General features: G+C 29.8%; 2 protein-coding genes and 1 pseudogene across 3 annotated transcripts; all 3 read left to right on the forward strand.

Moving 5' to 3' along the window:
* The first annotated feature begins 38,300 nt into the window (after nt 1–38,300).
* BDCG_16157 lies at nt 38,301–38,389 on the forward strand (annotated as a pseudogene). Its single transcript has one exon. The product of its transcript is annotated as a tRNA-OTHER (tRNA).
* Nucleotides 38,390–42,086: 3,697 nt separating this feature from the next.
* On the forward strand, nt 42,087–42,317 carry BDCG_16158 (uncharacterized protein; the record flags this gene model as incomplete). Its single annotated transcript, XM_045425417.1, has 1 exon — nt 42,087–42,317. One exon carries the CDS (start codon nt 42,087–42,089, stop codon nt 42,315–42,317), a length of 231 nt encoding a protein of 76 aa, XP_045279203.1.
* A 10,904-nt stretch (nt 42,318–53,221) lies between these two features.
* Nucleotides 53,222–57,405, forward strand: BDCG_00534 (ankyrin repeat protein; the record flags this gene model as incomplete). Its single annotated transcript, XM_045416043.1, has 4 exons — nt 53,222–54,672; nt 54,719–56,871; nt 56,943–57,127; nt 57,184–57,405. The coding sequence occupies 4 exons, from the start codon at nt 53,222–53,224 to the stop codon at nt 57,403–57,405; spliced, it is 4,011 nt and encodes a 1,336-aa protein (XP_045271858.1).
* Between the last annotated feature and the right edge of the window lie 14,684 nt (nt 57,406–72,089).

Consider the following 72,089-nt stretch of genomic DNA (forward strand, 5'->3'; position numbering starts at 1 on the left):
GAGCTCTTTTGCCCCAGTAGCCTACAGATTATGAGACTGTTGAGTGTGAGCCCTGCTGTGATCAACATGCATGGGTTCAATCCCAGAATGGACTTAAAAATTCCTAACAAATATCCTTGGACATTTTAACAGTGTCAAGAGACATTCCAGAAGTGTGCCCTAGAAGTCCCGTGAGCCCTAGAACTGACTGAGTCCATTATTAAAAGAAGCCATTGTGAGGAGGCCACTGAAGAGAGTCACTGAGAGGAAGTATTGTACTCTGTGATAGCTGGTCTGAGGGGGGGTGTTGAGGGTCCCATGGTTGGTCGGCCCTTCTACCAGCAGGCGCTGGTGGTGATTGAGCTCTTTTGCCCCAGTAGCCTACACAATACAGTAACCGTGCCATGCTTACTCACTCTCTGTAGTGAGTGCGCCACAGCGTACGGAAAACCACACTGTAAAGAAAATATTTTAAATATAGTAATCTTCAAAAATTAATTAATAATCATCATCACATCTATCTATAACATAAAGATTATCTATATACTCATTAGAAGGTGTAGAATTCACTGTAAGTTGAGATTTTATAGAATTATCTTATTATGATTGAGTAACTGTAGATTTTATAGATTTGATTTCAATCAATTGAAGAGTCTTATTAAATATCTTTTTCATCTCATCTGCTCTACAGATTGCAATCTTACAATTGATATTCTTAATAGTGAGAACTTCATCTACTTGCACCTGTCTGTGAGAGAATTTGATAATCTAATGTCTATTTACTTAATAATGATCTGCAAGTTCACTCTCATAATATGCATTCAATTCTGCCTGAATCATGCTATTCTTGAAGATCTTGTTCAACTGCCTTGTCAAATCAGATGTAAGAGTATTCTTCACATCTTCTAAGATCTTGACTGCTGTATTGATTTAATGATGTAGTTTTGCAATCATCTCTGAGAAGGTTAACTGCAGATGACAGAGTAAAGTGATTATATACATCATTATCATTATCATATATATTGAGATTCGGGGCATCATTTTAAATTCATGGGTTTTTGCTTGACTTGTTTGTAATCTGGCAGGCATTTAATGAATTAATATATTTACATCTTGCTTACTGTAAGAGATGCAGTCTCTGAATCTGTATAATACTGTCTCAACATACAGTTTACAGCAGCTTTAATATACTTGATAATGAATGAGTAAAAATTAATATTCAACTGATGAATTCATATCTTAATTATCTCTTTCTAACTGTTATTCAATGCTTAATTCAGTGAAATTCTCATAGTTCTTGATTTCTTCTCATTGATTCTTTCATATAAGATAGTATATAAGACTTTGAATTCTTATAACAGAGATATGATTTTTAATTTTAAATTACTTTTGTATGTGTTAACAGCTCTTTACAACTACTTCTCAGTGTAATTACAAGATTTAGACATGATTATAATTAATAATGATTATTTGAAGATGAAGAATGAAGATATTGAAAATATTTTCTTTACAGTGTGATTTTCTATACACTGTGACACACTCACTACAGAGAGTAAGTAAGCATGACACGGTTAATAATCAGTTGATAATTAACTTTCAATCTTTCAATTCACTTATTTATTTATTCATTCAGCTTATCAATCAATTAAAAAGCATGTATAACTGATTTATAATCAATTAAATAAATAGATAAATTCATATAGAATATAAAGAGATGTTTTACAGAATTTTAAAATATATTAAGATAAAAATATTTAATAATTGATTTTAAATTGATTTTAAATTGATTTTGAATTAATTTTAAATTGATTATTAATTAATTATAGTAATAAAAATAAATTCAATCTATATATTTAAGTAATTAATAATTGATTGAAAATCAATTAATAATCAATTCAGTGTAAATTTGTAAGAATAAGTGCTCACAGGCAATTATTCAGATGTTTGCAGCTTGATGTGATATGTACTGTTAACTACTAGAAGTATTCGCGGTAGAAAGATAAAATGTAGAAGTCAAATGTATCATAGTACTTAAGCTGAGTTATGAATAGTATTCACAAACTCCAGTCTATATAGTTATATGTAGTCAAGAGTCACTAGCTCTATTAATTATATAAGAGATAGAAATAGAGATAAAGAATGTGTGAGAAGTGAGATTTCTTACATATTTCTCTCTCTCTAAGACTTTATTTATAAAGTCTTTCACTGAGTGACTTCATAGAATCAGTTCAGCACTGCAGTAATACTTACTAAAAATTCTTTATATCTATAAAAAATCTTAGTGAGAAAAAATCTCTTATTACTATGAAGAGAAAAGAGTCTGTCACTCAGTTTCTTATTTTATAAGATTCTTTATAATCTACAGATTCTTCTCTAACTATTATACAGATTCATCTTACATCTTCTATATAGAAGAGTTTCAGTTAACTCTCAATTATTTCTATGAGATTCTTGTAAGATTATCACACAGATTCATCTCACAGATGAATTACTTTCTGTGAGATTACTCTTATTAAAGAGAAATATTTATAAGTTAATCTTTCACTTATTCTTATAAATCATTGTTCTTTGATACTGTAGAATTGTGAGAAATTTTTCATTCTTTTATTAACTCTGTAGAATTGTAGAATCAAGATATTCACAGTCTGTAATTACTCTTTGTAATTATATAGAAAGATTCAGATCTATAATTCATAATTACTCTTATTTACTAGAGTAATCTGACTGTTTCACAGAATTACTCATAGTATAAGTAAATCTCTCTAGAGTAGTATAAATATCTCAGATCTATCTACAGAATTTTATCTTCTTTTCTCTTTTTCTATAACAGCTCTTATTCTTATAAACTATGAGTATTTCTATTTATCTGCAAAGTATTTTCACTCAGATAATAGAGAGAGAGTATTTCTAACAATATCTGTATATTGATTCAAGAACTTCTTAAGAATAAAAATTTTTCAATTTCAATATCTTTGTAATAATATCTGACTGCTGCTGAGTTTCTTATAGATATCTCTGTAACTTCTCTAATCACTTTTTATCAGCTGATGAAGCAGAGATACTGCTGTTTATAATCATATCTTCATCTCTCTCAGCTCTGTCACTGCATCTGATCTTCAGATCAGCAGTCAATTTCCTGTCTCTTTCAGATCAGTCTCTAACTTTAAGCAGTGCAGTTCTCTTCTTTACTGTAAGTCTTCTTATAAGTAATTTCTTACAGATTCTAGCTGACAGTTCTTACAAAGCTCTCTGTGTTATCAGTGTTTTCTGTGATTCTGCAGGCCTACAATCACTCTCTTTCTGCCTGTACAATCACTGATCAGATATATGTAAATATGTCTAGGTTCTCTATCAATAATTCTTACATCACAGTACATTTTCACAATCTCATTATCAATAAGAGATAAGTCTCTGAGTATTCATAAAATTCAGATAATTAAGACAATGTGAATATCATGAATTTGTGATAGAAGTTAATCTGAATAGATGAGCTCTCTCTTCACATTTCAATTATTTCTGAGCTGAATACTTCAGCATAACTGAGAAAGTGAACACAGCTTTATAAGAGATATCTGATCACATATACAGATAATCAGTCTTTAAGACTCTACTGTAACTGTGTACACTCTAATATCTGACTCTTCTGAAGTCTGTGCATTTCTAGCAGTCTTTACATTAAATATAATAATTATCTGTACTGTGAGTATAATACTCTCTGCTTCTTTGAAGAAAGAAATTGATAGTTGTGAGAAAGTTAAGTGTTATAAGTATTAAGAGTATGAATTTGAGTTTTCTTTATTTTTTCTTTATTAATCTTCAAATTGTATTCATAGTCCTGTTTATTTTCTTATTTTTTAACTTTAATAAGAACATAATTTCTTCTTTTCTTGTATATATCACAGACTATTCATCTCAGTAGAAACTCATTATCTTATAAATTAGAATTCATAAATGACAGTGTTAATATCTTTATTATAATCAGGTTCTTAGTGAAGACTGTGTCATTCTGACTTATCAGAATTTATAGTATGAAAGTTATATCTCAGTTTCTACAGATGTCTTATCTATCTGAATAATTTTCAAGTGAACTTATTCATCTTATCAGAATACTCTTATCACTGAATCTTGAATCAGAGCTTGTGATCTCACTTTTCTGAGTTAATAATCTCTTTAATCTGATATTCTCTTTCACTCTCTAGTACTTTATAAATAGAGTAATGAGTCACAGAATTCTCTTCTGAGAATTTCTTATATTCACAGAGTAAAGAGATATGAAAAATATTGTATATCTGTAACTCAGATAACAGTTTTAATCTGTAGAACTATAAGCTAACTTTCTTTATAATCTTATAAGACTCTGTTTATAAGAGATTCAGCTTCTTACTAGATTTCTATGTAATAATATTTTCTAGACTTAGTCAGACTCTATTATCTTTCTTAAAACTCTTTATAATATACTTAAAGTTATAGTATCTCTTCTGATACTCTTGAGTCTTTCTCAAGAATTCACAGACTTTCTTCTGAATCTTCTGAATTCTCTCAGTCTATTCACAGATATCATTACACTCTATAGTATACTCTTATGAGTTTATTAAAATCATCTGCAGATAAGTCTCAGTGAGCATTTCAAAGAGAATTTTATCTGTACTGACATGTTTTAAGTTATTGTATATAAACTCTGTAAGTGATAATTAATACACTCAGTTATTCTGATTATAATTGACAAAGTACTGCAGATACTATTTTAATATACTCATCAGATATTCTATCTGATCATCTATCTGTTAATGAAAAGTCATACTTAGATCTCATAAGATCTTCAGTATAGTTATCAGATTAGATTAGAACTCTTCTATAAAGATTAATTCTCTGTCTGAGATAATATTCACAGATAATTCATACAACTGAATCATATCACAGATAAAGATATGAGTCAAATTCTTTGACTTCAAGTTTTTATAAGTGAGTATAAAGTGTATTATCTTGATAAAGTGATTCACTATCATCAGCACACTGTTAAAGTAGGTATTATATATGTTCTTACTTTCTGAGAGACTCACAAGAGCATTTATTTCTAGCTGTTTTCAAGATTCTCACAGAATGAGTAGAGAAGTAAGTTCTTTATATAGTCTGAATTACACTATCTGTGAACTCTGATAAACAGTATAAGAATTCACTATCTTCTTCACAAGTTCTTATATCTTCAGTCAGAAGTATTTTCTTATAAGCAACTTATAAGTTCTAGTATTTATAAAATAATCTGCTAGAGAAGAGTTATAATACCTTTTAATAAGTTCTATATATAGAAACTTATTTACAGGTATATAAATTCAGTTCTCTCTTTATAAGAGATTATTTAAGTCTCTTCAATTCTTTATTTCTGTAGAATTGATTCCTGCTGTGAGTAGTTTCTGAATATACTGAGCATATTCATTCTTCAGTTACAGTTCAGACAATCTGAATAAAAGATCTTATAAAGACTTATACTCTGTTTCTTCTTATATCAGGTCTTTCACAGTACTTCTCAAAGTCTATAAACTCTTCAGATTATAGATATTCTCTTCAAGAATTCTTGTAAAGATTCTCAGAGTGTTAACTCTCAGTGTTATAGAGAGTAGTTATACAGACTTCTTTTCTCTCTTCTCTCTCTTCTCTTATAAGAAATTGAGAGACTCTTCAGTCAATCTCTTTATAACACTCAGTTTAAGTATCTCATGAAGCTTTTCTATCTTCTCTAGTCTCTCTGTATCTGTCATTCTGATCTTCTTAATATAGTCTGATCTGTGAGAGAGTCTATTCACTGAGTTCTTAGTTCTCTTGATATGTTCTATCTTAAATCAGAACTTATTCAGTCTCTGAGCTCAGTGAATCTATCATTGTGAGAGTTTCTTGATTGAAGTAAACTATCATAAGCTGTCATAATCAGTTCTAACAGTAATCACTGTTATAAGATTCTCAAAGTAGTGATATCAGTGATAGAAGAATTTCACTATTATGAGAAGCTTCTGATTATAAATGTTATAGTTAATCTCTATGAGTTATATCTTTCATAAGAAAAAGGTCACTGAAACTCAGTTCTCATTTAACTATAGTTATAAGACTATTTCTAAAATTATAAAGAAGAAGATATCTATCTTTAATCTGATTAAGAGTAAGAGATCAAAGTGAAACAGTATCACTATATTCACAAATATCTGTTTTAATCTTATAAAGGTCTCACAAGCTTCTGAGATAAGAAAGTTCTTACAGTTCTCTTTTCTTAACAATCTTTTCATTCTCTGTTCACAGAATGACTTCTTCTTATTTTCACTCTTCAGTATGTCTGTAAGAGCTAAGAAGATTCTTATGAATATAAAGATAAACTGTCTATAGAAATTCACAAAGCTCAGAAAGATCTGAATCTCATGAATACTAGGTAACTTCAGTTATAATAGAATAGTCTTAACTTATAAAGATTTCATCTGAATATCATCTGTGATAATTATATATTCTAGGAAATTAATTCAGTGAGTACTGAAGTTGCACTTTACAAGCTTAATATACAGTTCTGTCTCATCTAAGACCTTCAACACACTTTATATATACTCAGTATGTTCTTTCTTCTTCACAGAGTACATTATCACATTATTCAGATATATTATTATAAAGACATTCAGATATACATGAAGTGTTTTATTAATAAAAGACTGAAATACTGTGAGAGTATTAATCAGATTAAAAAACATCACTAGATATTTAAATAATTTCAGTGCAGTTCTAAAGACAGTCTTTTATTCATTCTCTAACTGTATTTACAGCTATGTATATACATTGATCACATTCAGTTGTGTGAATATGACAGCTTCTGTGAGACAGTTAATCATATTCTTAATCAGAGACAGAGAGTAGCAGCTCTTTATTATCTTGAAGTTCAGATCATGATAATTTACATATAATCTGAGATCTTCATTCTTCTTCTTTACAAATATCACAGAGACTCTCACAGAGAACTATGAAGATTAAATAAAGTTATTCTTTAGATTCTTCTTTACATAGATCTGTAAGACCTCTATTTCATAATGAGAGAGCTTATAGATTAGTTCTCAGAAGAGTTTCTACTCTTCTATTAAATCTATTATCAGATTCTTCTTATAGTAAGAGAGAAGCTCAGCTGTCTTTACTGAGCTGAATATCTCTATAAGATCTCAGTATTTCTCTGATATCTGAAGCTCAGTTTTCATGACTGTGAGATTCTCAGACACTTATAAAGTCATTATATAGATGAGCTTATCTTCTTTAATCAACTCTACAGCATCAACTGATTCTATCTCTGTAAGTAAGTCTATCAACACTGATCAGAAGTATAAATCTGACTCATGAACAGCTATGTATGAATTATGTCTTTGAAGTTATACAAGTCTTAAGTACATATTATCTGTAATATCTGTGATAATCACAGTTTCTACAAATCTTCTTCAGATTTCAGAGAGATCTTACAATTCAAAGATAACTCTTATAAGTCTCTCAGCTCTTAGATCTGAGTTCTCACACTCTGCTTATTATAAGAGCAGATTCTCAGTCTTCATCTTTCAGCTCATACACTCTGTGAGCTTTAGAGACATCACAGTGACCTGAGATTCTGAGTTTATCAATGCTTCTTATACTTACAGAGCTGTAAGAATAAGTGCTCGCAGGCGATTATTCGGGTGTTTGCAGCTTGGCGTGATATGTACTGTTAACTACTAGAAGTATTTGTGATAGAAAGATAAAATGTAGAGATCAAATGTATAATAGCATTCAAGCTGAGTTGTAAATAGTATTTATGAACTCCAGTCTATATAGTTGTGTGTAGTCAAGGGCCGCTAGCTCTATTAGTTACACAAGAGATAGAAATAGAAGTAAAGAATTCATGAGAAGCAGGATTTCTTACATACTCTCTTCTCTCTAAGGCTTTGTCTGTGAAGCCTTTCACTGAGTGACTTCATAGTCAGCTCAGCACTGCAGTGATACTCACTAAAAACTCTTTGTATCTATAAAAAATCTCAGTGAGGAAAAATCCCTTATTACTATGAAGAAAAAAGAGTCTGTCACTCAGTTTCTTGTTTTATAAGATTCTTTATAGCCTACAGATTCTTCTCTGACTATCACACAGATTCATCTTATATCTTTTATACAGAAGAATTCTGATTAACTCTCAATCATTTCTATGAGATTCTTGTGTGATTATCACACAGATTCATCTCACAGATGAATCACTCTCTATGAGATCACTCTTATCAAAGAGAAACATTTATGAGTTGATCTTTCACTCATTCTTGCAAATCATTGCTCTTTGACACTGTAAAATTATGAGAAATTTTTCATTCTTTCATCAACTCTGTAGAATTGTAGAATCAAGATGTTCACAGTCTGCAATCACTCTTTGTAGTCACATAGAAAGATTCAGATCTGTGATTTATAATCACTCTTATTTACTAGAGTGATCTGACTGTTTCATGAAATCATTCACAGTGTAAGCAAACCTCTCTAGAGTAGTATAAATATCTCAGATCTGTTCACAGAATTTCATCTTCTTTTCTCTTTTTCTGTAACAGCTTTTATTCTTATAAACTGTGAGTATTCTCATTCATCTGTAAAGTGTTTTCATTCAGATGACAGAGAGAGAGTGTTTCTGACAATGTCTATATATTAATTCAAGAACTTCTCAAGAATAAAAATTTTTTTAATTTTAATCTCTTCACAAACAATGTCTGATCACTGCTGAGCTTCTCATGAATGTTTCTGTAACTTCTCTGATCACTTTTTACTGGCTGATGAAGCAGAGATGCTATCATTCACAACTGTATCTTCATCTCTTTCAGTCTCATCACTGTATCTGATCTTCAGATCAGCAGTTAACTCCCTGTCTCTCTCAGATCAGCTTCTGACTTTAAGTAGTGCAGTTTCTCTCTTTACTGTAAGTCTTCTTATAAGTAATTTCTTACAGACTCTAGCTAACAGTTCTTATAAAGCTCTCTATGTTGTCAGTGTCTTCTGCAGTTCTGCAGGCCTATAATTACTCTCTCTCTGCTCATACAATCACTGATCAGATATATGTGAATATGCCTAGGTTCTCTATCAATGATTCTCACACTGCAGCGCATTTCTGCAATCTCATTGTCAATGAGAGATAAGTCTTCAAGTACCTGTAAAATCCAGGTAATCAAGGCAATATAAATGTCATGAATTTATAATAGAAGTTAATCTGAATAGATGAGCTCTCTCTTCACATCTCAATTATTTTCAGACTGAATACTTCAGCATAACTGAGAGAGTGAACATAGCTTTGTAAGAAGTATCTAGTCACATGCATAGATGATCAGCTCTCAAGACTCTGCTACAACTGTATATACTCTAGTGTTCAGCTTCTCTGAAGTCTGTGCATTTCTAATGATCTTTATATCAAATGTAACAATTGTCTGTACTGCAGACATGATGCTCTCTGCTTCTTTGAAGAGAAAAATTGATAGTTGTGAGAAGATTGAGTATTGCAGGTATTGAGAATATGAGTTTGAGTTTTCTTTATTTTTTCTTTATTAATCTTCAAATTATGTTCACAGTTCTGTTTATTTTCTTATTTTTTAGCTTTAATAAGAATATGATTTCTTCTTTTCTTATATATACTGCAGACTGTTCATCTCAGTAGAAACTTATTATCTTATAGACTAGAGTTTGCAAATAACAGTGTTAATGTCTTTATCATAACCAGATTCTTAGTGAAGACTGTGTTATTCTGACTTATCAGAATTCACAGTATAAAAGTCATGTCTCAGTTTCTACAGATGTCTTATCTGTCTGAATGATTCTCAAGTGAACTTATTCATCTTATCAGAATACTCTTATCACTGAATCTTGAATCAGAGCTTGTATTCTCACTTCTCTGAGTTAATAATTCCTTTAATCTGATATTCTCTTTCACTCTCTAGTACTTTACAGATAGAGTGATGAGTCACAGAATTCTCTTCTGAGAATTTCTTATATTCATGAAGTAAAGAGATATAAAAAACATTGTATATCTGCAACTCAGATAATAGTTTCAATCTATAGAACTGTGAGTTAACTTTCTTCATAATCTTGTAAGATCTAGTTTATAAAAGATTCAGCTTCTTACTAGATCTCTGTGTGATGATGTTTTCTAGACTCAGTCAGACTCTATTATCTTTCTTGAAACTCTTCATAATATGCTTGAAGTCATAGTATCTCTTCTAATACTCTTGAGTCTTTCTCAAGAATTTGTGAGTTTTCTCCTGAATCTTCTGAATTCTCTCAGTCTGTTCACAGGCATTATCACACTCTATAGTATACTCTCACAGATTTATCAAGATCATCTGTGAATAAGTCTCAGTGAGTATCTTAAAGAAGGTTTTATCTGTGCTGACATGCTTTGAGTTGTTGTATATAAACTCTGTAAGTGATAATCAATGCATTCAGTCATTCTGATTATAATTGACAAAGCACTGCAGATACTGTTTTAATATACTCATCAGATGTTCTGTCTGATCATCTGTCTATTAATAAAAAGTCATACTTAGATCTTATGAGATCTTCAGTATAGTTATCAGGTCAGATCAGAACTCTTCTATGAAGATTGATTCTCTATCTAAGACAATGTTCACAGATAATTCATGCAACTGAATCATATCATGAATAAAGATATGAGTCAAATTCTTTGACTTCAAGTTCTTGTGAGTGAGTATAAAGTGTGTCATCTTAGTGAAGTGATTCACTATCATCAGCACACTGTCAAAGCAGGCATTATATATGTTCTTGCTTTCAGAGAGGCTTATAAGAGTATTCATTTCTAGCTGTTTTCAAGATTCTTATAAGATGAGTAGAGAAGTAAGTTCTTTATATAACCTGAACTGCACTACCTGCAAACTCTGATAAATAGTATAAGAATTCACTATCTTCTTCACAAGTTCTCATATCTTCAGTCAGAAGTATTTTCTTATGAGCAACTCATGAGTTCTAGTGTCTGTAAAATGATCTGTTAGAGAAGAGTCATGATATCTTTTGATAAGTTCTATACATAGAAACTCATTTACAGACATATAAATCCAGCCCTCTCTTTGCAAGAGATTATTTAAGTCTCTTCAATTCTTTATTTCTACAGAATTGATCTCTGCTGTGAGCAGTTTCTGAATATACTGAGTATATTCATTCTTTAGTTATAGTTCAGACAATCTGAATAGAAGATCTTGTAAAGACTTATACTCTGTTTCTTCTTATATCAGGTCTTTCACAGTGCTTCTCAAAGTCTGCAAACTCTTCAGATTATAGATACTCTCTTCAAGAATTCTTGCAGAGATTCTCAGAGTGTTGACTCTCAGTGTTATAGAGAGTAGTTACACAGACTTCTTCTCTTTCTCTCTTCTCTTCTCTCATGAGAAATTGAGAGACTCTTCAGTCAATCTCTTTGTAACACTCAGTCTGAGCATCTTACAAAGCTTTTCTGTCTTCTCTAGCTTCTCTGTATCTATTGCTCTGATCTTCTTAACATAGTCTGATCTGTGAGAGAGTTCATTCACTAAGTTCTTAGTTTCCTTAATATGTTCTATCTTGAATCAGAACTCACTCAGTCTCTGAGCTCAGTGAATCTGCTACTGTGAGAGTTTCTTGATTGAAGTAAACTGTTGTAAACTATTATAATCAGTTCTAACAGTAATCACTGTTACAAGGTTCTCAAAGTAGTGATATTAGTAATAGAAGAATTTCACTATTGTGAGAAGCTTCTGATTATGAATGTCATAGTTAATCTCTGCAGATTGCATCTTCTGTGAGAAAAAGACTACTAAAATTCAGTTCTCATTTAACTGTAGTTATAAAACTATTTCTGAAATTACAAAGAAGAAGATATCTGTCTTTAATCTGATTAAGAGTAAGAGATTAAAGTGAAACAGTATCACTGTATCTATAAATGTCTGTTTTAATCTTGTAAAGATCTCATAAGCTTCTGAGATAAGAAAGTTCTCACAGTTCTCTCTTCTCAACAATCTTTTCATTCTCTGTTCATAGAATGACTTCTTCTTATTTTCATTCTTCAGCATGTCTGTAAGAGTCAAGAAGATTCTCATAAATATAAAGATAAATCATCTATAGAAATTCACAAAGCTCAGAAAGATCTGAATCTCATGAATACTAGTTAACTTCAGCTATGATAGAATAGTCTCAATCTGTGAAGATTTCATCTGAATATCATTCACAGTGATTATATATTCTAGAAAATTAATTCAACAGACACTGAAGTTATACTTTATAAGCTTAATATACAGTTCTGTCTCATCTAAGATCTTCAATACACTTCATACATGCTCAGTGTGTTCTTCCTTCTTCATAAAGTACATCATCACATCATTCAGATATATTATCATAAAGACATTCAGATATGCATGAAGTGTTTTATTAATGAAAGACTGAAATATTATAGAGATATTAGTCAGATCAAAAGACATCACTAGATATTCAAACAATCTCAGTACAGTTCTAAAGACAGTCTTTCATTCATTCTCAGACTGTATTCACAGCTGTGTATATGTATTGATTATATTCAGTTGTATGAATATAACAGCTTTCATGAGATAGTTAATCACATTCTCAATCAGAGACAGAGAGTAGCAGCTCTTTGTTATCTTGAAGTTCAGATTATAATAGTCTACATACAATCTGAGATCTTCATTCTTCTTCTTTATGAATATCACAGAGACTCTCACAGAGGCCTGTGAAGATCAGATAAAGTCATTCTTCAGATTCTTCTTTACATAGATTCATAAGATCTCTGTCTCATAATGAGAGAGCTTATAGATTGATTCTCAGAAGAGTTTCTGCTCTTCTATTAAATCTATTATCAGATTCTTCTCACAGTGAGAAGAAAGCTCAGCTGTCTTAGCTGAGTTAAATATCTCTGCAAGATCTTGATATTTCTCTGATATCTGAAGCTCAGTTTTCATAACTGCAAGGTTCTCAGACACTTACAAAGTTATTATATAGATGAGCTTATCTTCTCTAATTAACTCTGCAGCATTAACTGCTTCTATCTCTGTAAGTGAGTCTATCAACACTGATCAGAAGTATAAACCTGACTCACAGACAGCTATATGTGAATTGTGTCTTTAAAGTTATACAAGTCTCAAATACATGTTATCTGTGATATCTGTAATAATCACAGTTTCTGTAAATCTTCTTCAGATTTCAGAGAGATCTTGTAATTCAAAGATGACTCTTACAAGTCTCTCAGTTCTCAGATCTGAGTTCTCATACTCTGCTTATTGTAAGAGCAGGTTTTCAGTCTTCATCTTTCAGCTCATTCACTCTGTGAGCTTTAGAGACATCACAGTGATCTGAGATTCTGAGTTTATCAATGCTTTTCATACTTACAGAGCAGCAGTACTGTGATGTAGTCTCTCTCTGTAAGTAAGCATTTTCATTGAGAAAGCAACAGATTCAGATATCAGCTTCAAGGCCTTTAAGAAGGCTGTTACTGACTCTGTCTGTGACTCTTCAAATTTCTATTTTGATTTATTCAGACAGTTTGCACAGAGATGTTCTGATTTAGAACAGATGAAGCAGAGTCTCTTTTTCTTAATCTCTCTGTTATACACTCTATTCACAGAAGCTTGTGAAGCTCTCTCTCTCTACTCAGTAGTCAGACATAAATCTCTCTGTATCTTGTCATCTTTTTCTGACAAATCTGTTCTCTGTTGTTCTGGCTCTTATAAGACTGATCAGTGATTCACTCTTCACAGATCTGTGACTCTTACAGTGATCTGTAAGTGATGAATAAGAGTTATCAGTTTCTTCAGAGTTAAGAACTTAGAGTCTTACTTAATGAGCTTGTTCTGTATATCTTTATTCAGTCTCTTCATAAATATCATTATTCAGGTCTTGTTTCAGAGCTCTGTTTTCACAGATCTCAATTCATATCACAATTCTATGAAGTGCTGTAAGTAGTCTTTATCAGATTTCTTATCTCTTTTTCTAATATTGATAATCACAGCTCAGATGTTCTCTGTTCAGCTCATGAAGTCTCTCAACTTATTCTCTAGATAGGTCTTAAGAACAGATTATTAAAATCTCTCATAATTATTCTCTAGATGATTCAGCCAGTTCTTGACTTCAGTGTAATAGAGGTCTGTTATTATGTAGATGATAGCTTCTTTATCTTTCATATCACACAGTTGAGCTTGTAAGTCAATTTCAAATACAAACTTGCAAAAGCTTTTATAGATTGTGATTTGATAGATAATCTTAAGTGATCACAGCTTAAGAAAGTTTCTTTTCAGTTCATAGATGTCTCTGAAGATTATGTCTAGAGACTCAGTTTAAGAGTGTTTGCAGACAGTAAGCATTTCTTATAGAAAAATAACTTGATTCTGTGAGAGATGCTTAAGAATGTTCTTCACTGAGATTGATTTATTCATGAGTTCAGAGAGTTTCTCTGTCTGAGATGTAGAGAATGATGTTCTGTGAGTGATTAATAAGTTCTCTGAGACTTCTTTCACAGAGATTATTCATGATTCAGATGACTGCTTCTGAGTGCCTGCAGTAGAGTTTGCAGGGATTGAAGCATGCAAGTTTCTAATTCTTTCAGTCATAACAGGTGATTGCTGACTGACTGAGCTTGAAATGTAAGAATAAGTGCTTACAGGTGATTATTCAGGTGTTTGCAGCTTGATGTGATATATACTGTTAACTACTAGAAGTATTTATGATAGAAAGATAAAATGTAGAGATTAAATGTATAATAGTATTCAAGCTGAGTTGTAAATAGTATTCGCGAACTCCAGTCTATATAGTTGTGTGTAGCCAAGGGCCGCTAGCCCTATTGATTACGCGAGAGATAGGAATAGAGGTAAAGAATTCGTGAGGAGTGGAATTTCTTACAAGAGCAGCAGTATCACAGCACAGTCTCTTCTTATAAGCAAGCATTTTCATTAGAGAAGTAACAGATTCAGGTATCAGCTTTAAGACTCTTAAGAAGACTGTTACTAACTCTGTCTATAACTTCTTAAATTTCTATTTTAATTTGTTCAGACAGTTTGTGTGAAGATGTTCTGATTTAAAATAGATAAAGTAGAGTCTCTTTTTCTTAATCTCTCTGTTATATACTCTGTTTACAGAAGCTTATAAAGCTCTCTCTCTCTGCTTAGTAGTCAGATATAAATCCCTCTATATCTTATTATCTTTTTCTGATAAATCTGTTCTCTGTTATTCTGATTCTTACAGAGCTAATTAATGATTCACTCTTTACAGATCTGTGACTCTCACAGTGATCTGTAAGTAGTGAATAAGAGTTATCAGTTTCTTCAGAGTCAAGAACTTAGAGTCTTACTCAATGAGCTTATTCTACATATCTTTATTCAGTCTCTTTATAAATATCATTATTCAGGTCTTGTTTTAGAGCTCTGTTTTCTCAGATCTCAATTCATATCATAATTTTATAAAGTACTGTGAGTAGTCTTTATCAGATTTCTTATCTCTTTTTCTAATATTAATAATCACAGTTTAAATGTTCTCTGTTCAGCTTACAGAGTCTCTTAACTTATTCTCTAGATAGATCTTAAGAACAGATCAGTGAGATCTCTTATAATCATTCTCTAGATAATTCAGTCAGTTCTTGACTTCAGTATAATAGAGATCTGTTATTATATAGATAACAGCTTCTTCATCTTTCATGTTATATAGCTGAGCTTGTAAGTCAATTTCAAATACAAACTTGCAAAAGCTTTTATAGATTATGATTTGATAAGTGATCTTAAGTGATTACAGCTTAAGAAAGTTTCTTTTCAGTTCATGAATATCTCTGAAGATCATGTCTAGAGACTCAGTTCAAGAGTGTTTACAGACAGTAAGTATTTCTTATAGAAAAATAGCTTGATTCTGTGAAAGATGCTTAAGAATGTTCTTCACTGAAATTGATTCATTTATAAGTTTAGAGAGTTTCTCTATCACAGATGCAGAGAATAATATTCTATAAGTAATTGATAAGTTCTCTGAGACTTCTTTTATAGAGATTATTCATGATTCAGATGACTGCTTCTGAGTGTCTACAGTAAAGTTCACAGGAATTGAAGTATATGAGTTTCTAGTTCTTTCAGTCATAACAGGTGATTGCTGACTGACTGAGCTTGAAATATAAGAATAAGTGCTTACAGGCAATTATTCAGATGTTTACAGCTTGACATGATATATACTGTTAACTATTAGAAGTATTTATGATAGAAAGATAAAATATAGAGATTAAATGTATCATAGCACTCAAGCTGAGTTATGAATAGTATTTGTGAACTCCAGTCTATATAGTTATGTGTAGCCAAGGGCCGCTAGCTCTATTAATTACATGAGAGATAGGAATAGAGGTAAAGAATTCACAAGAAGCGGGATTTCTTACAAAATTATATAAATACTTACTTTATTATTAAATTCAAGAATAATTTCAGTATTAAATTGATTTTAAATTAATTTTAAATTGATTTTAAATTGTTTTTGAATTGATTGTAGAATTGATAGTAAATAATTGTGGTTCAGAAGAACGTACGACTGTCGGATAATAACGTGGCTGCTTCCGAACTACTAGCGTACGCGTACAAATGTAAAGGGGCCATAGCAGCCGCTAATTAATTTAGTATATGAGATTCAATATATAAGAAGCCAGTGTACACCTGTAATTGTACACTGACTTAAGCAACCTTTGAATCACATCTGATAGCATGTTTAAAAACTGGTGAGAAGTGCAGACTTCTCCAGAGCATGATAATTTCATCTACAAAGTAATTCATAGTTATCATGTCAGTGTGGTTCTAGAATGTCTCAAAAGATAGCATATGAAGAGTGATGAGTGAAAGAGCATCTGATTGATACTGCTTTGCTTGTTGAGGGAAAACTTCATACCCAGGCAAATGCCATGTATGTGAATGAATAAGATGTGAGAAAAGAGATGAGAGCAGTGAATCAGATTCAAAGAAGACTGCTCTTCACTTAAAGAAATAAAAGAGAGAGTGGTCATCATCAGAGTTGTATGATGATAACAGAAATCATATAACGATATAATGATACAGTGATATAGTGATATAATGATAGACATCACACAATCAATCAGAAATCAATCACTGAAATGAATACCTCTTCTAGCTGATATGAATAACACTCTTCTCTGCTACCTGAACTGGAAGATATGCAGAACCTCTCAGAGGGTTTACTTAAAGCAGTAAGAAAAGTAGCTGAAACTGCTAAACTGAAATTAAAGCTCTGTACATGTACAAGAATTCTAAACAAGATTGAGGCCTTGTATATACAGTGACAGACTGAGACAGAAGTCAAATAATAATTGATATTTACTGTGAATCAAGTATTCACTATGAAGAGCTTCATCAACACAATCATCATCATTAATAAGAATAGAGAAAACCAGATCTTAGACCTGCAGCAGAAGATTAAATGTTTATACAGACAGATAACTACACTGAATCTGAAGATTTTATCATGATTGTTCATAATCTCTTCAGAAGTGTACACATTATCAGAGACTGCTATGCAGAATAAGAATTCAAGTATAAGATATATCAAGTCAGAAGATCTGCTGAAGTCATCAAGCTTTAATAATAACTGAAAAAATAATGCTGCAATCAGCTGACTAAGTCAGATATAATCATATTATCAGATTGAATATGAACTCACAGACAGACAGTTAACAGAATTTCAACAAGTCTTAAGATCTGCTGTGTTTCTACATAGAAAAGTGAAGTTATTATGAATAACTGATGAAAAGATGAATCTCACAGACTCAGAGTAATATTCATTCTTATAAATATGAAATGAGTTTTTCAAGTGAATCTTACACAACTTTGAGAAAGTGAATGTATGAGATAAGTATTATAAATACTTCACTGAATGTAGATAAGTAAGTGATCTTACATTGTACTTCACACACTTCAGTTTATACTATCTTATATTAAATGAAGAGCTTTCAACATCTTTCTGTTTATAGATCTTTATTCATGATCTTACATCTGAGTTAAGAGTGAAATGAAAATGCTTAATCTCATAATCAGATACAGTGAAGAAAGCATACAATATTCTCATTGTATAGAAATAAGTGAGTTAATTATAACAGAAAATACTGCAATTGAGTATATCTCAATAGAGAACAGATAATCAGACTTCTATGATATAAGTCACACACTTGAATATAATGAATCTAGATCTGAATGCTATTACTAAAGCACTAAATTCTCTGAAAAAGGAATTCTCTGAGTGAAAATCTTGATATTACAAGTATTAAGCTTGCTTCAACTGTGAATGTTAAAATCATGATATAAAAGATTGCACTCAGTATACACAGTCAAGAGAAGTAAGAGAGTCAAAAAACTAGCAGAATCAGTGAGCTCAGAGATACTCACTGATATTCTATGAAAAGTCTTCAAAGTGAAAGAGATGCCTGTGTTAGATGACTCTCTGAATTCTGTAAATATCAAGAGAAAGCAGACTTCTGACTGAGATGTAAGTAAGAATGAAGTGAACACTCATCTCAATGCCTTAAGACCTGAAATATTAATGTGTAGAGAACACTTGAATAAGAATTAAGAGATAGCTGTAAAAGTGTTAGCAGACACAGAAGCTTCTATGCAAAATTTTAATAATTATATGATTTAAAGATTGAAAGAAGTTCATCAAGTGAAGAATCTCTAATATATAAGATTATCTGATAATTAATATCTGATATTATCTGTAAAAGTAAGATTTTTCTTGTACTTCAGAGAATGATCTTGCTATATTTAAGTATAAGAGCTGCAGAACATGAAATACAATCTTATTCTTGAACTTAACTGATTTCAAAGATTCAATCTGCAGATTCAATGATGTACATGTTATATACAGTTAACTGATAGAAAGAAAATAATTCATATAATTCTATCAACTGATATGAGAAGAACATTTCATATCTCTGATATAGAAGAGTTAAATCTGCTTATGCATTAATAAACAAAGAGAATGATCTGTAAGATCTTATCTGAAAGTATTCTGTATATCATACAGAATTCAGAAGCAGAGAAAATCAAGATAAAGAATATATAGAAGAATAAGTATATGAAGAAGCTTCTGAAGAAGTATAAGAAGATCTTCTGAACAGATCTTTCACTGAAATTGCTGTCAGAACAAGGATTCATATATGAGATTGACACAGAGAATGCAAAACCAGTCAATCAGAATGCATATTCTCTGTCACAAACATATCTTAAAGAATAGAAGTGTCAGATCACTGACCTTCTAGAACATAGTCTTATATGATTCTCATCAAGCACATGAGACTTTCCAGTTCTATTCATGAAAAAGACAGATGAGAAGTGACAGATGTGTATCAATTATCAAGCACTTAATAAGCTTATAATCAAGAATGAATATTCACTGTCACAGATTCAACAATAGTTGAATATAGTCAGAAACACTTAATATCTATCAAAGATTGATCTTCTCTCAGAATACTGACAGATCTGTATAGATGAACTGTCAGTCTCATGAACTGCATTTAATATATAATAAGAGAAGTTCAAATTTCTGACAATGTTATTTAATCTGATAAATGCACTCATCATCTTTCAAATAATGATGAATATAATTCTTTATAAATAGAATGAAATCTCATGTCTCATATATCTTGATAACATTCTAGTCTTTTCAAACTTATATAATAAACATCTAAAGCATTTTAATGAAGTACTTACAACTCTGACAGAGTATAAGCTCTATATCAAATTAATTAAGTATGTGTTTGAAATGAAAGAGTTGAAGTTTATAGAATATATAGTGAGTGATGACTGTATATATCTCATTCTGAAGAAATTGAATGTTATAGTGAATTGACTGCAGTTAAGAAATATACACTATATATAACAGTTTCTTGAGTTGATCTCATACTACTGCAGATTTATCAAGAATTTCACATGAATATCTACATCACTCTCAGATCTCTTAAGAGAAATATATACAAATCTGTGAAAGAAGAAGTTTTATTCAATTATCTGAAATGTTGTGTGTGAAGAGACTTTTCTCACACTGAGAGAATGTATAATAACATTCTCAGTACTTATTTAATCAGATTATAATAAATCTTTCTACATTGAGATGAACACATCTGAATGAGCTATCAGAGACACTCTTCTACAGATGAGCAAGAATGACAAGCTGCACTCAGTGATATATAATAATAGAAAACTATTGAGCACTGAGCTCAATTACTCAGTGCATGAAAAGAAATTACTAGCAATCAAGCACACACTGATGTTGTGAGATAGATATATTAACAACAGATATATAATAATGATAATTATAAATCATGAAAGTCTTGTCTATCTATAATCAATAATAAAATCTTTTAAATGCTTAGTATATTGAATCTCAGAGTTTCAAGTATATAATCTTCATATCAAATACTGAAAGGAATTGAACACAGTGATATCAGATACAATCAGTCACAGATCTGATTTCATGAGTGAGAGTTCTATGAATCAGGTATAAGAGACATTCATGTTAAATACACTGAGAGAATGCAAGAAATCAGAATAAGTGAACATCATGATCTCTCACTTGAAGAATGACAAGATGTCAGATAACAAGTGTCTTATAAAAGTAGTAGAAGAGATGCTTCTGAACTTCAAGCTGAGAAAATTGAAAAACAACATTATGCTTTACTGTGATCTAGAATACACAGAAGCTCTCTATCTAGAATCTTCATTTAGACATAACTTGATGACTCATATACACAAGGAATTCAGTCACTTAGAAAGCTCTGAACTCATAAGTGTACTTGAATCAAGAGCATACTGGCCAAGCATGACTGAGAACATTCAGACATATACTCACAAGTGCCTGAATTGTCAGGTCACAAAAGAATCTAAGAAAGGGTTAGAATGTGAGAAAGTATAACATCAGATGAAGTGTACAATACAATCATTTAAATGATGAGAGATAAATCTTATAGATATATTACTGTAAATATCAAATGAAAATTGATGAATAATCACTGCTATTAATTACACTACTGGCTGACCAGTCACAAAAGCAGTTTCAGAGATAACAGAGAAGATGATAATGAAGTTTCTACATAATGAGATCTATGTCAACTATAGAATGCCGCGTGAGATTCTAACTGATAATGATATGAATCTCATAGAAGAAGCAGTGAGACATTTCATGAGCCAGTTACAGACAAGACATTGTAGAACAACACTATATCATTCATGAATAAATGAAAAGATAAAACACTTGAATGAAATCTTGAGCAATATGCTGACAAAATATCTAGTGAGCAAGCCTACAAGACTATGAAATGAATATCTCAGGCAGGTGCTATTGATCACACAGATTCAACAGTATGCAGTCTTTAAGCATTCATCATTCTACCTGTTGTATGAATTGCATCCGCACATCTCAGAGAATGCTTTGAAAAAGATGAGAGAGAGAGCAGTTACAGATGCAATAGTAGCAGTTACAGACATAACAGTTACAGATGCAGAATCAAGATTGAAAGAGATCAGTCACATATATACAAAAGCTAATAAGTTACTTCTGAACTGAGCAATTCAATTGAAAAGAATATGAGACTCACTTGTTAAGAAATCAAGTCTTAAGATAGAAATATAAGTTCTTATATACAATGAGAGTTCTGAGAAGTTTCAACCTAGATGATTTGAGTTATATAAGATACTCAAATCACATTCTCTGAGAATGTATGCATTGAAAGAATCAGAGGAACAGATCTTATATAACTTAATTAATGATTCATGACTTGTAAAAGTAAAGATGCAAGACCTGAGCAGATTATAGTTATTCACAGCACTATTATCAGTGTTGAAAAAGAAGAGACTTATAATTGAAAAGTCTCACAAAGTAAGAGAAATTATAAACACTTATGAATCAGATGATCTCACTTATTTCAATCTTTTCATGATTATAAGAAAAGAATGAAAAGAAATGAAGAAATCAGATAAATACTACACTTCAATAAGTGATAAGACTGTAGCTGATTGTATGATAACACATCACAGATAGCAGATGTAACACAGTAAAGAGTGATCTCAAAGTAACAGACTTACACATAGATCAGATCACAGAAGAAAAAGAAATTCAGAGTTGAATTTAACTGTTTACACCAGTTCAATTACAGAGACTACAGAGGATGAACTATCTGAAACATCTGTGAATGTGTGAGATCAAGTTATCTTGACCTCTGAGAATGCTCAGAGATCGGGTGAGATTAGTTTCAATAAGCTGTTCACTGTAGTGATCTGAGTGAGTGAAGAGAGACAGTATAATACACAAGACAGAATTACAAAGATGAAAGCTGCTGAACCTAGTCACTGAATGCTGTATTATATAGAGGTCATGTAAGAGTAGTGACTAGCAGATAAAGAAAAAGTGTAAGAAAAAGAAAAGAGATAATAAATTAATCATCAACTGTAAGAGTTGACTGTAAAAAGACAAATGTTATTATACACATCTCATTCATTTTCATACACTACATGTTTAATCTATTTCCAACATCACATCATCTGAAAAACATCAAAAACAAAGGAAATCTCAAAACTCAAGATCTGTAAGAGATTCAAGAGCTGCAAGCTGCTCTTATAACAACACTGTACATATCTCTGATTCCTCTACTGCTCTGCATACAACATTAATATCATTTATCACAAGATTGACTGGAATGCTAATATAGAAATGCACATGTGTATGCATAGAGAAATTGAAGAAGAGTATAAGACTCACAGGACTGAGAGTCAGAGCAGAGGGAACAGAGGTGAAAGAAACAGAAGAAGAAGAAGACACAGAACTGAATAAACAATAATAAAAGTCACTCAGTGCTGAACACTTATAATCTGATATACACACAATCTTCCTCACAGAGAAGAGAGAGAAAGTGATGAGAGAAGCTTGAAAATGAGAGAGAGTAGTCTTGACAGTGTTATCATCTTTGATCAGAATAATCTCTGACATTGAAGCAACTAAGAATTATTGTTAGCATATAAAAATTGTAAAATCAGAGATGAGAACAGTTACTGAATGAACACTCACTGGCCTTAGAGTTATACACATAATTGCAACACATACAAGACTCCTCAGAAAGAGAGAGAGAGACACAGAGAAATACAGAAAGCAGAACATAGCATGCAAACAGCTCATTCTTATGATGACATTTCAGATAAGACATACAAGCCTCACACTCATGAGTGTAAAAGAGTATGACATTCATGTTCTCATTTCTGAAAACACAGATATCTTGTGTCTGCATCATGAAGTTGAATGACAGATATCAGAGAATAGACTGATACAGATCTATCATTCTGAAGAAATTCATTAGAGCAGATATTCTCACAATATTGAACTTTATAGTTATAAAAAGCTTCTTGATATCTGTGAATATCATGACTTTATACACAGTAAAACTCATAATGATTTTCTCTAAGAACAGAAAAATCAGCATCAGATTGAAAAGATGAAAAGAAAAAGACTTATAATCTTGATACTGTTGAGAAGAGAGATGATTCTCTGATATAGATAAACAATTATTTTATCATGAATATTTAAAATAAATATAATAATCAGCATCTGCAATCAAGCTTCAGATAGTCATGTCATACACAGTCTTCATACAATAAATTATTCTGAAAGTCAGTAAGAAGAACAGAAGTGTATACACTGAGAGATGTGATTTATTAAGTCTATACAACATCTTCTTAAAATGAGGAGAGCTGATAATGAAGGCAGAGACAGTAAAACCAGAGATAGTGAAAGTGAGAGAATCAGACACAGAGACAGATGTAGAAGATTGAGAGAGAGCAGCAGAGAAAGAAATAGAGAAAGTAGAGAGAGACATAGAAGACTCAGTCACACATGATATAGACAATTTCTTCATTATTATGTTCTTTAAGTTCTTGATCAATGATTTAATATTGAGTTCACTATTATCAGCAGACACAGATCTGTCAACATGTGAAGATTCTATATAAATAAAAACAAACATATCAGCATCTGCATTTATATAAAATTATGCCAGAAAACATGATCAGGAACCTGCTGAGAAGAGAAATAGTCAAGAGCATATAAGAAAGTGAAGAGAGTGTACAAGAAGATGAAGAAGATGTATCATTTATAATAGTATATTCTGACAATTATTAGAAGATAAACAAGTTCTGATCACATACATTTCACAATGTGTTACACTTACTGCTAACAAACTGCCTGGTATGAGCACTACAATGATGCTTATTATAGAAATGAGAGGCCATTGTCAGAAACATGTATAATGTGATAGATGAACAGATGAAAAGAGTTGAACAGAAGAAGAGACAGAAATCTTGAATAAAATAGTGATATTTGATGATAATAATAATGAAGAAGATGATTGAAGAATGAGAAAAGTTAGTGAATAAGTGATGTAATATAGTGAAAGTTTCTTTGTAAGAGTATACACAGAATGCTAGCTGAATTAGAGATAGATTACACAATCATGAAACACTAGTGATGAGCTAATCCGCATGAAGCTAGTGTGTACAATATGATCACATGAGCGTGACTGAATCTGATGAGGAAGAATGTGATTCAGAAGAACATATAACTGTCAGATAATAATGCAGCCACTTTCAAACTACTAGTGTACGCGTATAAATGTAAAGGGGCCATAGCAGCCGCTAATTAATTTAGTGTACGAGATTCAATATATAAGAAGCCGGCATACGCCTGTAATCGTACGCTGGCTTAAGCAACCTTTGAATCACATAATTAAGTAATTTCAAATTATAAGAAAAGATGTATTAAGTGAGGTCAGATAGTAGCATAAGTCACATTTATAAAATCAGCTTATATAATGAGATTAAGTAATATACTTAGTAAGGTCAAGTTTTCTGTATACACTCTTTTCTTGTAATTTGAAACTACTTAATTATTTATCATCAATTCTACAATCAATTCAAAATCAATTCAAAATCAATTTAAAATCAATTTAATACTGAAATTATTCTTGAATTTAATAATAAAGTAAGTATTTATATAATTTACACTGAATTGATTATTAATTGATTTTCAATCAATTATTAATTACTTAAATATATAGATTGAATTTATTTTTATTACTATAATTAATTAATAATCAATTCAAAATCAATTTAAAATCAATTTAAAATTAATTTAAAATTAATTATTAAATATTTTTATCTTAATATATTTTAAAATTCTGTAAAATATCTCTTTATATTCTATATGAATTTATCTATTTATTTAATTGATTATGAATCAGTTATACATAGACTGACTGTGTAACTATATCTGAAATCAGAATCAGAATTTTTAATAGTCTTATTATTAATTTAATAGATCTCATTACATGGTTTTAACATTAGATAGTAGTCTTATACTGTCTTAGTAAGACTTACTGTCTACTCTTATCATATTTTTCAAATAAGATTATGATTTTCACTTCTCAATTTAAATTATTTTTATTACTTTAAATGACTTTAAATCTCATTTGAGCATTATCAAAAAGCATTACTTTTTAAAAAATTAAAAATAGTCTAAAAAAAACCTTAAAATGTCTAAAAATAGTAACTTTATATCAAGAATAAAACTAAATGAGATCAAATAAAATCACTTTCTTATTTTTTTCAAGTTATGATTTCATTTTGAGATCTGATATATAATCACTTTGTATGTTTATTTAATGATTAGTCTCAGTGAGATTCATGCTAAGAAATGTATAAGATCAGATTAAATGAGATTAAATGTGAAATTTATAATCTCAGTAGTCAGTCTAGTTATACATACTTTTTAATTAATTAATAAGCTGAATGAATAAATAAATGAGTGAATTGAAAGATTGAAAGTTAATTATTAACTGATTATTACTGTATTATATAAGATCAGAGTTATGATTATGTAATAAGATTAAGTAACATACTTAGCAAGATCAAGTTTTCTGTTTTCTAAAATCTCAGTATATATAGAAAATGTTAAAGATTCTTCACTAGCTCTCACTCACGTGACTCAAACATATATTAGTTACTACTACTTATCTCAGCATGCTCAGTCTCTCTTCTTAATATTTTTAAATTAGTATAATTAACTAAACTTCTTTAAACTTCTATCAAGTTCTGCTAACTTCTGAATTAATAAGAGATCTTATATATACTCACAATCTAATATCTCATAGAGAGTCTGAGAAGAAACAGTTTTATTATATGTAAAAAATCAACTTCATTTATATAAAATATTTAATTAACTTCAGAATTATATATCTACTTTAAATATTTATCTAATTATTATCAAACTAATATTTTTCAAATTCTTAGTCATTCTACTATTATCTCTGTTATTTTACAACTTACTATCTCTTCTCATTATATTATAATTATTGATAAAAGACAGTGTGTCTTTTGAATCTCAAGATACTTAATATTAGATGTGCTTCAGTCAATATTCTTTATTACTTAAAGATAAATTCTCTCTATAATTATTACAGTCTCTCAATAATATAGATGATGAATATAATATATTAGATAGTAACTTAACAAAGCTTAAATCTATTAATACTTCTTCAGAATTTAAAATCACTGATACTGATACTGATACTCTGTGAGCTTGTTTATAATTAAATTACTATAACTCACAGCATCTGTCTATAATACCTTATAAGTTATAACTGATAGAAAAGATGATTGAAATTATCTTATATTATCAGAATATTACAGTAAAACAGTTAAGAAATAAAGATTTTTATAAAGACTTGAATTCAGAGTTCTGATATTTTAACTTGTTAATAATACAATACTTCTACAAAGCAGTGAAATATACTATATTCAGCACTTTTCAAAGCAGAGATATTCAATGATAATTAACATTATATTATTATAAGAGGCCTACGCCGAATAGATCAGTATAATATTATAAGTCTTATATAACAAAGATAAAAATGTTAGAGAAGAAAAGAAAGAGAAAGTGTGAGAATCAGCAATCAAGATAAATATTTATACACACATGTAATGATGTACATAGTGAAGCTTCAGAGTGGAAGAATATACATGTATTCATAGCAGCTGAGAATCAATGATCAGAAATGACTGAGAATCAGAGTGTATACTACATGTGTTTATAGCAGCTGAGAATCAGTGATCAGAAATGACTGAGAATCAGAGTGTACACTACGCGCGTTTATAGTGGCTGTGAATTGGCAATCAGAAATGAAAGAATCTATGAAGTGTAATGAAATAGTCTATGTGATTGATCAGATGCAGCTCATCACATTAACTCTTTCTTTTCAGAAGCAGTTCTCATCAGTTAAGAGCTGCTGTTTCAGATAACACAGAACTCAGAGTTCAGATTGATTGATCATAGCTGACTCATTTCACAAGATATTGTCAGCTGCAGCTGTGAAATCTCTTATCAAGAATATCTTCAATCTCTCACTCAAGCTCATTATCTTCTTCTATAATGCCTGGCAGCTGCCAGTCAGATGTCAGCTGAGAAGAGAATGAATTAATAACAGTGCAGTGAAGCAAGCTTGTATGAAATACATTATAAATTTCTGATGATATATCAAGATGATAGTTATGACTATCTAGAACTTCTATCACTTTATACCTGATATGATGATAGTCTAGTGTATAAGATGAATATGTGATTCATATGTTCTTGAGATTGAATTATACAAGATCTTCTATCTTATACTGCTCTGCAGAATCTTGTTAAATATTGATTTAATCTTCTTAATCTTATTTCATAGTTGTCATGAAAATCTCTGCTCAGTTACAGATATCTCAGAGCTTTATTATTATATTATCAGTAATCTGAATCAGACTGTAGAGATTCAGTGTGAACTGTGTAATCTCTAGAAGATTCAACACTTTTATATGATACTCATGTGTAAGAAAGAACAGACTTACATCTGTTAAAATAATATCTCAACTGTTGATAGTAATCTCTGTGTGTAGAAGAAGATTATATCAATCATCTTATAAGTAATTACAGAACTTATAAAGATAATTCTTTACAGTCTGAATTATCTGTTCTAATGCATCATTGATCTCAGAGTGATAAATAGTTAACAAACAGTGTATAATCTTGAGAACTTGACAGATTCTTGTTCAGAGAGTACTTATGAATTAACAGCTCTGATCTGATACTATCAATTTCAGTAACTCATGCATCTGATAGAATGAACTCTGTAAGAAGACTTCAGTAACTTGTTTAGTATTCATCTTATCATAAGATTTCAATATTACATTCTTACTTAGTCAGTCAATAATGACTAGAATGTTCCTGCAGCTCTTACTCTTAGATAGATTAATAGTGAAGTTAATTACTACATCTTATCAGATTCTATCAGAGATATTAAGTGATTTCAGTAGATCTTTTCTACAGTTCTTTCATAAGATAACAGAAGAACAGTGATTGCAGTTTCAAATAAAGTATCTGATACTGTTTAATATCTCAGATCAGTAGAATTCTCAGAAGATTATTCTATACAGTTCTTCACAGCTCAGATGATTAGTTATACATGAATCATGTATCTCTTACATTATCTGAGTGTGTAAGAGTTTGAAGTGAGAGACTCAGTATTGTTTACAGAATTGTAGAGTATTATTATTATTAATTAAGTATTCTGAGATATCAGTTCTTATATATAGTTCTGAGAGAAATCAGAGTGCTTCTTGATATACTGCTTTAGTGAGAGTCTGAAGAAGTTCATCAGTCTGAGCTACTGTATATCACAGTTCATTCAATGTAGAGAAAGTGAAGATATTAATATCAGTTCTAATTAAAGAAGTATATATAATGCTGTGAGCTGTTTCATTTTGATCAATTAATATCTTCAGATTCAAGAGCTAATACTCTCAGTTCATTCAGTAAGTATCTGTTACATCAGATAATATATCTTACTCTTATTATAAGAGAACATCTATCATTGAGTTCTGACTGTCAGAACAGTAGTGTATTGTAAAATAAAAGCAGCTTAGAAACTCAGATTATTATATCTATCATTCAGTAAGTTTACAGATAGTTATAAAGTATTTAAAATTCTTATAATCTGTAACTATCTGAAATTTGAAGATACTTCAGAGTTCAGAGTCTCATTCTTCTAAACAGTGTATAATTGTGAGAAGTTTCTTATCATAGATCTCATAATTATATTCAGCAGGACCTAGTTTCTTAGATATGAAAACATATAATTATAGAACATCTTCATCATCATATTATAATATCACTTCTTCTATTATATAGTCAGAGAAGTCAGCTTTAACAACTGTCTTATGATCAGAATTAAATATTATCAGTAAAGAGATATTAATGAACATCTTCTTCATCTATATAAATGCAGCTTCAGTGTTCACTGATTATTAAAATACTGAGTCTTTCTTAGTAAGATCTGTAAGTGATCTTGTAATATCTGAGAAGTTTTATATAAATCACTGATAGAAGTTAGTAAATCTGATGAAACTTTATACATCTTTCACAGTATATGAAGCTTCTCATTCAAGAATAGCAGAGACTTTCTCAGAATTTATTTGAATTCTCTTATCAGCTTCTATAATAAAACTCAGATACTTGATACTCTTAACTTTAAAATCACACTTGTTAATATCTATCAGTAGTTCTGCTTCTTGTAGCTGTTGTAATATCTTTCACATATATTCTTAATATTCTTTTCTGAATTCATCAGTGAAGATGAGAATATTATCTAAATAAGCAGATACAAACTTATCAAGAAAATCTCAGAGTGCTCAGTTGATATACTTCTGAAATATACTAGAGATATTAGTCAGTTCAAAGAGTGTGACTATTCATTTAAAGAGGCTATAACATGTTCAGAATACTGTAAGTCATTCATCTTCTTCAGAGATATAAATCTTATGAAACACAGTAATAATATCTAGTTTTATAAATCATTGAGCTTGTCTGATCTGTGCTAGAGTCTCATTAATAAGAGATAAGAGATATCAATCTTTCTTTATCAGTCTGTTCAGATCTCAGTAGTTCACACAGAATTGAAGTTCTTCACCTGATTTCTTTGCAAAGAGAATAGAGACTGCAGCAGAAGAGTTACTAATATATATGAATTCTTTATTTAATAGATCATTGAGTGTCTTTTGAAGAAGAAGAAGTTCATCTCAGAACATATTATAAAGAGAGTTTCATAACAGTTCAGAGTTCTTATTATTCTTTTTTTCTAACTTAATACTGTGATTCACTTCAGAATCTTATAAGAAAGATATATTCATAATATTATTTTATCAGAAGACATCTAGATATTCATGATATTATTAAGAGAGTTTTATATGAGAATCTGTTATTATAACACAGAATAACTTTTCTAGAGTCTTTTTAATATCAGTCAGACTAATGAAATAGATTGACATATGATTCTACTATCAGTGAACTTGTCAATGACTTCTTTTTCAGAAGTATTTCATAATATATGACAGAGATCTGTGTTAGATTCATAATCTATTAAATATCATCTTTGTGAACTCTATTATTATTAGAGAATATCAAGCTTCTGTTTCAAGTATTCAATAAGATATCTTGTTCAGATAGTCAGATAAGTTCTAATATAAGATTATAATCAAAATTATCAACTTTATATATATAGACATTCTCATGTTGATATTCTCTCACATCTATGATCAGCTTTATTATATAACAGATATAAACATCTTTCAGATTATTAAATTCTGTAAGAAGTCAGAGTTTTAATAAAGAAATACACTGAAGATTATAATATCTTACAACTGAAGATTTTATCATTGCATAGTGATATAGACTGCTGTCTATCATGGCTTTTATATTATACATGTTATCAATTAAAGTAGATACAAGAATCATATTCATTATTATCTTCTCTTCAAATTATTATCATCTGATCTCTTCAAGCTTCTGTTTGTAAATTTGAACAGAAGCTAATCTTTTCCCTGTTTCACTGAGACATTCTTATAGTTATTCTCTGAATCTTTCTCTAATGTAATGTGATTGATGTGAACAGATGCTGATTCATTCTTTAAACAAGAAGACACTGATCTTTCTCTTGAATATGAAGATATATAGATTAATCAGCAGTTGAAAGTAATGTGTTCTGATCAGTTACAGTTAGACTGATCACTGGGATCATGAATTTCACATTTGATCTCATTTGGTCTGGTCCCATACATTTCTTGACGTGAATCCCACTGGGACTGGCTATCAAAAAAACAGGTAAAGTGACTATATATCAGATCTTAAAATGAAACCATGACTTGAAAACAATGAGAAAGTGATCTCATTTGGTCTCATTTAGTCCCATTCTTGGCATAAAGTTACTATTTTTAGACATTTTAAGGTTTTTTTTAGACTATTTTTAATTTTTTAAAAAGTAACACTTTTTGGTAATGCTTAAATGAGATTTAAAGTCATTTAAAGCAATAAAAATAATTTAAATTGAGAAGTGGAAATCATGGTCTCATTTGGAAAATGTGACAAGAGTAGACAGTAAGTCTCACTGGGACAGTATGAGACTACTATCTAATGTTAAAACCGTGTAATGGGATCAGTCGAATTGGTAATGAGACTATCAAAAAATCTGATCCTGGTCCCAGACACGGTCACACGGTCAGTCTAGTTACAGTTAATGTATACTCTACATTGACATTGATCAGTGACTTCTTCAGAAGTGATCTCAGAAACTCAGAAGCCTGTTCAGACAGCAGAGACTCTTGCTTATATATAGATATTTAAGTCTACTCAATTCATGACATCTGCATCATTGTTATTCCTCAGTGTGAGTGTATAAGTCACTGAGATGTAACATCTTCTATCACTGTTCTGTATATTCTTGAGCTTGATAAGACAGTTATTCATTATTCAGAGCTGTGTGCAGAAGTCTTTATAAGTCTGGTCTTCATCTATACTTATAAGAGTCTGTAAGAGTTTGAAAGTTAATGTCTTTTTAAGCATGTTAATCTTCATTCAATTCTTTCAAGATTGATCATCTGCTTCTAGAATCTTGATATTGAAGTCAGAGATGAATATTATAAGAGAAGTGTTTCTCTGTCAGATACTCTGTAATCAATTTAATACTTTCTGTTGCATGACAGTGTCTCAGAACAGAACATTAAGATGTTTCATAATATTATCAGATATTTATAACACTGATTTACATACTTTTATTCATGAATGAAACTTCTGTTTCATGCGATTCTTCAATCATTCATTAATATATCAATCTTGATTGATTAATAAACTGATGAAATCTTCATCTACACTCAGTTTCACAAGCATTTCCATTCTTCATGATGAGTAGAGAGTGAGATTAAAAGCATTGAAATATACAGAAGTATCTAAGCATTCTTTCAGCACTTTTGTATTCAATTCTGTAGATGTTGAAATTGCATGAGTTTCTTGTAATAATTGTTGAATCTCTTCATATTGACATTATTGAGTTGCATGCATATCAGCTATTTATTGTTATTGTAGTTTCAATATTGCTCAGAGCTACTGTGACACTGTGTCTATACTCATGTTCAGAGATTCTCTCATATTATCATTAGACATGATTATATTAATCATTGAATGTATAATATCTGTGAAATCTGAAGAAGTGTAATCATATTCTCATATGTCTGAGTGTCAGAACTCTCAGATCTTTCACTGATATTCTCTTTATAAGATCTTATTCTCTTTGTAAGATCTTATTGCAGAGTCAGAGTGACTGATGAGTAAGCTTCTATCTGAGTACTATCTGAGAACTCAGTGTTCACTTAACTGTTTGACTGTTTCTCTATTTCTTACATGTCATTACATGTTCAGATATCTCTCAATAAATAATCATTTTTAATGAGGAGACAATGAACATTTTTATAGTATAAGAGGCCTACACTGAATAGATCAGTATAATATTATAGGTCTTATATAACAAAGATAAAAATGTTAGAGAAGAAAAGAAAGAGAAAGTGTGAGAATCAGTGATCAAGATGAATATTTATACATGCATGTGATGATGTACACAGTGAAGCTTTGAAGTGGAAGAATATACATGCATTTGTAGCAGCTGAGAATCAGTGATCAGAAATGGCTGAGAATCAGAGTGTACACTACATGCATTCATAGCAGCCGAGGATTGGTGATCAGAAATGGCTGAGAATCGGAGTGTACACTACGCGCGTTCATAGCAGCCGCGGATCAGTGATCGGGAATGAAAGAATCTATGAAGTGTAATGAAATAGTCTATGTGATTGATCAGGCGCAGCCCGCCACAATTATCTTACTTAAATAGAAGTTGAAATATCTTATTAATACTCTCTTCTTTATAAATTTAATTACAATTCTGATCTGAATATTATTGACTTTCAGACTGCTTTTGAGATTATTCAGACTGATATATCAATGTTACACTCTCAGTCATATTAAGACTCTGTTATAGTTTCATACAGTTTATTACTTTTATGCAGATAATTTCATTCATTTCACAGATTATTTAAACTGATTTTTAATCACTCTATAATATTATTCAAATATAACATAGAAAGATCTGATTAATGAATATAAGAACTTTACTTCTATATAAGATCAGTAGATTACTCTTTTATAGTAGTGAGACACTGCTAAGATATCACTCTGACTATTCTTACTTATGAAATAAGAGAAGAGTATCTGCTTATTATCTATATAGAATAGCTAGATACTGTCTTCTTATAAAAGAGATCAGTGATTTGTTTTACTTTTACAGAAATATATATAAGAGTTACTGTATTTCTTATATAATTTTTATAATATACTAAGTATCATATCTGTGATATTCTCATAATAACTCTGTAGTCTATAAGCTCACTATTCAAGCAAGATAGTCAAGCTCACTTATATAACTTCTTAAACAACTATCTCTATATAACACTGCTGATAAGTAATTACTTCAGTTTTATCATATTATAATTTAAATCACTTAATCTGATTATAAGTTTGAATTAGTCAAGCTCTATTAACAGACTAATATAATCTTACATATCTATACTGAGATCAACTCATTTTCATTCTCTGAGAGAAATTTCACATCATTCTCTAAAGTGTGTACATTTTCATTCTAGCAGAAATCTGAGATTTCTGAACCTGCTGTATATTTTAGTATAAGCTCTTTAATAACTCTGATATTACTGCAGTCTCTACACATCTACATCTATTATGAAGATAGAGAGATTAAGACTAAAGATTCTCTGTGTGACGGGCTGCGTCTGATCAATTATATAGACTATTCTGTTACACTTCACAGATTTCAATCACTTCATTCTTAAACACGCACACTCCGATTCTCAGTCATTCTCGATCACTGATTCTCAGCCACCACAAACGTGTACACTTCAATTCTCAGCCATTCTCAATCACTGATTCTTGACTGCTATGAATAAATATAGATTCTTCCGCTCTGAAGCCTCACTGTATATATCATTATATACATGTATAAATATTCACTTTAATCACTGATTCTCACACTTTCTCTTTCTTTTTCTTCTCTAACATTTTTCTCTTTATTATATAAGATCTATAATATTATACTGATCTATTCAGTGTAGATCTCTTATACTAGAAAAACATTCATCATCTTCTTATTAGAAATAATTATTCACATATTATCTTCTTATTAGAAATGATTATTCATTAAGAGATATCTGAATGTATAACAATGTATAAGAAAGAGAAATAATCAGTTAAACTGAATATTAAGTTCTTAAATAAAAGCTTGCTTATCAGTCACTCTGACTCTGTAATAAGATCTTATAAAGAGAATATCAGTGAAAGACTTAAGAGTTCTGACACTCAGATATATAAGATATTCATACAATTATATATCTAACAATCAATATAATCATGTCTAATAATAATATGAAACTCTTGAATATGAGTATAAATGCAATATCACAGTGACTCTGAGCAATGTTGAAATTATAATAATAATAAATAGCTGATATACATGCAACTCAATAACTTTAATATGAAGAGATTTAATGATTAACTCATGTGATTTCAACATCTATAGAATTGAATATAAAAGTGCTGAAGAAATGCTTAGATACTTCTGTATATTTCAATACTTTCAATCTCACTCTCTACTTATTATAAAGAATGAAAATGCTTGTGAAACTGAGTGTAGATGAAGATATCATCAGTTTACTAATTAATCAAGATTAATATATCAATGAATAATTGAAGAATTGTATAAAACAGAAGTTTTATTCATGAATGAAAGTATATGAATCAGCATTGTGAATATCTGATAATATTATGAAATATCTTGATATTCTGTTCTAAGATACTATTATACAATAGAAAGTATTAGATTGATTACAGAGTATCTGACAGAGAAATACTTCTCTTATAACATTCATCTCTGACTTCAATATCAAGATCTTAGAAGCAGATGATCAATCTTGAGAAGATTAAATGAAAATTAACATACTTAAGAAGATATTAACCTTCACACTCTTACAGACTCTTATAAGTATAGATAAAGATCAGACTTATAAAGACTTCTACATACAGCTCTGAACATTGAATGATTATCTTATCAAGCTCAAGAGTATACAGAACAGCTGCAGAAAATATTACACTTCAGTTACTTATACACTTATACTGAAGAATAACAATGATGCAGATGTTATGAATTAAGTAGACTTGAATATCTATATATAAGCAAGAGTCTCTGCTATCTGAAGAGACTTTTAAGTTTCTGAGATCACTTCTGAAGAAGTCATTAATCAATATCAATGTAAAGTATGCATCAACTGTAACTGATCAAAGCATGTTACTTTTAACTGCTAATCAGCCTACATGTCTTCTTACTTAAAGAATGAATTAATACCTGTTCACATCAATCACATTGCATTGAAAGAAGATTCAGAGAATAACTATGAGAATGTCTTAATAAAACAGAGAAAAGATTAGCTTCTGTTCAAATTCATAAATAGAAGCTTGAAGAGATTGAATGACAATGATTTAAAGAGAAAATAATAATGAATGTGATTATTGTATCTACTATGATTGATAATATATATAATATGAAAGTTATAATAGACAGCAGTCTATATTACTATGCAATGATAAAATCTTCAGTTGTAAGATATTATAATCTTCAGTATATTCTCTTATCAAAACTCTGACTTCTTGCAGAATTTAATGATTCAAAAGATGTTTACATCTATTATATAATGAAATTAAACATAGATATCAGAGAACATCAGCATGAAAATGTCTATATATATGAAGTTAATAATCTTGATTATAATCTAATATATAGAACTTGTCTGACTATCTGAAATAGACATCTTATTGAATACTTGAAACAGAAGTTTAATATTTTCTAATAATAATAGAATTTATGAAGATGATATTCACAAGACTATGAATCTGACACAGATCTCTGTCAACACTTACAAAATACTCTGAAAAAGAAGTCATTAAAATCATTAACAGAGTCACTGATAAAGTCACTGACAGTAGAACTATATATCAATCTATTTCATCAGTTTAGTCAATATCAACAAAGCTCTAGAAAAGTTATTCTGTACTATAATAACAGATTCTCATATAAAACTCTCTTAATAATATCATGAATATCTAGATGTCTTCTGATAAGATAATATTATGAATATATCTTCTTTACAGAGCTCAGAAGTGAATCACAGTATTAAGTTAGAAAAGAAAAATGATAAGAACTTCAAGTCACTATAAGATCTTCTTTATAATATATCTTGAGATGAACTTCTTCTTCTTCAGAAGACACTCAATAATCTGTTAAATAAGAAATTTATATATATTAGTAACTCTTTCACTGCAGCTTCTATTCTCTTTATAAAGAAGTCAGATGAAGAACTCTGATTCTGTGTGAACTACTGAGATCTGAACAGATTGATAAAGAAAGATTGATATTTCTTATCTCTTATTAATGAAACTCTAGCACAGATCAGATAAGCTCAATGATTTATAAAACTAAATATCATCACTGTGTTTCATAAGATTTATATTACTGAAGAAGATGAATGGCTTACAGTATTTCAAACACATTATAATCTCTTTGAATGAATAGTCACACTCTTTGAACTGACTAACACTCTCAGTATATTTTAGAAGTATATCAACTGAGCACTCTAAGATTTTCTTAATAAGTTTGTATCTACTTATCTAGATGACATTCTCATCTTCACTGATGAATTCAGAAAAGAGTATTAAGAGTATATATAAAGAGTATTATAATACCTATAAGAAGTAGAACTATTAATTGATATTAACAAGTGTGATTTCAAAGTTAAGAGTATTAAATACTTAGATTTCATTATAGAAGCTGATAAGAGAATTTGAATAAATTCTAAGAAGATCTCTGTCATTCTTAAATGAGAAGCTTCATATACTGTGAAAGATATATAAAGCTTCATTGAATTCACTAACTTCTATCAGTGATTTATATAAAACTTCTCAGATATTATGAAATCACTTACAGATTTTACTAAGAAAGACTTAGTATTTCAATAATTAGTGAATATCAAAGCTGTATTTACATAGATAAAGAAGATGTTCATTAATATCTCTCTACTGATAATATTTAATTCTGATTATAAGACAGTTGTTAAGACTGATTTCTCTGACTATGTAACAGAAGAAGTAATATTATAATATAATAATAAAGATGTTCTATAATTATATGTCTTCATATCTAAGAAACTGAGTCCTGCTGAATGCAATTATAAGATCTATGATAAGAAACTTCTTATAATTATACACTGTCTAGAAGAATAAGACTCTGAACTCTGAAGTATCTCTGAATTTAAGATAATCACAGATTATAAGAATTTTAAATACTTTATAACTATCTGTAAACTCACTGAATAACAGATGTAATAATCTAAGTTCTTAAGCTGCTTTTATTTTATAATACACTACTGTCTCAGCAGTCAGAACTTAATAATAGATATTCTCTTATAATGAGAGTAAGATATGTCTTCTGATGTAACAGATATCTGTTGAATAAACTGAGAACACTGACTTCTAGATCTGAAGATATTAGTTAATCAAGATAGAATAACTCATGACATTATACATACTTCTCTAATTAGAACACTTTCTCTTCAAACTGACACTGATACTGATATTGACACTGATATCTTAACTTCTTTTAAATCTACACTAAATGAATTATGATATGTAACAGCTCAAACTGATGAACTCTTTCAAGCACTTATTAAAGCAGTATATCAAGAAGCACTCTGATTCTTCTCAGAACTACGTATAAGAATCAACATCTCGCCCCGGTGGCCGAATGGTTAATGCGGCCACCCGGTAGCACCTTGGCGTGGGAAACCAAGGCGCGTGGGTTCGAAACCCGCAGGGGATACATTAAATCCGGAACTCAAGCACCTCAGGTTCCTAATAAATACAGAGGTGTACAAATCGCTTCAATGAATTGCTCTATGTTCCTGGGCTGAGAAGTTATTATCGCATGTATCTAATTGTCACTTCTTTGTATTTTCCTATGTTCTTGTTATCTTGGCATGGTCTCAACACCTGTATTTCCTTCTATATAACCAACACTTGATCTGTATTTAACATCACGCAAGGACTCATCATAAGCTCCGCTTGCATATGAGTATAATGAAAGAATAATAATAATAATAATAATAATAATGAATCAACATCTCAGAATATTCAATCAATGATAATAATACTCTATAATTCTGTAAATAATGCTGAGTTTCTCACTTCAAATTCTTACACACTCAGATAATGCAAGAGATGCATGATTTATATATAACTGATTATTCAGATTATAAATAACTGTATAGAATAATCTTCTGAGAATTCTACTGATCTGAAATATTAAACAGCATCAGATACTTTATCTGAAACTGCAATCATTATTCTTCTATTATCTTATGAAAGAACTGTAGAAAAGATCTGCTGAAACTACTCAATATCTCTGATAGAATCTGATAAGATATGATAATTGACTTTACTATCAATCTCTCTAAGAGTAAGAGTTGTAGAAACATTCTGATCATTATAAATTAATTAAGCAAAGATATAATATTGAAATCTTGTAATAAAATAAATATTAAACAAGTCACTGAAGCTTTTCTACAGAGTCTGTTCTCTGTTCTATTAAATGTATGAATTACTGAGATCTATAGTATTAGATTAAGACTGTTAATTCATGAGTACTCTCTGAATAAGAATCTGTTAAGTTCTCAAGATTATACACTGTCTGTCAACTGTCTATCACTCTGAGACTGATAATATGTCAGAATGAATAATTCAGACTGTGAAGAATTATCTTTATAAGTTCTATAATTACTAGACTGACTGTGTGACCGTGTCTGAGACCAGAATCAAACTTTACAGTTATTATATTATCTAAAAGCATTACTTCTGATCATGATTTGTATTCATCACATTGATTTCAAATCACATTATTTCAAATATTAAAGATTTCAGATTCACTTTTCAAATAAAAATCTAGTTTCAGATAAAGAATATATTTGAATTCTTAGTCACATTTTCATTCTGATCTCATTATTGAGAATAATATTAAATGAGATTATAAAATCATTTCTCACTTACATAATATTATAACATAGTGCTCATTTGTTGAAAATTCAATAGAGAGTATTATTAAATATCATTACTTTTCTAAACACAGATTATAATTCATATAATTTTAATTATGAAAAAAATATAAAATACAAAAAAAAAAAACAAAAAACAAAAAATAAAACAAATACAAGAAAAAATCATAATAAAAAAAAAAAGAGAAAGAAAAAAATAAAAAATAAAAATAAAAAAAATCAAGATTATAGAGCTGCAGCACTTTTAAAATATTCACTTCTCAGAGTCTTTATAATATTCATTATCAACTGTGTATTTCTTATAGTGAGAGTAATATAACTGTGATAAGTCATTATCTTAATATTATCTAATAAATAATTAGTATATATCTGTATAAATGTGAATAATTAGAAAATATACACTTAAAAAGTGTGATCAGAGTGAACTCTGCTGTTACTTGAATAATATTAAGAATAGAACACTGAAATTAATAATTTCTCTCATCAATTTCACAGATAAGACATGTAAAGATAATCTTGAGAAATATAAGATTCTCTGACTTCTGATAAAAATGAATCTCACAGAGAGACTCTATTTTCATAATATCAGAAACTGAGTATTATTAAAAAGTATTACTTTTATACAATATATATACACTTACTTAGACTGACCGTGTGACCGTGTCTGAGACCAGGACCAGATTTTTTGATAGTCTCATTATCAATTTGACTGATTCCATTACACGGTTTTAACATTAGATAGTGATTTCATACTGTCTCAGTGAGACTTACTGTCTACTCTTGTCACATTTTTCAAATGAGACCATGATTTCCACTTCTCAATTTAAATTATTTTTATTGCTTTAAATGACTTTAAATCTCATTTGAGTGTTATCAAAAAGTGTTACTTTTTAAAAAATTAAAAATAGTCTAAAAAAAACCTTAAAATGTCTAAAAATAGTAACTTTATGCCAAGAATGAGACTAAATGAGATCAAATGAAATCACTTTCTTATTTTTTTCAAGTCATGGTTCCATTTTAAGATCTGATATATAGTCACTTTACATGTTTTTTTGATAGACAGTCTCAGCGGGATTCACGCCAAGAAATGTATGAGACCAGATCAAATGAGACTAAACATGAAATTCATAATCTCAGCGGCCAGTCTACACTTACTGCAGTAATTCACTCTCTGTATATATAACTGAGAGTTGCAGCTTTCTCATGCTGCACAGCTCTCTCTGAGATGCTGCTGTTAGTTTACAATTCACACAGTCTCTCAGTTCAGTACATACTGTGTGTATACAGCTCTGTATGCTAAGACTGTGTTAATTATTATAATCTGATATGATACTCACTTTTCATGAGTTATATTTCATTTGAGAAGAGAGAGAAAGACATGACTGTTATTTTATTAAGAGAAGAATGAATAATTAGTATTATTAAATATAATTTAATTCATCTGTATTTAAAATTTGATTAGTCTATACTCTTTAATTTGAGAGTTTCTATGAGTGTTTTAATAGTTTTCATACCAGCTTGAACTTAGTGATGAGTTGAAGAAGAAGAGAAAAGAGAGAAGAAAGAAATAAGAATAACTTATCTTTATAATATAAAAACAGAGAATCACTGTAATTATTCTCTCTAGTAATAAAGATCTGTTTTCTGCATGCATCTCTGATATAGATTATATAATAAATACATATAAAGAATATCAATAGTATATACATTGAATGAAGATAATACTACTATGTAATACTGTAGCTGTTTTTGTACATCTCTGAAAGCTATTAATAGTTTCTTTATCTCTTTATATTTGATAAGTTAATAATATATTTTAATGCACTTTCTCTTTTATCATCATCATCATCATCATCATCATCATCATTATTATTATTATTATTATTATATCATTGCCTGCCTTCATCTCTCTCTCAATACTTATTAAAATCAATCATATTATCTCTCTTTAAATATTCTGTGATTCTGTGAATCATCAAGACGTGTGAGCACTGTCACAGATTGAAGAGAGAGAAGAAGAAGATGTTCAAGTGTGAGAAGACAGATTGTAAGACATGTTATAATGCCTTGAAGAGGCTTTGTAAGAGAGCAGAATAATAATAATTTTAAGTAACACTTCTGATAGATTTAGACTGAACTAAGTATAGAAATAATGCAGATGACACTACCTGTGAGAGATTGAAAAAGAAGACAGTGAAGAGTCTCATATAGTAGCAGTGAAATCAGAAGAAGTTCTGAGAATGATTTGAGATTAAGATAAAGAGAGAGAGAGAGAAGAAGAGTGTTACTATAAATAAGTAATAGCAGAAGAAGATTGAGAAGATATTAAAGTGAGAGATAAAGAAGTCAAAACTGATAAGTTTTTTATTAAAAGATAATGATTTTTGATAATACTTCTGTTCTCTAATTAATTAGCAGAAGCTGACAGAGAAGAGAATTGAGACCTTACTCAGATCTTGAATACACTTCATGATTCAGAATATTGAGAAGACAGCTCTACTCTCTGAGCATGTTAATCTGCTTACTGCTGAGATGAAACCTGAGACAGCAGATCAGAAAATGCAGGATTTTGAAACACAGATTAATCTGACTAAGAGAAAGCAGCAGAAACTCTTCTCTGAGAAGATAGCAGAGAAAGATTTTAAGATGATTATTATCTCAGATAAGAAGAAGAAGAAGAAGAATGAGAATGAGAAGTAAATTATAAAGAATGATAAGAAGAATAAGAAAGAGAAGAAAGATAATAAGTAGAAAAAGTTTTTTCCTTTTTATATTAATTAGTTATAAGTTTGTAACTATTAGTTAATAATTGAAATTAATTTTAAGTTTTCAAAAATTATTGTACAAGTTGTAATCAATTATCAATATCAGAAATAATATATATATATATATAATATATTCAACTATCATATTACTATAATGTATAAGTATCAATATTTTTTCAACATTGATATTTACAATATTAATATATTTTTAATAATATCATCTAATAATGTAATTTGATAATGCTCTCTTTTATAATATTAATATATTTCAAGAAATATAACAGAGATTAATCAAGATTATTTATTTACTTTTATATATTGATGATATTTAATCTGAGTTAGTACTAAAATTATAACTAAGCTAAGAAAGAAGATTATTTTCTCTTATATTAATTCTTCTTACATACATCAGTGATTAGTTATTATCTTTCTTAAATTATTATTATATCTTCTGAATTCACTTCTTTCACTTCTTTTACTTCTATTGAAGATTCACAAACTCTTTAAGAAATTACTGTGAATCACAAAGTCTATATTATTTATAATTCAACACAGAATACTCTCTTTCAATTATAATAAATAATCACTTCATTCTTCACATCTGATTTCAAGTCATGAAATTTATGAAAAACTTAACATAAATATTAAGATGAACTATGAAATAATTATTAATAGATTGTATTACAGATTACTGAAGAGTCATCTCTCTACTATAATTACTATAACTTTATTCAGAAACATTTATTATAAACTGATTATAACTCTGAAGAAATTTTCTGATATCTGAAGTTATCAGAATATAAATAATAAAAGAAAAATAATTAGAAAATTACTACTAAGCTGATAAGTTACTCTATCAGATAATGATTTTTAATAACACTAACTTTCTAATTTGAAGAAAATTATGTGAAAATAATTATATATCAGTACTCTGATTTTACAACTCTTATCTAATAACTTCTATGAATAATTACTTTATATATATATATCTCTGAATCTTTCTCTTTGATCAATTGAAAATTCTGAATTCTAAACACTTTTTTAAATACTTAATTCAAATCTTCATATTCTACATTAATTCTGTCTTCAGTTCAATCTTAAGATATACTACAAAGTCAATATACAACATCTAGAATCAGAGTTGAAAAATCATTGAAGAGTGTCTCTCACAGTGAATGCATGAACTAGTACAACTAATTTTGCATTTATAAGAGTTACATGTTATTACATTGATGAGAACTGAACTTATCAAGAGACATTAATTGAATTTAAATCATTGATTAGTAGTTATACTGAGAATTATATAGCAGAGATATTAATAACTGTAATTAAAAATAACTATTGAGATATTAGTCTCAGTCTTCTTACAATTATAACTAATAATACTGTGAATAACTACACTATAATAAATAGCTTGAAGCAAAAATTGACTTTGTATTTCTGAAATAATAAATAAGATTATATTCTCTGCATTACTCATGTGATTCAACTTGTGATATAAATACTGATAAAGAATCTTAATATCAAGATAAAGAATAATAAGATGACGGATTCTTAAGATGAGAATAAAATGAAAGTGATTACTCAAGTAACTTTTATATTCACTTTATAAAAGATAATATTTTTTAATAATACTTTTTAATATTGCTTTTTAATAATGCTTTTTAATAATACTACTGTTAATTTTGAATAGATTGACTAATAATTTAAATATCACAGATTTGAAATATTATTAATACAATTTGTACCTTCTCTAAATAATAACAATGATTTCATGATATTTAATAAATAAATAAATCAGTCACATCACTGAATATGATATAGAATATTAGATTACAGTGAAGTTCAATATATAAGATAACTATTCAGACTCTTTGATTGTGTCAGATAATTGATTCTTGAGTGCAATACTCTGATTAAGAAAAGATTCAGATATTGAAACTTTCTAATATGAAGTGAACTCAGTTGAAATATATGATTGATTTACTGTTTCAGTTTTATAAGATAATAAAGACAGTCTTAATCACTTATACATCAATGCTGCAGTCAGTCTGATGAGTGTATAACAGTTTATTTACTTATCTTGAGAAGCAGTTGAATCACTCAAAAAGAAATTCAGTCTGAAATAATACTATAGCACAGACTATTATTACTGTAAGAGATAAACTGATATATTACTACAGTAAAACTGAACAATCTTTTACAGAGTACTATACTGTAGCAGCTCTACTAGATCTCTCTTATCAAGTTAATCTACACTTCTCAAGATTGAATAGAGAAGAAATGAGACTTATATATTAAATTAGTCTGAGACTACTACAATATCAACTATCAGAGATTTGAATGAGTAGATGTTAGAGATGTAAAGACAGTGAAATATAATTCTCTAGTAAGTAATAATCTTTAGTAATACTTCATATTATATAGAACTATAATACTAACTTTGAAACAGAACTTATATACATTGATTATAACTGAAAATCAGATAAAACTATATAATTATAAAACTGAATTTAACTGCTATCTTTAAGATAATTTAACAAATTTACATATTAAATCAATTCTAGAGTTATGAAAAATTGTTGAGAGTATATATTCAACTGTTACACTGATAATATATGATATTCTGACAATTTCATTAATAGAGATGAGAATGAAGTAAAAGTTCAACTTAAGCTGAGATATTTATTACTATCACTGAGAACAATTACAAGAAGAAATAATTAAAAAACTCATAATTATAAAACATAGAATTATCAGACAGTTTAATACCTCTGATCACAGTATATCAGAGAAGTGTAGTTTTTATAAGAAAGTGAAGAATAAACTTATACAAGAATGTATTTAGTTGTTTTATAAGTATTATTAATAATTGTTATCAAATTCTGATTATATAAGTAATCACTGAATGAACTGAATAAGACTGAATTTAATCTTCAGTCTCAGTCTTATTCTGATTTTGAAAGAATGATTATCTTTTACAGTTTATTCTGAGAAATTACTCTCATTTCACTGTTGTTGAATTAAATCTGGTCATTTTTCACATCATTTCTCTCAGAAATGATTCATTTTCAGATTTTTTTGAGACTTGATTCTGGTGAGACTCACATCAAGAAATGTATAAGATCAGATTAAATGAGATTAAATGTGAAATTCATGATCCCGGCGGCCAGTCTAGCTATATCTATGTATAGACTATAGAGATCTTAATAAGATGATAGTTAAGAATTACTATTCATTACTGTTAATTGATAAGATGATTAATCAATTATCTGAAGCAAAGATGTTCTCAAAGATTAATATATAGAATGTCTATCATAGAATCAGAGTTAATGAAGATAATATTTAAAAAACAGCTTTTTATATTAAGTATAGCAATTTTAAATATCTTGTTTTATCTTTTAATCTTTGTAATACTTCAGTCATCTTTCAGATCTATATAAATGAGATGCTGTGAGATCTTGTCAATGTCTTCTATATAGTATATCTGAATAACATTCTAATATTCTTGAAATCAGAGAAAGAACATGATACTCATATTCAAGAAGTATTAAGTCACTTGAGACAGTATTAACTCTATACAAACACTGAAAAATGCTCATTCTACATGCAGAAGATTGATTTTTTAGATTATATTATTAAGATGAACAGTATTTCAATGAACAGAAGCTGAGTCTTCATCATTGAGAACTGATCAGCACTGCAGATGTATTGTAAGATATAGATGTTTCTAGAATTTGTGAATTTCTACAGATAATTCATCTATACATATTCACAGATTACTGCTCTTCTTACAGATCTGTTAAAGAGAAGTGTGAAAGACAGAAAAATAAGACTATTTATTCTCACTCAAGATATTATGTAAATGTTTATAGAATTGAAACAAGCTTTTACAGATATTATAATACTGAATCACTTTAATTCTGACTTACTCAGTCAGTGTGAGACTGATACATTCAGAAATAAAATCTGTGAAATCTTTTTGCAGTTGATATCAGAGATCTTTCGACATTGAAAGAATCAGAGAATAATTATCTCTAGAGAAATAGATAATGAATTGTTTATAAGAGAAGACTTTTTTATAGAGTCTATAAGATACTGTGAATAAAGATCAGTGATCTTCTTCTTCAAGAAGTTATTACTTACACAGAGAAGATATAATACTCATAATTAGAAGATGTTAGTAATTGTTAAATTCTTTAAGATCTGATGATATTATCTTCAGAGTAGTAAGTACTCAGTACAAGTTCTCACTGATTATATAAATCTGTATTACTTCTTGATAATAAAGAGCTTGACAGAATGTTAAGTCAGATGAGCAGAGCTGCTTTCAGAGTATAATTTCTATATTTAATACTGTTCAGATCAGCTTAACTCTGCTGATATACTATTTAGATAACTTAATTATAATATTATTAATACAGAGAAGAATTTTACAAAAGAATCTCTGTCATCACTATAGAAGAAGCTGACTGCAGAGAGTTAAGATTCTCTGAAGCTTGAAAATGATGCTGATAAGACAGCTGTATGACTCAGTATAGAAGATGAAAGAAAATCTGAGTTCTTATAGAGAATTAACACTGAAGATCATGAGCTTCTTATATTATATCTTACAATTATTAAATTAGTAAAGAATGAAATAATCTACAATCTTTTAATCTGACTACTTTTAAAATTTATTAATAAGTTATAGAAGAGAGATATCTCTACTACAGCTTGAATTCAGAAGTTGTAGAAGAAAGAATTCAGTTTAAACTTGAAAAAGACAGACTCTGAGCAGAACAGTGCTGCTAAGAAATTAAGTTATTAATAACTAGAAAAATATAAACTTCTACTGCTGAATAATTCAGTCTTCATCTCTTATAGTAGAATAATATATGAGAAGTTATTGAGAATTCATTATAATAATTCTTATACAGAATACTTCAGATTAGAGAAGACTGAGAAGCTTCTAAAATATAAATATATTTAAGATAAGCTCTGAGTAGATATTAAAGAGTATATTAAGACTTATAATATCTATCAAAGAATAAAGATCTTATGATATAAGTAATATAATGAGTTAATATCACTGTCTGTTTTAAAGAACTCATGACAGAATCTATTAATGAATTTCATAGTTAATCTATTAAAGTTGATAAGAGTTAAAGAATATAACTTAATTTTAATCATTATTAATCACTTTATAAAGATAATCAGATATATTTCTACTTATAAAAAGATTAAAGCCTCTGAATTGACTAATCTATTTTTAGATATTATTATTTATAATCACAGTGCTCTGAAATTATTAATAATAGATTGAGAATTTCTCTTTATCAGTAAATACTGATCAGCTTTTTACTATTATTTTATAATAAGATATCTTCTCAGTACTGTATTTTATTCACAGACAGATAATCAGACTGAATATTAGAATCAGATATTAAAACAGTATCTTTAAGTATTCTATTTATATTATTAGAATGATTGACTCAAACATCTTCTAATTACTGAATTTATATAAAATAATATAAAGAATGCAATCTTAAAGATATCTTCTTTCTATACTTATTATAAATATAATTTTTCATTACTCAGTGATGTCACAGATAATGTTTTAAGAGAGAATAAACAGTTAGAATATTAAATAGATACAGAGAACAGAGTATCTCTCAGTATTAGAAGTAAAAGTAAGATTGAAACTTTTAAATAAAATTTATAAAAAGATAGTGAAAAGTATTTATTATACTTAGAAATAATAGATAAAATACTATAATTGAAATCATCTTTCAATAAAGTTTTTGATAGAGAATCAAGTACTACTTTCAGTAAAGAATATCAAGATAATAAGATTATATAAGAAGCTCAGTAAGTGATGACTAGAATCTTTCTCAGTAATAAAAGTAATAAGTAAGTAGATATATAAGTTGAAATTACTTACAGAATTGAAATTAATTCATTCTATTTTTCACATTTTCTATTTAAAGCTCTATAAGTAATATCTCAGAGTAAAGCTGTCTTAGTTAGATAATATTAAGATTAAAAGTAATACTGAATATCTTATAAAGAAAATATTGAATAAGTGAATATATTATAATAAACTTCAATATCTCATTAAATGAGAAGATTATTTATTATCAGAGAATTCATGAAAATCACTTAAGCATTTGAAAAATACTGAGAAAGAGATTATAAGCTATAAGATAGCTAGTAGAGACTGTTCTATTACATATTAAAGATATTAAGTAAGAGATACTACTTAAAACTTCTTATTTTTTCTTAAAGAATTTTTTTAGAGATAATCTCATAGTGATAAGTTAGTATCTTATAAGCTCTGTAGCACTCTTCTTCTATTTTCTCTTAAAGAATTTTTTAGAAGTTTAATAAAACTATACAAGTGTAAAATTTCTAAAGTGATTAATAAGAAAAGAAAGAGATATTTAAAATTAATAAAGATTAATATTATTAATCTACAGACTACTGCTATTCTAATAAAGCTGCAGCTCACTGAAAAAGTAAAAAGAGAGAGATCAGAGTCTACTTATTAATAATTATATTCTTATTAAATTCATTCTTCACTGTTAAAGTCTTCAGTATCAGTATCTTTATCTACTGAGAAGTTAGTACTATAATACTATAGAGAAGCATGCTGCAGAAGAGTATAAGAGATACTGAAAGTATTAACTTATTAACTTATAAAGTATCTCAGTTATCTACTTTAACTGAAGTGAAATTCTCTTCAATCAGTGATTAATCTTTATAGTACTTTTAACAGTGATATTAACTGATCTCTTCTTAAGATCAGTTATTCTGAGATATTTTTTTATCTCAGAGATTCATACTTTTATCTTCTTTTATAGATGAGTAAGAGAGATCTTCTCAGTCTTAACAGAATTTATTAATACTTAAAGCTTTGAGACTCTCACTCTGTACTACTTAAGTATCTGAGCTTCTTATCAGAGCTTATATAATACCTTCTTATAGAGTAGATAATACTTACAGAGAGACAGAAGTCATTATTACAGATATAACAGAAATAATGAGAGTAAGAGAAGAGATAAATGTATAAGATTTCTCTTTTCTTCAGCTGTTTAATATAGTGTAGATAAGTAATAGTACTGATCAGAGACTGTACTGAAGCCTTCTTATAAAGAGAAGATAAAGAAACTACAGAATTCTGTAGACTTAATTTAACAGTATCTCAAACAGAGCTTAGATATATTATGAAAGAGAAACTATGAATTAAGCTTCTCAGAGCTGCTGTTTTCAGAATCAAGCTCTTTCTGAGATTCTCTCTGAATGATTACACAGAGTTATATATTACTGTGTTAATTAAAGAGAGAAACAGTGTTATAATAGTGATGAGAGAGACAGAGAATGAACTGAACATAGATAAACTGACTGACAGAAGAGATAACATCTTACTGCAAGATATAGCTATCATCATCACAGCTGTAAGAGATGCAGAAGAAGAAGAAGATGTGATAATAAAAGCAGTACTCTCACAGCTTATTAATACTGTTATCTCTGTCTTTAACCTGACTTTCTTAGCAGTTACAGAGACTGCAGCTGCATCATAAAGATATTTACTTACTAGAAAATATCAGAATAAGCTTCTTATTATCTCTCACAAATGATGCTCTCATGCACTCACTATTATAGATGAAAGAGAGAAAGAAAAATATGTTATAAAAGAGAAGAGATCTTTTTAAAAAATTCTATCACTACTGTTAACTTTATCTTTAAAATATATCACTTTGTAAAGAATTTTATACAAAGAATGAAATATAATAAGAGATCTGTAAGTCACTTATTAACTATATTTTTCACATCTTAAATTAATATATAAGAAACTCACTTATCATATATTTAATTTAAATGAAGATGAGAAAAGAAAGATCTATACAGTTAATAGAAAAACTCATCTATTTCTTTATATTATATACAGTATATACACTGTCAATTAATTGATAACTATTACTATATAATAAAGATAATTTCTAATTCAGTAATCTTAAGAGTATTAAAACTATACTTTTAAAGAGAAGAGTATTATTACACTCTCAGCTATATTAAGACTCTACTGCAGTTTTACACAGTCTATTACTTTTATACAGATGATTTCATTCTATCTGAACTGATTTTCAATTACTTTATAATATTATTCAGATATATCATAAAAAGATCTGATTAATAAATATAAGAACTTTACTTCTATACAAGATCAGTAAATTACTTTTTCTTAATAGTAAGACACTGCTGAGATATCACTCTGACTATTCTTACTTATAAAATAGAAGAAGAGTATTCACTCATTATCTATATAGAATAGCTAGATACTCACTTCTTATAAAAGAAGTCAGTGATTTATTTTTTCTTCTACTGAAATATATATAAGAGTTACTGTGTATCTTATATAATCTTCTTAGTATATTAAGTATCATATCTGTGATATTCTTGTAATAATTCTGTAGTCTATAAGCTCACTATTCAAGCAAGATAGTCAAGCTCACTTATATAACTTCTTAAACAACTATCTCTATATAACATCACTGACTAGTCACCGCTTCAGTTCTGTCATGTTACAGAGAATCAGCAATTGAAGTGAATATTTATACATGTATGTGATGGCATACACTGTGAAGCTTCAGAGTGAAAGAATCTATACGCGTTCATAGCGGCCGAGGATCTGTGATTGAGAATGGCCGAGAATCGGAGCGTAGCGTACGTGTTCGAGAATGAAACAGTTGAAATCTGTGAAGTGTAACAGAATAGTCAATATAATTGATCAGACACAGCCTGTTATAATTCTCTTCTTAACTGACTTCTGACTGATAATCATCAGAAATCATAGAAGAAGATAATAAACTTAAATAAGAAATTAAAGATATTCTTAATAAGAGATCTCACAGCTGTGACTGATAATATTTTATAAAATAAGTCAGTTATAATTATCTAATTTGAACTTTAAGCTTTATATTATCTGAAACAGTAGCTCTTAACTGATAAGAACTATATATCTGTAATCTAATCTTACTTCTGAAAGAGAAGAAGTTAATATAACAGACTACATCTGATTAATAAATTATTTTATTACACTTTATAGATTTCTGCTGAAAGCTCTGATTTTTAATTACTGATTCTTAGCTAAGAAACTTACAGAGTTTCTATTCTTTTACTCTGAAGCTTCACTTTATACATATATAAATATTCACTTTAATCACTGATTTTTATACTTTCTCTTTTATTTTTCTTCTCTAATGTTTTTCACTTTTATTATATAAGATGTATATCTTAATACTGATCTATTTAGTGTAGATATATCTTAATACTGATCTATTTAGTGTAGATCTCTTATAAAGAATTTTATAAAAATAAGTAAAAGTTAACTAAAACTCTTCTGAATAAAAGATATAAAATGAATTTATACAATAGTCAGAGAAAGATATATAGATTATAAAGAATTTTATAAAATAAGAAACTAAGTAACAGACTCTTTTCTCTTTATAATAATAAGAGATTTTTTCTCACTGAGATTTTTTATAGATATAAAGATTTTTTAGTAAGTATTACTACAGTACTGAGTCTGATTCTATATAATCACTTAGTGAAAGACTTCGCAGATAAAGCTTTAAAGAGAAGAAAATATATAAGAAATTCTACTTCTTATAGATTCTTTATCTCTATTTCTATCTCTTATATAATTAATAGAGTTAGCAGCTCTTAACTATATATAACTATATAAACTGAAGTTTATGACTTCTATTTATAACTCTGCTTAAATACTATTATACATTTAATCTCTATATTTATCTTTCTACTGCAAATACTTCTAGTAGTTATTAGTATATATTATATCAAGCTGTAAACATCTGAATAATTACCTGCGAGTGCTTATTCTTACATAAAATTATAAACATATATCAGTTTTTTATATGTAAATTAATTAATAACTATTAGAACTTCTTATATTTTTAAGTATATTTAGAAGCAGCTGTGTTATTATTTAGTAACTATATATTTTTTCAAATCATAGATTTTTTAAGTTAATTAATAAAAAAGAAGAAGAAACTGTATCTTTAATTATATAATTTAAACTTATTTTTATAACTCTTAAAGTATAATTTATACAGACTTTTTTAAATTTAATAACAGATAAATAAATTGAAGCTTTAATTTTTATTACTTTAATAAAAAATGATTTAAATATTTTTAAAATTTTTCTCAAAGCTTTATTTTACAGACTTTGAAAGAGTTCATTGAAATTTCTTTAATTATTTTATTAAACTTAAACTTTATAATTAGCTACTGAGATAATATAAACTATATATAATTGTTTTAAAGTCTGAAAGAATACACCTCTTTCCCTATAATATTAAAGATGAAATATTTGAGAAAAAAGAGATATCAATTCAGAATACATGGCAATCTCATATAAATAGAATGTGGGGTGATTTGAAGTGAAATGTAAAACATGGTGAGCACTTCTTAGCTGTATAAATTGGCAGAAAACCCAAACAGGACTAGCGGCATGTTGGCTCCCCACCGCCTTTCTTTTATCAGAACCTGGACGCCTTGCGCCCGATCTTGACCAGAACTTATCCAAACTACAATCCCAATCATCAACTCTTCGCCGCTACCCAACGAGCTATCATCTAACACGAAACATCAAGTGCCACATATTCGCCCCGCCACCTTGTAGTAAAAAAAATATAGTCGCGCTGTCGGCATCTTGCCTTAGGCTCATCCAATACACCTGTGATCGAGTCCTTCTCGATCACCGGCCAACGCTCATATTCCGCAGCTACGGCTACTAACGATGAGGCAGAGAAGACAAATATCCCGACTGCAGCCGCTATGAATGATGCTGATGCAGCACTGTCGTTGCCAGCTGTTCCTCCCACCAATCGTGACAATGATCGCCACGTGGAACCCAGCTTAAAGCTTGCCGAAAACAAAATTCCATTACAGGCGCCTCCTACCTCTGACAAGCAGAAACAGGAGGGGGAGAGTGGTGGTAGTGGTAGCGACGATACAGTCAGCATAAAAGCGGACTCAGAGGCGGAAACCATCATCCAGTCGGGGCGGGAGGAGCTATCGCCGGAGAAAAAGAGAAGGTACATACAGCACAAACGCGATAGGAGCCTGGGGAGAGCTGAAGATGAGAGGGACTTTGGAGTCGCATCGTTACCCGAAAGTGGAAAACCACGAAAGCGACTGCGGGTAGAAAGCGATAATGTGGATGGTAGATCTCTCAAAGTGCGTGACCCTGGCGAACAGACTTCGCGAGCCTCATCTCCACCAGGGGAAACGAAGTACACGAAACAGAAGGAAACTGGAGACTCAGAAAAGACGTCTGCCACACGTGGTTTATCCCACTCGCGTTTCGATGGATTAGAGGGGAACAAAAACCGCCAGTCGACGAATCGTTGGTCAAGTGAAGGGGTTCGTGTGGAGGAAGGAGAGCCCCGCCGCCATGGCGACCGTCAACATGTATCAGATTCATCCCACAACAAAATTTCCGACGAAACATCAAACACGTCGCATTCACAACACTTATCTAAGCATCGTTCCACATCACCAGCTTATCGTTTACACCATAGAGTTACATCGGGATCGCACTCATCTATTGATATCAAAAAGAGAAGACGAGCGCGACCGCCGCCTGCGACAGATTCACGCCGCCAAGTTTCAGAGGACCGAGAGTCTACTTCGTCTTCCACCAGTGGATCTCCTTTACCATCTGCTTGTCTGCGCAAGCTAGCTTCTAGCGAGCAAGCCGCGATATCACCCGCAAAACAGATGCAGGTAAAGAAACAACGAGATCAAAATGGTCGGACAAGACTTGCAAGGGCCTGTGCGATGCAGGAAGTCGAGGCTGCGAAAGCGCGCCATGCTGAGCGCCCAGAGGATCTAAATATTTCTGACAACGCGGGGAACACGCCACTTCAGATCGCTGCTCTTGAAGGCTGTGTAGATATCGTTAAGTTCCTAATCGAAGCAGGATGTGAAATCGACACAAGGAATATTGACAGAGATACTCCCCTTATTGATGCTGTGGAAAACGGCCATTTGGAAGTTGTGAAATTGCTTTTGGACGCGGGCGCCAATCCTCGTCTCGGTAATGCGGAGGGCGATGAACCGTACGACCTTGTCCCGTCCGATAGCCAGAACTACGAGGAAATGCGAAAAATCATAGCGGAAGCCAAAGCCAAGGGGCAACGACGAAAGTCTGCAGATCAATCTGTTCGCGCCACTTCTTCCGGCAGGGATCCTTCATTCGCGGGGCGCATCGGCAGCCAGTCCTCGTGATTCTCCCCCGGTTCATGGCCAGCGAAGTCCTCCTCCACCTAGTCTAGGAGCTCGTAGGAGAACCGTGAGGAGTGAGGCAACAAGGAACGATTTGTTATGGACAAAAGCAACTCCGGAAAATCTTCGAGATTTTGCTGCTAAGGGGGATATGGCTGGTGTGGCAAATATCCTTAACGTGGGACAAAAAGCTGATCCCGAGTCGCTAATTGCCGCTGCGAAAGGTGGACATGACGAAGTCTTGGGGATTCTGTTGGGCATGGGCGATCCAGACCCGGATCCGGAGCCGCTATTAACTGGTAACCACAATAAACCGGGGTATAACACTCCCATGCTCGCTGCAATCGGCAGAGGGAACACTGCGGTTATTCAACTCTTACTAGACCAACGAGGATTTGACCCCACGCGTCTTGACCGCCGTGGCCGAACATATTACGAATTATCAAGAGAACGTAAAGGAGATCACTGGGAAAGAGAGTATGAACTTTTAAAACGAGCATATGATAACCATTTAAGAACCCTCAAGAACCGCAGGCCTGATACGAAATCTCCTCGAAGGGTTCGTGATAAAGACACAGATGTGAAAAAGCACGCTCGACGGGAATCGTCGTCCCCAGCTCCTCCATCGCAACGAAAAGCTGCCAGAACATCCGATTCGGGTCGCCAAACTGAACGTTCCACTCGGGAAACAGATCATGTAAAGGAAAGGAGGAAGCCTGAAGCTGCCGGCCATGAGAAGGATAAACGAGTTGCATCCGGGGGGAATCGGTTGAAGCCGCCAAACAGAGAAAGCAGCAATCTTGACCAGTCTGCAGGCGGATCTGACCAAGAAACACGCCCAGACCGTAAATGCCCAAAGGATTCTGTACCCTCTCACAACGGGGATGAGCCTATCAAGCGTCGGCGCCTCATTGCGGGCCGGCCTCCTGACCGAGTGAAGCGAAGGGAGAGCCTGATGTCGTCTGATTCACTTTCTAGCCGTGAGGAAACTATTAAACAACGGAACGAGCCTGCAAACCCTGACGTAAAGCCATCTAAGGAGGCGCCGCCACGGAAACGTTCTCGAAACAGTGTATCACCAGAACCATCACAGCCCCGTGGCCGTCAACACAAGGAGGACAGTGTTCGTGACGCTCAAAATCAAAAGAAGCGGAGACGCGTCCAGTCTGAAGAGAACGGTATATCTTCCTCCAATAGCAGTGCAACACAGAAGCCTCTGGAACTACCAGTACCTCCCTCAAAAACTCAGCCGAGGCAGAAAAACAATGCCCCCAAGTTAGGCCACGAAAAATCTCGTGGTGGTGATAACGATGTAGATAAAGAGTCTTCTGCTGCACAAAGGCCCAATTCAGGAACGTCTACTAGCAAACAAGACCAAAAGAAATCTGAGCCGCACATCAAAGACATCCCTATGGAAGATGTTGATGACCCTGAAGCGGAAGAGAGCCAGGCAAAGGAGGCTAGGGCAGCGAATGAAGCAAGGGAAAAGCAGTTAAGGGAGGCGAAGCAGGCAAAGGAAGAAGAGGAAGCTAAAGAGGCAAAGGAAGCCCGAGAAAAGGAGGCTAGGGAAAGGGAGGCTAGGGAAAGGGAGGCTAGGGAAAGGGAGGCTAGGGAAAGGGAGGCTAGGGAAAGGGAGGCTATAGAAAGGGAGGCTAGGGAAGCTGAGCTAGCCAAGGAAGCACGGGAAGCGGAAGAGAGACGTGTTGCTGCCCAGGCTGAGCGTGATAGACAGGAGAAGGAACTTCGAGAAGCCCAAGCCGCCAAAGAGGCCCGAGAAGCAGAGGAAGCCAGGGAGGCTGCAGAAACAGCTGCGCGACTGGCCCGTGAAAAGGCTGAGGAGGAAGAACGCAAAAGAAAGGAGATGGAGCTTAGGCGCATCAGACAGGCCGAGGAAGAGCGTCAAAAGCGCTTAGAGCAAGAACGACTTCGTCTTGCGAGGCAGCGGAAAGATCAGGAAGAGCAGGAACAGCGGCGTCGCGACGCACTACCTAACCGACTTCGTGCTGCAGCAAACTTCGTCGGCTCAAATGACCCTATTTCTAAAAGCCATGTCTGGCTTAAAAAATTCATGCCACTCGTAACAGCAACAACCAAGCAAATCGACCCTTCCTGTGATCTCGAGGTCAAGGATGACAGATGGATTCCCAACTATCTGGTTGCACCACTTCTTGCTACGAACGATCTTCAACTTTCGCAGTGTACGTCTATTCCCCACTATACCGTTCTTTTGCCCGTGATGCTCTTTGAGAGGACTCTAACCCTATTACAGATCCTAGTTGGGAAAGGCGGTTTGTCACTCTTACCCAGCGAAATAACCTTTGGAGGGTAACGCGTCGTATTCTTGTCGAGGAAGGCGAGTTTAACCCCTTGACAACAAGCTACGTCGATGTTATGCGGAAAGATGCCGAAACCCGACCCAAATACTTTGCGATGGAACACGTATTTTGGGTAAAGGTAAATATTTCAATGTACGCTTCCCCCTAGTTGCTCCATGCTCATAATATCTGTAGTATTCCGATTTCATGGATTTGGTTCCTCATGTCCCCCACCTCCACGGACTCGAGATTCGGACGCTTCGAATGCATGTCGACCCCGAACCTGGCCCCGAAACGATCCAGGCAGAACGTCAGCTCCCAAATGGGATAAGATCTATTACTCCTAATATAGATTCTGGGCCAAAATCCCCGCTCACCAACGGATTTATAACCTCTAATGGTCATCCTCATTCGTGAGGGTGCTTTATATGTCAATTTTGTTGTCTCCTTTGTTTTTCCATATGTGTTTGAGCTCGGAGCATGGTTTATATTTGATCTTGCTAGAGCCATGTGTGGGATATATGCAGTATTGCATCGGTCTTCGTTTTCTTTTTCTTTTCCTTTTCTTTTTTGCAAGGAGCAAATGGGATTCGGGTTGGATGGGAGGTCTTCTGTAGTGGTTTTATAAGTCTTTTTCGGTGGATTCGTTCACCATTATTCTTGAAATGGAATATCCACATTATTATTATCCGCGGCAGCGGCCAATATTACTTCATACCAGTCAGTGTTCTAATTCGCGGCGAGCATAGTTCACTTATTCCTATCCATCCTTTTTACGCCTTTGTAGCTCCCGGATCTGGGTAAGGTCACCCACTGGATCAGGACCTCACTAAGTGCCCTGCCCCACTTAACCTTCCTTACATCAGCGGATCTTGATAGAGCAGATTATTCAATAATTCTCATTCAGTATTCATAATAATATATCTATGAAATATATCTCTCATTATTTAAACAGTTGTATTGTAATCATGCCGCTTCTTACTCACTCACCTCTAGTGAGTGTGTCACATCAAAATGATAAAATTAAAAATTTTCATCTTCATTAATTAATTAATAATCATCACAACATTAAATAAAGATGAAAATATTGAAGAGTGTATTCAGCAAGCTATCACTATCTATCAAAAAAATTCAGAATTTAAAATACTATCTCTTTTATAAGAATTTAATGTTCTCTATCAATATCTCTGAGTATGTATTAATAAAAGAAATCTGAATACTGTGAAGATGCTAGTTAATAAGAGATTAAATAAGAGTTAGAAGTTCTACTGATCTGAAATATTAAACAGTATCAGACACTTTATCTGAAACTGTAACTGTTATTTCTCTATCATCTTATGAAAGAATCATAGAAAAGATCTACTAAAATTACTCAATATCTCTAATAGAATCTGATAAGATATAGTTATTAACTTTACTATTAATCTCTCTAAGAGTAAGAGTTGTAAAAATGTTCTGATTATCATTGACTAATTAAGTAAAGATTTAATATCAAAATCTTGTGATAAGATAAATACTGAATAAGTTACTGAAGTCTTCTTACAAAGCTTATTCTATTAGATATATAATTTACTAATATCTATAGTATCTAATTAAAATTACTAAATTATAAGCAATCTCTGAACAAGAATCTATCAAGTTCTTAAGATTATATATTACTTATCAACTGCTTATCACTCTGAGACTGATAATATATTAGAATAAATAATTCAGACTATGAAGAATTATCTTTATAAGTTCTGTAACTATTTATAAGATAACTGATATAATCTTCTTCTATATACTGAAATTATTCTCAATGACTGAGATGCTGTTTCAACAGATATAAGCTCATTCTTTCTTATATATAATTATTGTATGAAGATGTTAAATCTTCTAGAGATTATACAGTTTATATTAAACTCTTACAGTTCAATTCTGATTACAGATAATATAGTAATAAAGCTCTAAGATACTTATAACTGAGCAGAAGTCTTTATAATAAGTACTAAATAGAATTAAGAGAATTAAGTTAATATCTGATAAGACTCTGCTGAGCAATATAAGATAGAAGATCTTGTATAATTAAATTTTAAAAATATACAGATTATATACTCATCTTATACACTGAACTATTATTATATTAAATACAGAGTAATAGAAGTTTTAGATAGTTATAACTATTATCTTAATACTTTATTAGAGATTTATAATATCTTTTATACAAGCTTACTCTGCTATGCTGTCAGTAACTTATTCTCTTCTCAACTAACTTCTGATTAACAACTATCAGAGATTATAGAAGAGAGTAATGAACTTGAATAAGAGATTGAAAATATTCTTAATAAAAGACTCTGCAGCTGCAGCTAATAATATCTTGTAAAATAAGTTAGTTATAATTGTCTGATCTGAATCTCAAGCTCCGTATTATCTGAAAGAGCATCTCTTGACTGATAGAAACTATGCATCTACAGCTCTATCACTCAAATCTCACTTTCAGAAAGAGAGTAGCTAATGTAGCAGACTATACTCAATTATTAATAGATTATTTTATTACACTTTATAAATTTCTGCTGAAAGCTCTGATTCTCAGTCACTGATTCTTAGCTGATACTTCTAGAAACTTATAAAGCTTCTATTCTTCTATTTCAAAGCTTTATCTTATACATATATAAATATTCATTCTGATTGCTGATTCTCACATCTTCTCTTCTTTTCTTCTCTAACATTTTCTACTTTTATTATATAAGTTTTATATCTAATACTGATCTTTTCAGCGTAGACTTATTATAGAACTCATTTATACTCCCAGATATATTATATTAATTACTTCACTTAAATCAGATTATATAATAGATATCAGTCAGAATAACAGTCAAGAATTTATAATACTACTTATTTTAATTTATACAAATGAAACTTCACTTATATCTACTCTTATATATTAAGAAGAATCAAGAGATATATAATATACTTAACTGAAGAATTTTAATAGTAAAAAGAATTAGATTTATTTTACTACTTCAGAAAATAAATAAAGTAATAATAAATGTAAATTAATATAATTGAAGAAGATCTTTGAATCTCTTATATAAAAGAAAGTAAAGTGTGAATATAGACTTTTTATATTATAAAGTCACTTCTCTTATCTTAATATAATATTTATTAATTATATAGATTATTATTAAATTTTACTTACTATCTGTTCTTCTTATTCTACATACTAATTATAGCTACTAGATATTGAAATATTTGAATTATTAAGTAAATCATAGTTCAATCAACTGAATGAATGTATGAGAACTGAAATGAAATTTATATACACTATAAAGAGATCTTCTTAACAGCTATTTAATACTGTATAAAAGAAAGCAGTTATATCTTTAAATATTATATCTGTATTTACTACTACTAGTCTATATTTATTCAATTCAGAATAGATTCTTAAAAAGCTTATAACATAATCTTACACTCTCTCAGATGTATAATATTAATCAAGAATCTCTACTTCTATTATTAATATATAGAAATTAATGAAGTAAGTCAGATACTAATAGTATTAAATATCTAGTAATCTCAACTGAATAATCTGTTTAAAGAAAAATCTTGCTCTTGATAAAGAGATTCTTCTAATAGAGAACAGACAGCTACAGTAAGCTCTTAATTAAAAGAGAAGATATTATAAGTATAATAGAGTAATAAAATTACTAGATTCTTTAAATTTATTATTAATACAGATCTTTTCACTGACAAAGATATAGATTATATATAAGAAAATAATAACTTCTCAAGCTGTTAAAAAGAATGAGTAGACTTATAAGAAGAATATTAAGTTATAACATACTATTCTTAAGAAACAGAAGAAGATAGATATTATGAAGAAGAGAATAAAGCAGAAGACAGCTTATTAAGTAACAAAGCAGTAAAAAGATATGAATAAGACTGTAAGAACTAGACTGATTATCAGAATCATGAATTTTACATTTAATCTCATTTAATCTAATCTCATACATTTCTTGATGTAAATCCCGCTGAGACTAGTCATTAAAAAAACATGCAAAGTGACTATTTATCAGATCTTAAAATAAGATTATAACTTAGAAAAAATAAGAAAGTGATTTCATTTAGTTATACTTAGTTTCATTCTTAGCATAAAGTTACTATTTTTAGACATTTTATGGTTTTTTTTAGACTATTTTTAATTTTTTTAAAAGTAATGCTTTTTAATAACACTCAAATGAGATTTAAAGTCATTTAAAGCAATAAAAAGAATTTAAATTGAGAAGTGAAAATCATAATCTTATTTGAAAAATGTGATAAGAGTAGATAGTAAGTTTCACTGAGACAGTATATATGACATGCTTTCACTCTCTATTCAAGTTAATCTTCTATTCAACTCTAGCTTCTGCTTTATCTCTTACTGTTTTCTGAAGTGTCTGCTTCTATCTTCTCTCTCTGTTCTTTTCTTCATATGCAATTGCTTTTTCTATAAGAGCTTCTGCTTCTTCTCTACAGACTCTCTATTCTTCTCTTTATATACAATCACTTCTTCTATGAGAGTTAATCTCTACAAAACAATCACTGTATATATAAAGGTGTATGCTTGTCTCTTGTAAGAAGCCTACGCTGAATAGATCAGTATAATATTAATAGATCTTATATAACAAAGAGAAAAATGTTAGAGAAGAAAAGAAAGAGAAAGTGTGAGAATCAGTGATCAGAGTGAATATTTATACATGTATGTAATAATGTACATAATAAAGCTTCAGAGTGAAAGAATCTATACATGTTTATAACAGTTAGACTGACTGTGTGACCGTGTCTGAGACCAGAACTAAACTTTACAGTTATTATATTATCTAAAAGCATTACTTCTGATCATAGTTTATATTCATTATATTGATTTTAAATCACATTATTTCAAATATTAAAGATTTCAGATTTACTTTTCAAATAAAAATCTAGTCTCAGATAAAGAATATGTTTGAATTTCTAGTCACATTTTCATTCTAATTCTATTATTGAGAATAGCATTAAATGAGATTATGAAATCATTTCTCACTTACATAATATTATAATATAGTACTTATTTATTGAAAATTTAATAGAGAGTATTATCAAATATTATTACTTTTCTGAACATAGATTATAATATTTATAATTTTAATTATAAAAAAAATATAAAATATAAAAAAAAAACAAAAAATAAAAAACAAAATAAAAACAAGAAAAAATCATAATAAAAAAAAAAAGAGAAAGAAAAAAAAAAATAAAAGAAAAATGAAAAAAATAAAAAAAAAAAAAAAAAAAAATCAAGATCACAGAACTGTAGTATTCTTAAAATACTTACTTCTCAGAGTCTTTATAATATTCATCACTAACTGTGTATCTCTCACAGTGAGAGTAACACAGCTGTAATAAGTTATTATCTTAACATTATCTAATAAATAATCAGTATATATCTGTATAAATGTGAATAATTAGAAAATATACACTTAAAAAGTATGATCAGAGTGAACTCTGCTGCTACTTAAATAATATTAAGAACAGAACACTGAAATCAATGATTTCTCTCATCAATTTCACAGATAAGATATATGAAGATAATCTTAAGAAATATAAAATATTCTAACTTCTGATAAAAACAGATCTCACAGAGAGACTCTATTTTCATAATATCAGAGACTGAGTGTTATTAAAAAGCATTACTTTTATATAATATACATGCACTTACTACAGTGATTTACTCTCTATATATATAGCTAAGAGTTGCAGCTTTTTCACACTGTATAACTCTCTCTAAAATGCTGCTATCAGTTTACAACTTATATAGTCTCTCAGTTCAGTATACACTGTGTGTATACAGTTCTACATGCTGAGACTATGTTAATCATTATAATCTGATATAATACTCACTTTTCACAGATTATGTTTTATTAAAAAGAGAGAGAAAGACACAACTGTTATTTTATTAAGAGAAGAATAAATAATTAGTATTATTAAATATAATTTAATTCATCTGTATTTAAAATTTGATTAGACTATACTCTTTAATTGAAGAGTTTCTAAGAGTGTTTTAATAGTTTTCATATCAGCTTGAACTTAGTGATGAGTTGAAGAAGAAGAGAAAAAAGAGAAGAAAGAAATAAGAATAACTTATCTTTATAATATAAAAACAGAAAATCACTGCAATCATTCTCTCTAGTAATAAAGATCTGTTTTCTGTATGTATCTCTGATATAGATTATATGATAAATGCATACAAAGAATATCAATAGTGTATGTATTAAATAAAGATAATATTACTATATAACACTGTAGCTGTTTCTGTACATCTCTGAAAGCTGTTAATAGTTTCTTTATCTCTTTATATTTAATAAGTTAATAATATATTCTGATGCACTTCTTCTTTCATTATTATCATTATTATTATCATTATCATTATTATTATTATCACTATTATTATCATTATTATCATTATTATTATTATATCATTGCTAGCTGTCTTCTCTGCCTTTACTCTCTCTTAATACTTATTAAAATCAATCATGTCATTTCTCTTCAAATATTCTGCAGTTCTGTGAACTATCAAGGCGTATGAGTGTCATCACAGATTGAAGAGAGAGAAGAAGAAGGCATTCAAGTATAGAGAGACAGATTATAAGATATATTATAATATCTTGAAGAAACTCTGTAAGAGAGTAAAATAATAACAATTTTAAGTAACACTTCTGATAGATTTAGACTGAACTAAGTATAGAAATAATACAGATGACATCACTTATAAGAGATTGAAAAAGAAGATAGTGAAGAGTCTTATACAGTAGTAATAAGACTAGAAGAAGTTCTGAGAATGATTTAAGATCAAGATAAAGAGAGAGAGAGAGAAGAAGAGTATTACTATAAATAAGCAGCAGTAGAAGAGAATTAAGAAGATATTAAAGTAGAAGATAAAGAAGTTAAAACTGATAAGTTTTTTATTAAGAGATAATAATTTTTAATAACACTTCTGTTCTCTAATTGATTAGCAGAAGCTGATAGAGAAGAAGAAGATTGAGACCTTGTTCAGATCTTGAATACACTTCATAATTCAGAATATTGAGAAGACAGCTCTGCTCTCTGAGTATATCAATCTACTTATTACTAAGATGAAACCTGAGACAGCAGATTAGAAAATGTGAGATTTTAAGATACAGATTGATCTGACTGAGAGAGAGCAGTAAGAACTCTTTTCTAAGAAAATAGCAGAGAGAGATTTTGAGATAATTATCATCTCAGATGAGAAGAAGAAGAAGAAGAATGAGAATGAGAAGTGAATTATAAAGAATGATAAGAAGAATAAGAAAGAGAAGAAAGATAATAAGTAGAAAAAGTTTTTTTCTTTTTATATTAGTTAGTTATAAGTTTATAACTATTAATTAATAATTGAAATTAATTTTAAGTTTTTAAAAATTATTGTACAAGTTGTAATCAATTATCAATGTCAGAAATAATATATATATATATATTCAACTATCATATCACTATAATGTATAAGTATCAATATTTTTTCAATATTGATATTTATAATATTAATATATTTTTAATAATATTATCTAATAACATAATTTAATAACACTCTCTTTCATAATATTAATATATTTCAAGAAATATGATAGAGATTAATTAAGATTATTTATTTACTTTTATACATTGATAATATTCAATCTGAATTAGTACTAAAATTATAACTAAGTTAAAAAAGAAGATTATTTTCTCTTATATTAATTCTTCTTATACACATCAGTGATCAGTTCTTGAAAATAAATTATTATCTTTCTTAAATTATTATTATATCTTCTGAATTCACTTCTTTTACTTCTTTTACTTCTATTAAAGATTCATAAACTCTTTAAGAAATCACTGTAAATCACAAAGTCTATATTATTTACAATTTAACACAGAATACTCTCTTTTAATTATAATAAATAATCACTTCATTCTTCACATCTGATTTCAGGTTATAAAATTTATGAAAAACTTAACACAAACACTGAGATGAACTATGAAATAATTATTAATAGATTGTATTATAGATTACTGAAGAGTTATCTCTCTGTTATAATTACTATAACTTCATTCAGAAATATTCATTATAAACTGATTATAGCTCTAAAGAAATTTCTTAACATCTGAAGTCATCAGAATGCAGATAATAAAAGAAAAATAATCAGAAAATTACTACTGAGCTGATAAGTTACTCTACTAGATAATGATTTTTAATAATACTAACTTTTTAATTTGAAGAAAATTATATGAAAATAATTATATATTAGTACTCTGATTTCATAACTCTTATCTATAACTTCTGTGAATAATTACTTTATATATATATATCTCTGAATCTTTCTCTTTAATTAATTGAAAACTCTGAATTCTGAACACTTCTTTAAATACTTAATTTAAATCTTCATATTTCACATTGATTCTGTCTTCAGTTCAATCTTAAGATATATTACAAAGTAAATATATAATATCTAGAATCAGAGTTGAAGAATCATTGAAGAGTGTCTCTCACAGTAAATGCATGAACTAGTACAAACAATCTTGCATTTATAAGAGTTATATATTATTATATTGATAAGAACTGAACTTATTAAGAGATATTAATTGAATTTAAATCATTGATCAGTAGTTATACTGAGAATTATATAACAGAGATATTAATAACTGTAATTAAAAATAACTATTAAGATATTAGTCTCAGTCTTCTTACAATTATAACTGATAATGCTATGAATAACTACACTATGATAAACAGCTTAGAGTAAAAATTGACTTTGTATTTCTGAAATAATAAATAAGATTATATTCTCTGTATTACTTATATAGTTTAACTTATAATATAAACACTGATAAAGAATCTTAATATCAAGATAAAGAATAATGAGATGACTGATTCTTGAAATGAGAATGAGATGAAAGTGATTACTCAAGTAACTTTTACATTCACTTTATAAAAGATAATATTTTTTGATAACACTTTTTAATATTGCTTTTTAATAATACTTTTTAATAATACTACTGTTAATTTTGAATAGATTGACTAATAATTTAAATATCACAGATTTGAAATATTATTAATATGATTTATATCTTCTCTAAATAATAACAACAATTTCATGATATTCAATAAATAAATAAATCAGTCACATTACTTAATATAATACAGAATATTAGAATACAGTGAAGTTTAATATATAAGATAACTATTTAAGCTCTTCAATTATATCAGATAATTAATCATTGAGTGCAACACTCTGATCAGAAAAAGATTCAGATATTGAAACTTTCTAATATAAAGTAAACTCAGTTGAAATATGTGATTGATTTACTGTTTCAGTTTTATAAAATAATAAAGACACTCTCAATCACTTATACATCAATACTGTAGTCAGTCTGATGAGTGTATAACAGTTTATTTACTCATCTTGAGAAATAGTTGAATCACTTAAAAAGAAATTCAGTCTGAAATAATGCTATAGCACAGGCTATTATTACTGTAAGAAATAAACTAATATATTATTACAGTAAAACTGAATAATCTTTTACAGAGTACTATACTATAGCAGCTCTACTAGATCTCTCTTATCAAGTTAATATCTACACTTCTCAAGATTGAATAGAGAAGAAATAAGACTTATATGTTAAATTAATCTGAGATTACTATAATATCAACTATCAGAGATTTGAATAAGCAGATGTTAGAGATATAAAGATAGTGAAATACAATTCTCTAGTAAGTAACAATCTTTGATAACACTTTATATCACATAGAACTATAATACTAACTTTGAAACAGAACTTATATATATTGATTATAACTGAAAATCAGACAAAACTACATACTTATAAAACTGAATTTGATTACTATCTTCAAGATAATTTAATAAATTTATACATCAAATCAATTCTAGAATTATAAAAAATTATTAAGAGTATATATTCAACTGTTGTACTGATGACACATGATATTCTGATAATTCTATTAATATAGATAAGAATAAAGTAAAAGTTTAACTCAAGCTGAGATATTTATTACTATTACTGAGAACAATTATAAGAAGAAATAATCAAGAAACTCATGATTATAAAACATGAAATTATCAGACAGTTTGATATCTCTGATTACAGTATATCAGAGAAGTGTAGTTTTCATGAGAAAGTAAAGAATAAACTTACACAAGAATGTATTTAGTTATTTTATAAGTATTATCAATAATTATTACTAAATTCTGATTATATAAGTAATCACTGAATGAACTGAATAAGACTGAATTTAATCTTCAGTCTCAGTCTCATTCTGATTTTGAAAGAATAATCATCTTTCACAGTTTATTTTGAGAAATTACTCTTATTTCACTGTTCTTGAATTAAATCTGATCATTTTTCACATCATTTCTCTCAGAAATGATTCATTTTCAGATTTTTTTGAGACTTGATTCTGATGAAACTCACGTCAAGAAATGTGTGAGATCAGATCAAATGAAATCAAATGTGAAATTCATAGTCTCAGCGGCCAGTCTAATGACAGCTGAGAATCAGTGATTGAGAATGACTGAGAATCAGAGTGTACATGTATATGATGAAGTTTTGAGATGGAAGAATCTATACATGTTCATAGCAGCTGAGGATTGATGATTGAGAATGGCTGAGAATCAGAGTGTATATGTTTAAGAATGAAGTGAAAGAATTCATGAAGTGTAACAGAATAGTCTATATAATTGATTAAGTGCAGTCTGTCATATTAGCTTTCTTCTTTCAGAAGCTGTTTTCATCAGTCAAGAACTGCTCTTTCAGATAATACAGAACTCAGAGTTCAGATCAGTTGATCATAGCTAACTCATTTTATAAAATATTATCAGTCACAGCTATGAGATCTCTTATTAAGAATCTTCTCAATCTCTCAATCGGCATCACTCAAGCTTATTATCTTCTTCTATAATGCCTGGCAGCTGTCAGTTGAAAGTCAGTTAAGAAGAGAATGAGTCAGTGACAGTACAGTGAAACAAGCTTGTGTGAAAGACATTATAAATCTCTGATAATATGTTAAGATAATAGTTATAACTATCTAGAACTTCTATCACTTTATACTTAATATGATGATAATTCAGTGTATGAGATGAATATGTGATTTATATATTCTTAAGATTCAATTATACTAAGTCTTCTATCTTATATTGTTCAGTGAAGTCTTAGTAAATATTGATTTAATTCTCTTAATCTTGTTTTACAGTTGTTATGAAGGCTTCTGCTCAGTTACAAACATCTCAGAGCTTTATTACTATATTATCAGTGATCTGAATCAGACTACAGAGATTCAGTGTGAACTGTGTAATCTTTAGAAGATTCAACACCTTTATATAATAACTGTATGTAAGAAAGAACAGGCTTATATCTGTTGAAACAGTATCTTATTTATTGATAGCAATCTCTGCATGTAGAAGCAGGTCATATCAATCATCTTATAAGTAATTACAGAACTTATAAAGATAATTCTTTACAGTCTGAATTATTCATTCTGATACATCATTGATCTCAGAGTGATAAATAGTTAACAGACAGTATATAATCTTGAGAACTTGATAGATTCTTATTCAAAGAGTACTTATAAATTAACAGCTCTGATCTGATACTATGAATCTCAGTAACTCATACATTTAATAGAATAAACTCTGTGAGAAGGCTTCAGTAACTTATTCAGCATTCATCTTATTACAAGGTTTCAATACTATATCTTTACTTAGTCAGTCAATGATAATCAGAATGTTTCTACAACTCTTACTCTTTGATAGATCAATAGCAAAGTTAATTACTACATCTCATCAGATTCTATCAGAGATATTGAGTGATTTCAGTAGATCTTTTCTATAGTTCTTTCATAAGATAATGAAAGAACAGTGATTATAGTTTTAAATAAAGTGTCTGATACTATTTAATATCTCAGATTAGTAGAACTCTCAGAAGATTATTTTATACAGTTATTTATAATCTGAATAATCAGTTATAAGTGAATTATGCATCTCTTGTATTATCTGAGTGTGTAAGAGTTCAGAGTGAGAAACTCAGTGTTGTTTATAAAATTGTAGAGTGTTATTGTCATTGATTGAATATTCTGAGATATCAGTTCTTATATATAGTTCTGGAGAAAATCAGAGTGCTTCTTAATATACTGCTTTGATAAGTGCTTGAAGAAGTTCATCAGTTTAAGCTGTTATATATCACAATTTATTCAGTGTAGATCTGAAGAATGTTCTGATCAGTGAAGTGTATATAGTGTCATGAGTAATCTCATTGTAATTAACTAGTATCTTCAGATTCAAGAGCTGATGCTCTTGATTCATTCAGTGAGTATCTGTTACATTGAATAGTATATCTTGCTCTTATTATAAGAGGCATCTGTCATTGAGTTCTGACAGTCAGAATGATAGTGTATTGTAAAATGAAAGCAGCTTAAGAACTCAGATCATTGAATCTATCATTCAGTGAGTTTACAGATAGTTGTAAAGTATTTGAGATTCTTATAATCTATGATTATCTCAAATTCAGAGATACTTCAGAGTTCAGAGTCTCATTCTTCTAGACAGTGTATGATTACAAGAAGTTTCTTATTATAGATCTCATAATTACATTCAGTAGAACTCAGTTTCTTAGATATAAAGATACATGATTGTAGAACATCTTTATTATCATATTACAATATCACTTCTTCTGTTATATAGTCAGAGAAATCAGCTTTAATAACTATCTCATGATCAGAGTTAAATATCATTAACAGAGAGATATTGATGAATATCTTCTTCATCTATATAAATGCAGCTTCAGTGTTCACTGATCACTGAAATACTAAGTTCTTCTTGATAAGTTCTGTAAGTGATCTCATAATATCTGAGAAGTTTTGTATAAATCACTGATAGAAGTTAGTAAATTCAATGAAGCTTTGTACATCTTTCACAGTATGTAGAGCTTTTTATTCAAGAATGATAAAGACTTTCTCAGAATTTATTTAAATTCTCTTATCAGCTTCTATAATAAAACTCAGATATTTGGTACTCTTGACTTTAAAATCATACTTGTTAATATCTATCAGTAGTTCTGCTTCTTGTAGTTATTGTAATATCTTCTGTACATGTTCTTGATATTCTTTTCTGAACTCATCAGTGAAGATGAGAATGTCATTGAGATATACAGATACAAATTCATCAAGAAAATCTCAGAGTGCTCAGTTAATATACTTCTGAAATGTACTGAAAATGTTAGTCAGTCTGAAGAGGGTAACTATTCATTCAAAGAGATCATATTGTGTTCAGAATACTGTAAGTCACTCATCTTCTTCAGTGATGCAGATCTTATGAAATGTGATGATGATATCTAGTTTTATAAATTATTGAGCTTGTTCAATATGAGCTAGAGTTTCATTGATAAGAGATAGTGAGTATTGATCTTTCTTTATTATTCTGTTCAGTTCTTGATAGTTCACACAGAATTGAAGTTCTTCATCTGATTTCTTTGCAAAGAGAATAGAGACTGTGATGAAAGAATTACTAACATGTATGAATTCTTTATTCAATAGATCATTGAGTGTCTTTCAAAGAAGAAGAAGTTTATCTCAGAACATATTATAAAAAGAGTCTTATAATGATTTGAGATTCTTATCATTCTTCTTCTCTAACTTAATACTGTGATTCACTTCAGAACCTTGTAAGAGAGGTATGCTTATAATATTATCTTGTTAAAAGACATCTAGATATTCATGATATTATTGAGAAAGTTTTGTATGAGAATCTGTTATTGTAATATAAGATAACTTTTCTAGAGTCTTTTTAATATCAGTTAGACTGATGAAATAGATTGTCACATGATTCTGCTGTCAGTGACTTCTTTTTCAGAGCATTTTATATGCATTAACAGAGATCTGTGTCAGATTCATGATCTTGTAAATATCATCTTTGTAAATTCTATTATTGTTAGAGAATATCAAGCTTCTGTTTCAAGTGTTTAATAAGATACCTTATTCAGATAATCAGGCAAGTTCTAATATAAGATTGTAATGAAGATTATCAACTTCATATGCATAGATATCTTCATATTGATATTCTCTCACATCTATGATCAGCTTTATCATGTAATGAATATAAATGTCTTTTGAATCATCAAATTCTGCAAGGAGTCAGATTTTGATAAGAGAATATACTGAAGATTATGACATCTTACAACTGAAGATTTTATCATTGCATAGTGACATAGACTGCTGTCTATTATGACTTTCATATTATACATATTATCAATCATAGTAGATACAAGAATCACATTCATTATTATTTTCTCTTTAAATTATTATCATCTGACCTCTTCAAGCTTCTGTTTATAAATTTAAATAGAAGCTAATCTTTTCCCTGTTTCATCAGAGTATTCTTGTAGTTATCTTCTGAATCTTTCTTCACTGCAATGTGATTGATGTGAATAGATACTGATTCATTCTTTGAATAAGAAGACACTGATCTTTCTCTTGATTGAGAAGATACTGATCTTTCTCTTGAGTGTGAAGATATATAGATTGATCAGCAGTTAAAAGTAATGTGTTCTAATCAGTTACAGTTGATGCATACTTCATATTAACATTAATCAGCAACTTCTTCAGAAGTAATCTCAGGAATTCAGAAGCCTGTTTAAACAGTGAAAACTCTTACTTATGTATAGACATTTGAATCTATTCAGTTCATAGTATTTGTATCATTGCTGTTACTTCTCTTTAGTGCAGATATATAAGTGACTGAAATGTAATATCTTCTATCACTGTTCTGTATACTCTTGAGCTTGATAAGACAGTCATTCAATGTCTGAAGCTGTGTGCAGAAGTCTTTATAAGTCTGATCTTCATCTACACTTACAAGAGTCTGTAAGAGTTCAAAAGTTAATGTCTTCTTAAGCATACTAATCTTCATTCAATTCTCTCAAGATTAATCATCTGCTTCTAAGATCTTGATATTTGTCACGCTCCCGGCCGCGCCAAGGCCCCGTTGCAGTTCCACACGGCCCATCGCTTCCATGCGGATGATTCCATCCCATCCGAACCGGTTTCC

The sequence above is a fragment of the Blastomyces dermatitidis genome (genome assembly GCF_000003525.1).
Source record: "Blastomyces dermatitidis ER-3 genomic scaffold supercont1.1, whole genome shotgun sequence".
In the NCBI taxonomy this organism is placed as follows: Eukaryota; Fungi; Ascomycota; class Eurotiomycetes; order Onygenales; family Ajellomycetaceae; genus Blastomyces; species Blastomyces dermatitidis.